The 72,089-nt window shown below is 40.1% G+C and overlaps 1 protein-coding gene across 2 annotated transcripts; it reads right to left on the bottom strand.

Annotated features, from left to right (window-relative positions):
* Positions 1-21,187: 21,187 nt before the first annotated feature.
* Positions 21,188-59,563, bottom strand: TMX3 (thioredoxin related transmembrane protein 3). Of its 2 annotated transcripts, XM_061399558.1 has the most exons (16): positions 59,334-59,563; positions 58,362-58,416; positions 55,038-55,077; positions 53,690-53,813; positions 47,097-47,142; positions 45,434-45,514; positions 43,298-43,397; positions 42,547-42,624; positions 39,934-40,000; positions 38,419-38,517; positions 35,989-36,046; positions 35,737-35,790; positions 32,330-32,386; positions 27,336-27,465; positions 26,083-26,151; positions 21,188-24,595 (listed from the first exon to the last, which is right to left on the bottom strand). In XM_061399558.1, the coding sequence occupies exons 1-16, from the start codon at positions 59,377-59,379 to the stop codon at positions 24,335-24,337; spliced, it is 1,365 nt and encodes a 454-aa protein (XP_061255542.1). In that variant the 5' UTR covers positions 59,380-59,563; the 3' UTR covers positions 21,188-24,334. The 2 variants fall into 2 exon arrangements, with proteins under 2 accessions (XP_061255542.1, XP_061255543.1); XM_061399559.1 differs by lacking the exons at positions 47,097-47,142; positions 55,038-55,077; positions 58,362-58,416; positions 59,334-59,563 and having other exon boundaries at positions 53,690-53,774.
* Positions 59,564-72,089: the final 12,526 nt, after the last annotated feature.

The raw sequence follows: 72,089 nt of genomic DNA, 5'->3' as shown, positions 1-72,089 counted from the left end.
GAGCTCACTAAATAGTTGTTGAATAAATAAATTGAATGCATGAATCTGCAAGTTATAACCATGTGTTATGTGTTACCTGCCATAAAAATAAATTTTAGAAGTAAGGTATTATTTTTTCCTGGAGTTATCAAATGTTAGCTACATTAAGCATGTGGCTTAAAAATTTAAGAATGCACCCTAAATTTTTTGTATACAAGTGCTTGCAAAAAAAACTGTATTTGTAGCCTTTAATTGATTCCAATATTGAAATAACTACAAAGAACTAGAATTTGTGCCAGGACATGTGATCTAGCAACCAAAATTTATACTATCATTGGAAATATACATTGGACAGATAGTGACTTGACAGTGTTTTTCTAGATGATCTTTGTAATTCTCATTACCCCATCTCAGAATATGTAGAAGTATTAGAAAGTTTATCTTGAATTCTTCAGTAGAAATCATGTTACAAATTCTTCTATTAATACCATAGTTGTTCCTGAACCATAATAAGTAGTCACATCTTAAGTACAGACAGGCTCGTGTTCAAGTCCCAGTAGCTCAGTTTGCTAAAGTGGTTAGCTTACCAGAACTGAAGGTCACACACTGGACATTTAGATTTTGGAGAATCACCTAGTCACTAAAATGCATTTATAAACTGTGAAATAGAGTGTGTAGAGATGTCTAGTGCTTAGCCACACCAATTCTTTTCTCATTTTGGTGTGTAGTCAGATTATTTTTTTCTAACCCTAAAACAGATCAGGACTGTAGAACTGTTCCTCACCAGTTGTCTATGAGCATAAATTGCTTTGGTGACCAAGGAGTCCTCTTGTTTAAGATGGCGTAGCACGAGACAGGGAAGTCTCCCACAGTCTGGGCTCCTGAGACATTATGGAGAGCAGAGCTTTCCATTTGCTGACCCAAGCTGCTTATGTACTACAAGCAAGAGATAAAACTCAGTGTATTAAGCCAGTGGGAGCTTGTATTTAACCTTTTAGTCTGTTACCGAGATATAATAAAAATCTTGAATATTATATGTATAATAATGATATTTACCTCAATATTATTGAGTGAATATCTAATACATTTAAAGCAATAGGCTCAGTGTCTGCATAGTCCTTTTAAAATTTTATGATTTTTAATTATCATTATTATTATTGCTAACTCTTTATTCACGTAATCCTTTAAAGTGGGCTCAAGAAGATAAGGGAAGAGAGGAGAAATGGCATTTAAATAAGGAAATCAATTCTAAAATGAATAAAAGAAAATTCAGCTGGTCATAACATTCATAGGGATGAAGATGGCATACAGAACTTAACCTCTACACCCACAGTATTAGCTTACGTTTCATCACATTAGACAAAACAACACAAGTGGCAGAAACAATGATTGAAACTGTTTCAGAGCAGCTACAAGGAAATGAAAGCACCAATATCCTCCCCTCTCTCACACATAGACTATAGGCTGGAAATAAAAATCAGTGACTCTGTTTTGCAGAAATACAGAAACTTATTCAGAAATCTATGTGGAAAATCACACATTCTAGAACAAGTAAAGCAACCTTGAAATGGAAGAATGAAGTGGGAGGAATCTCTGCTCCCAAGGTCATGGTTTACAGTTTAGCTACAGTACTCAAGGCAGTGTAGTGTTGACAGATTCAGAGATCAATGAAACAGAATAGAGAATCGAGAGACAAATCCACCAAATGCACCCAAATGATTTTTGACAAAGATGCAACAGCAATTCAACAAAGAATAGTCTTTTCAATAAATGGTGCTGCTGCAATTGGACATCCATAGGCAAAAAAAAATTACCTAAAACAACACCTCACATTTTATTTTAAAACTAATTTAAAATAAATCCAGGACAAATGTAAAATTATAAGACTTTCAAAAAAAAAATAGAGAAAACTTCACGATTTAGGACTAGGCAAAAAGATCTCCAACTTGACACCCAAAGCACAATAAGCAATAAAAACTGTAAAGCTGTATCTAATTAAGATTTGAAACTTTTGCTCAGTGAAATGCCCTGTTAAGAGGATAAGACCAGTTACATGCTTCCCAGATGGCACTATTGGTAAAGAATCTGCCTGCCAGTGCAGGAGATGCAAGAGACGCCGGTTAGATCCCTGGGTTGGGAAAATCCCTCGGAGAAGGAAATGGCAACCCGCCCCAGAGAAATAAAACCACAAAACGTGTGAAAATGATTCAGCTGGTTACATTAGGGGATAAGCCTTGATATTTGCTCTTTCTACAGAAAATTAGTGCAAGTAGTTTTCTTAGCATTTTAGTTAAGGCTTTTACAATGCTTTCTACCAACTGTCATAGACAAATAGCCTATCTATGTGCTATCAACCATATTACATTGGAACATAAAAATACCGTGATTTTTTAACTACGAATTTGTGTTTAATAGCTGAGACTGATTTTTAGGTGAAACAAACAGTGTTCTACTAATTTGATCACAGAATAACTATGCTGTTACAAGGAATGTCAGCAGGAACTGACTTCATTGGAAAAGGCCGTTCCATGCCTAATAAAAATGTTGTTTTGGTCACATCTGGAGAAATATGGTAATCTATAAATTTTAGTGTTCCAGAGAGCTGGTCTCATCGAAAGGCAGGAAAGGGATCAACTGGTCCCATTCCCTGAGCCTTATTACTATATTCCCATTCCTCAGATGGAGCCGACTGATGCTGTAGGCCAGAATTGCTTTCACCTTCCTTTGAATGCCCTACACTCTGTTTGTGCCCTTCCCTCACCCCCAATTCAAGTGTTGAAATCCTAAGTCTAGAGCTGATGGGCATTAGGAGGTGGGGCCTTTGGGAGGTGCCCAGGTCGCGAGGGTAGAGTCCTCATGAATGTCCTCCAGAGAGATCTCTTGCCTCTTAGCAGGAGTTGTCTTTCTTAATAGTCTGTTTCCTTTTGGTTCTCAGTAGAATACCCTGAGCTGGCTGGAGAGCTGGAGAGAAATTGGAAGGTAGCTGAACCCACCCGAGTTTGCTCACTCATAACCAAATTCATAATTTAAAATACAGCTGGTCACCATAGGTCAGCACACTGGCCTGATATCTTATCTACTCTTTCAAGAGGATCTGTGCAGAGCTACCCTTTTATTTAAGAAATATTGCTCAGCACGGCTCAGAGATAATACACTTTACTGGGGAGCCACAGGGGCTGATTTGTCCCCGGAAACCTGCTCTTTCAAAGTTTTGCTGTGTTTTATTGGAAAGTCACTGAGTTGGTACTTGTTCCTCCAGATATAATCTTTCTCTAAATAACCACCCAACAATGTGTGGTTATAGATGATTGACAGGATGTAATGAGAACATTTGTTTGCTCAACCACTGAGCTTTTTTTTTTTTTCCTAAGAAAGAAATATAAAACTAAATAATTCATATAACATTACCAACTCCCACAGTATTGATTATCATCATTGTCATCAATTTGCTGCCCCTCCAGCCATCCCAACAGGTTATTACTTACAGATTGTGGTATTATTTGCTGCCAGGATTCCAGTTTTAAAAATGAGTATAAACAACAGGAGGAAATTCTGAGCACCCCAGAGAGTTCCTTTCCTCTTGAAAATAACATAAGCTGTACCTCTGATTTTTAATTAATCAGATGCAGCTGATCCTAAAATTTCAAGTAGGATCAAAATGAGCGGCAAATGATAAGACCAAAATAATTGCAAGGAGTAAAGAACGGAAGTTATTAGAATGCATTTCTTTATGATTTAAGACCAATGACAGAGAAATCAAATTTTGATCATTTTTATTGACAAAAGGCTACAATTAAATGATATATTTATTAATTAGATTATAAAATAACAACAGTCTGTCTTATTATAGGTCCAGCTCCTGGATGTAGAGAGAAAAATATAAAATATGGCAAGCTATTAAAAATTACTTATCATTTATTACCAATGAGGAGATTTTTAGTTAAACATTAAAGAATTACCTTGAAGCATTTCCTTTCTTCTTCAGAAGGCTGAGAGTATTCTATTTATCTAATTTCAATAGCCAGGTTAATAACAAGCTATGTGACATGCAGAACGGGTAACTAGGGAAAAACACTACCATGTCATGTTGCAAGGCATATCCTCTGTGCTGCATACAAAAGAGGGCAGGGGGAGGCCCTTTCTACTCTAAAAATACTTAGTTGATAAACATTCTTAATAAGTTGTCTCCTCTAAGTCACACAAGCAACCAGAATAATAGCAATTTATAATAATTTATAGTTCTAGATTTTCTTGGTGCTGGGTCTATCTGTAAACGTAAGCTTTTCACAATTTGTTCTAATATTTGTGATAAGTATTTTCTTACCTTCAAAATTATCACCAAGGTACAATTTCAACAGTTTGAACAAAAACAGTTTAAAGAGGTCATGAAAAACAGTACCTCGAAAACAACAACAAACCCCAAAGCAATTTTCAACCCCCATTCATGCGCCTGAAAGTGGGCACAGGTGTAGGTCAGGGAAGCTGGATTGATTTCTGTGCTTCGATAGCTGAAGAATTGCCTTATAGTCTTAACCACCTTGATTATATAATTTTCCCACATATGTTTCCCCCTCAAAACTGAGAGGGGCCCCTAATGTCTGAATCTTTAAAAATTTTTAAACCAAATATAGCATTTAATATGTAGGGGATGATAAAGTCTACTTGAATTCAATCTACCCAACTTATTCATTATACAGACTTATAAAATAACTGAAATTGTTTATTTTTTCTATGCATTTTCATCAACGTGGCCCAAACACATACAAACACACAACCCACATCCTCTTTTTATAGCCCTCTGATATACTTTGAATTCACCTACTTATGCCCATTTAGCTTTCAAAGAATGAAATACATTCCAAATTGCTTCACAAATTACAGTCACTGCCCTCCTCCTCCCCACCAGCAAGCTTTGCCCAATCACTTGGTATTCTTACAGTGCTTTGGATTTGCCAAGGGTTTTAAAGTAATTTTTATTCTCTAGGCTATCATATTCTTGAAGAGTAACCATATTTCAAATGTACTTTATTACCTTATAGTTGCTTCTAGTCTTCCCTGGTGGCTCAGATGGTAAAGAATCTGCCTGCAATATGCAAGACCCAGGTTCGATCCCTGGGTCAGGAAGATCCCCTGGAAAAGGGAATGGGAACCCACTCCAGTATTCTTGCCTGGAGAATCCCATGGATAGAGGAGCCTGATGGGCTATAGTCCATGGGGTCACAAAGAGTCAGACACAACTGAGTGACTAATACACACATATATCACTAAGGAGGAGAAATAAGGAATCAGAGGTGATGTCCTTGAACGATATTAGTATCAACCAAGTGGACAACTTTGGAACAAATAGTATAATGTGAATTAAGTCATCATTCCTTTCCTATAATTTAGATTTATTATTATTCATATGAAACTGCTGGCTACCCAACCTCCTAAAGCCAACTTTCTGCCAAACAGACCTGTCAGTAAATCACTAATCCACTGATGATTTTTCAGAGTCTATGACTTTTTTTTTTCCTCTTCGTTTATATCACATCACTCTGGGTCCCTTGAGATGATCATATTTCATCTCCAACTAAAGAAAGAATAAAAATCTGAATAAATAGAATGTAGATTTCAATAATTACACTGTTTCAGAAATATATCAGCCATGAATCATGTTGCCTTTAGCAATTTTCAGCATCATTTGCTTATATATACTCAGATTATATATCAATACATCTCAAGAATTCAGAAGCAGTAAACGACATAGTGTTATAAGCTGAAACTGCAAATCAACAACCAGTGTTGATTGCTATTTGTACAATACAGTATTATTCACCATTACTCTCAGTCATAAACCCTTCAGGTTTGCCCAGTAATTCACGTATTACTAGCAGCACATTGATTCATGACCTGCTTTATTTTATTCTATGATCTTGGATTTCTTTCCTTGTTACCAATGCTCATTTAAATCCCAGCAATCATTTCTTATTCAATATTCACTTCAAAAACCTACCCCAACTGTTGTAATCCATGAAATTCTTCAGAAGTGTGCAATGAAAGCATAATGAAAAGCTTTGCAATTGAGTCCTGGCTTAAATGTTTACTCCTATACCATGGGGCCCATTGTTTATTTCACTTTAGCCTCAGATTCCTCATTTGTAAAGCTGAATGGTAATTATACCTATTTCTCAAGTATACAGTTATTCTATAATGAAATAATTTAAAACAAGTAATCATCAGAAGTTATATAACATGTAAATTGTTTTTAAATGTCTGTGCTTAGTCATTCAGTTGTGTCACTCTTTGTGACCTCATGGACGGTAGCCCTCCAGGCTCCTCTGTCCATGGGGATTCTCCAGGCAAGAATACATTAAATGTCTAGATGCTACTATTACACTTGGGGTCTAGGCACAGGACCTAGCGGTTGAATAACATGGTGTATTTTTCTGTCTTACCCTCCAGAATAGATTGCAAACTTAGTGATGCTAAAAAATTTGTACAGAAATTTTATTGTCTTCTGCAAAACATGTAGTGAGTACTGCTAAGTCACTTTAGTTGTGTCCGACTCTGTGTGACCACATAGACGGCAGCCCACTAGACTCCTCTGTCCCTGGAATTCTCCAGGCAAGAATACTGGAGTGGGTTGCTATTTCCTTCTCCAATGCATGAAAGTCAAAAGTGAAAGTCAGTCGTGTCCGACTCTTAGCGACCCCATGGGCTGCAGGCTACCAGGCTCCTCCATGCAAAGGATTTTCCAGGCAAGAGTACTGGAGTGGGGTGCCATTGCCTTCTCCAGTAGTGAGTACAGTGCTAAACAAATACCCATTTCAGTAAAATCTGCTTAGAGATGGATGGGTTCTTTTTCTTATTTTTTCAACCAGATGACTAAATAGATTAACAAATGAGTTTAACTTGATGGCTCTCACTTGACATTTCATTACCTCTTTTCTTCAAAAGTGATTAAAGCATTTGAGCAATTTCTTTAAGAGAGTTTCTCGCTGGAACAAAATATTGGAGGAGTAAACAAACAAAGCAGGGACTTTCTTGTGATGGAAATGAAACCTTGTTTTAGGACAAAGCAGTAACAAAAATCACTAATGAGAAGATCACATACACTGAGAAAACGACAACTGAGTAGTAATCAGCCAAGAAAGGAAATAGAGGAAAATGGACAGCTTCAAGTTCCTGCTACACTGAGAGCAACTGGGAAGCTGTAGGGAAAAGGAGTTTTGGTGACCATCATATTCTAGCTTTGAGCTCTTGCACAAATAGTTTAAAATCCGTTTACTCAAGTTTCCTCATCTATAAGATGGGGCATAATAACATCTTGTTCATAAGAGTTGGGAATATTGTTTAAGCAACTGTTAATTTTATCAAAAAGCAAGTTCTCTGACAGGTTCCCTAACTTTGGAAATTTCCTCTAAAACATTAGTCTTAAGAGGAGTGAACTAGAATGACCAAATCTGAGTAGATAATTAACTGCATAATTAAGCCAATACCAAGGTCTTGACTTTTCTTTATGATTAACTGAAAACTAAACCTTTGTGACATGTTTTCTAAGAAACAGTTTCCTAATACCAAATTATTCAGTAATCTGTAATGATTCCATGTAATAAAATACAAAAATATATATTAAAAATTCATTGGTTTATAGCATTCACAATTAAATCAAAATGTACCACAGATATAAATGCAAAAGTATAGAATTCCTAAAAGATAATATAAGAGAAAGTCTACATGACCTTGGGAATGACAATGACTTTTAAGATACAAAGGCATGATTAATGAAAAAATAATTGATGTTAGAATTATTAAAATTAAGACTTCTGCTTCATTAAAGATACTGCCAATAGAATGAAAAGACAAGCTACAGGTTGGGAGAAAATATTTGCAAAAGACATAGCTGATAAAAGGATGGATTCCAAAATATGCAAATACTCTTAAAACTCAACAGTAGGAAAGCAAACAACCCAGTCTGAAAATGGGCAATTGATCTGAATAGACACCTCACGAAAGAAGATATACAGATGGCAAATAAGCATTTAAAAGATACTCAACATGATATATCATCAGGGAAACACAAACCAAAACAATTAAAAATTAAAACTATACACCCATTAGACTGTGGAATCCAAAACACTGACACCACCAAATGCTCGTGAGGATGTGGATTAATGGTATTAACTGCTGTTGGGAATGTAAATGGGCAGCCACTTGGGAAGACAATTTGACAGTTTCTTATGAAGTATACTTCCTACCCTATGATCTGGCAGCTATGTTCCTTGGTGTTTACCTAAAGGAGGTGAAAGCTTACACCTGCGTACAAAAAACCTGTGCATGACTGTGTTTAGCAGCTTTGTTCGTAATTGCCAAAACCTGGAGGCAACCAAGATGTACTTCAGAAGGCGAATGGATAAATCGACTGTGGTTCACCCAGAGAACAGAATGTTATTCAGGGCTAAAAAGAACTGAGTCGTCAAGCCCTGAAAAGTCATGGAGGAACCTTGCATGCATATTAGCAAATGAAAGCACCCAATCTGAAAGCACTACAATACTGTATGATTCCAATCTGGAAAAGTAACCAGTGATTGCTAGGAGTTATGGGGAGAGAGGAGTAAATAGGTGCTGCACAGAGAATTTTGGCAGTGAAAATACTCCGTGTGATCCCACAGTGATGGAGAAATGCTTGGATATTTCTATTCGTCCAACCCCGTAGAATGTACAGATGAAGAATGAACTCGAAGGTGAACTGTGGACTTTGGATGATTGTCACTGTAGGTTCATACTTGGTAACAAATGTACCACTCTGGTTGGGAACATGGATAACAGCAGAGACTGTGCTCTGGTGATGTGGAGAGGGTGGACAGGAAATCTCCATACTCACCACTCAGTTTTGCTGTGAAACTAAAACTAAAATACAGGTCTAAAAATACAGTTTGTTTTCAAAAGAACTCTAGTAAGACATCTGGAGAGGCACATATAAGTATAAATCATTGATAACTTCAAGACAAATGCCAAGCTAGTTATGTTGAATGTTAACATCTGAGCTTGAGTTGGATGAAGGAGGTAAGACCAGGTCCCACAGGTCACAAAGGTTCCACATAGCCCGTCCAGTTTCACCTGTGAACATGAAACATTTACTTCCTTAACCCCACCATGTCCAGCCTTCTTTATATCTGACCTCATTCCTGTTTGCAGCCTTTTAAAAAAGCAGTTTTCAACTTCCTTATTTCCATGCCCATCCTAACCTGATTCCAATCCATGGAACTCTCTCTTATTGCTCTGGTTTTGATTCCTGGCTGTATCCTGTCTCTATTTAACTTGAAATAACACAGCGGTAAAAATTCTGGGCCCTTTTCTTGGCATTAATTAGTGTATGGCAAAAATGTATTTAGATGGTACTCACCTATTTTCTCAAAAAGGGTAAATTTAAGCCACTTCTGTTACACTTACATGTTACATGTTAAGTTTAACACTTACATGTTAAGTTTTATTCCCAAAAATGACACTTTTGTGGTGTATTAAAATAAAAATTGACTTTTTAATCTGATAAAACAGACTACAGAATTGTTTGGAAGTAGTTACTGTATAATTTATATCACATATCTGTACAAAGGACTTCCCTGGTGGCTCAGAGATAAAGAATCCACTTGTACTGCAGGAGACACAGGAAACACAGGTTTGATCCCTGGGTTGGGAAGATCCTCTGAAGAAAGAATGGCAACCCACTCCAGTATTCTTGCCTGGGAAATCCCATGGACAGAGGAGCCTGGAGGGCTACAGTCCGTAGGGTCGCAAAGAGTGGGACATGACTAAAGTGACTTAGCACACACGGCACTTGTATGTATCAAAATAATGATAATCAACCAACAGAAAATACACCAGCAGCAATGAGAAATACACACATTCACACACACAGAGGCATTAGGGATTTGGTTTTTGCCTTCCATCAAGACCAGGGCAAGATGATGGTTTCTTTAAAAGCTAACTTTGAAAAGATCTGTTGCAAAAAAAAAAAAAAAATGTTATACACTTAATAAGTTAGGCATTGTTTTTTTTACCCCCTGAAAAGTGACTTATTTTATTCATGTGCATATTAAGAAGATTGCTCAACTTTGACTCAGTTGTCAGAAATTCTAAACTTGCTAGTCAATCTTGGAGGATCATAAAGCAGAAACACATCTATGAATATGAAGTTGGTATCTCCCTTGATCAATATGACAGTGATTACTTATACCTTCATCCTGTAAAGAAATTCCCTTACTACTCATCCTTATCACACTAAATTAGGATAAGGGTATAAAATTTTTATTTTCTTAAATATGTCTGTTTCAATGATTTTTTTTCTCTTTATTTAAATACTAGAAAATAGAGATTAAATGAGAATAATTTGGAAAATTTATTCAAAAAATAAGTATTTCTGTTTTATTTGCATCTACCTGTTCTTCATAAACAAAATGTCCTTCATAAACATTTTGAAGATAGTGGAAGATTTAAGATGCATACAGCTAACAGTAACAGAAAATTTCATCCCAAGCCAATTTAAACAGTGATAAAAACGCTTTATCTCACATAAAAGAAGTTCTGAGGAGAGCAGGTGGAGGGCTCAGTGAGCTTAAGCTCAAAGTTCTCTTCAGCCTTTCACACTGTCTGCGTGGCTCTCAGCATAGCGTCTCATGGACACAAGATGGATGCCAGAGTTCCAGCAGTCTCATGCTGACTCCACAGCAATCAGCAGGAAGGTGAGAAATTTCTTCCTGTGTCTTTTGTTCTGAAAGTAAGCATTCTGAGGGGAGAAATGACAGAAAGTATGCCCCAAGCCCATTTCTAATGGGTGGGTGGTTTAATCACTGGCAAGGAAAATTGGATTACCAAGACTAACTTGGGGACAAGTGAAGAAACTGGATATAGGAATAAATCAACATCTTTTCCTAAGGATAAATCCTGCAGGCACCATCAGTGGCTGTTATGTAACTGAAAAGCAAAAATTTTTCCTGGCTTTATTGAGGTGTAATTGACAAATAAATGGCATGCCATCCAACCATCTCATCCTCTGTTGCCCCTTCTCCTCCTGCCTTCAGTCTTTCTCAGCATCCAGGTCTTTTCCAATGAGTCAGTGCTTCGCATCAGGTGGCCAAAGGATCAAAGGATTGGGGCTTTGGCTTCAGCATCAGCCCTTGCAGTGAATATTCAGGGTTGATTTCCTCTAGGATTGATTGGTTTGATTTCCTCGCTCTCCAAGGGACTCCCAAGAGTCTTCAATTATTTATATATATATATATATATATATATATATATATATATATTTGGAGTGTAATTACAACATCGTGTTGGTTTCTGCTGTACAATGAAGTGAATCAGTTACACGCATACATAACATCCCTTCCGTCTGGAACCACCTTCCCAGCCCCATCCCCCCATCCCACACTTATAAGCCATCACAGAGCACTGAGCTGAGCTTCCTGTACTTTTTTTTAATGCTTGCTTTTACAAACTAAATTCGAAAATCCTTTATGTATTTTCATTATACACAAAGTAGATATGCAGTGAACATTTTTCATAATCCATTATATTGTAATTCAATAAGTCATAAATAAAATGACTCTCTCTAGGGTTTGGCATAAGAAACTTGCCTCCAGTCATGAATTTCAAAATAATAAATAGTGTTTTATTTAGTTTAATGCAAGCTGCTATAATTGTAATTAGTCCCCAAATGTATAAAGTTAAAAAAAAAACAAAAACAGATAAGTCTGTTTCTAGCCTGCCCAACGGTACTTGTCAGCCAACAGCATAACGTGGTTCACTCTCATGCAGTCATTTTTGGATCCAGGATAAGAAAGTTTCCACTATCTTTACTTTCCAAGTTTTCCCTAGGGGTTTTCTCTCTTCCAGCCTGATGGAATGGCCACAGAGCATGGGACGAACCATACTCTTCTTCCGGACCAGGCTTGGAAATGTTACAAGTCATTTTTCACTCACATCCCGTTGGCTGGTGTCACAGTGTCCCAGCACAGAGTCTGGCTGGGAAGGGAGCCCAGATGTGTGCTGGCAGGAGGGCAACACAGACAGAGATGCACTCTGACACATACAGAGCATGTTGTACACTGATGACCATGCTTAATTCTCATAATTACCCCATGATGTAAGTGTGATTAATACCTCCATATTGCATATGAGAAAACAGACACATTCAAATAGATTAGTCTATTTTTTTTTCCAGTAAGTAGTGACATACTAATTTGCTTCAGTCGTATCCAGCTCTTTTCAACCCCTTGGACTGTAGCCCGCCAGGCTCCTCTGTCCATGGGATTCTCCAGTCCATGTCCACTCCAAGAATACTGGAGTGGGTTGCCATGTCCTCCTCCGGGGGATCTTCCTGACCTAGGGATTGAACCAGCGTCTCTTAACGTCCCCTGCATTGACAGGTGGATTCTTAGCACTAGCACCACCTGGGGAGCCCAAGTAGTGTCACCTGGAGTCAAAATTTCCAAGTGTTTTCCTTTAATGTTACATTTGGTTCTCTGAGGTGAAATAAACTTTAGTTACTTGTCCTCTCAAGGTTGTCTCAGTCATTCAGAGAGAGTTCAGCAAGGTTTCAGCTGCCAGAGCCTGCCTTCAGCAGAAAGTGTCTGCGCTCCTACATAATTAAGTCTCAGTCACCCACTGCGCTTGATGCTTTAATACACAGCCTTTATCGGCTGCCTCTGCCCACCTGTATCAGTTCATTTATCCACTGGTGTTCTCAGAAATTTCCACAAAAATTGCTTTCACTCAGATCCTGTTTCAGGGTCTGCTTCTGAGAGAATCAAAACTAGGATAATTAATCTCAAAAACAATTTTGATTGAAAAAAAAAGTTGCAGAAGAGTTCAAGAGTATTATACAGAGCTGAGAGACATGCAAAACTAAATAACATTGTGTAGGGATATATGTATGACAGATCTTTTTTAATTTTACTTTATTTTTAAACTTTACAATATTGTATTAGTTTTGCCAAATATCGAAATGAATCTGCCACAGGTATACATGTGTTCCCCATCCTGAACCCTCCTCCCTCCTCCCTCCCCATACCATCCCTCTGGGTCGTCCCAGTGCACCAGCCCCAAGCATCCAGTATCGTGCATCGAACCTGGACTGGCGACTCGTTGCATACATGATATTATACATGTTTCAATGCCATTCTCCCAAATCTCCCCACCCTCTCCCTCTCCCACAGAGTCCAAAAGACTGTTCTATACATCAGTGTCTCTTTTGCTGTCTCGTACACAGGGTTATTGTTACCATCTTTCTAAATTCCATATATATGCGTTAGTTTACTTATTGGTGTTTTTCTTTCTGGCTTACTTCACTCTGTATAATAGGCTCCAGTTTCATCCACCTCATTAGAACTGATTCAAATGTATTCTTTTTAATGGCTGAGTAATACTCCATTGTGTATATGTACCACAGCTTTCTTATCCATTCATCTGCTGATGGACATCTAGGTTGCTTCCATGTCCTGGCTATTATAAACAGTGCTGCGATGAATATTGGGGTACACGTGTCTCTTTCAATTCTGGTTTCATCAGTGTGTATGCCCAGCAGTGCGATTGCTGGATCATAAGGCAGTTCTATTTCCAGATTCTTAAGGAATCTCCACACTGTTCTCCATAGTGGCTGTACTAGTTTGCATTCCCACCAACAGTGTAAGAGGGTTCCCTTTTCTCCACACCTTCTCCAGCATTTATTGCTTGTAGACTTTTGGATAGCAGCCATTCTGACTGGCGTGAAATGGTACCTCATAGTGGTTTTGATTTGCATTTCTCTGATAATGAGTGATGTTGAGCATCTTTTCATGTGTTTGTTAGCCATCTGTATGTCTTCTTTGGAGAAATGTCTAGTTCTTTGGCCCATTTTTTTATTGGGTCATTTATTTTTCTGGAGTTGAGCTGTAGGAGTTGCTTGTATATTTTTGAGATTAGTTGTTTGTCAGTTGCTTCATTTGCTATTATTTTCTCCCATTCTGAAGGCTGCCTTTTCACCTTGCTAATAGTTCCCTTTGTTGTGCAGAAGCTTTTAAGTTTAATTAGGTCCCATTTGTTTATTTTTGCTTTGATTTCCAATATTCTGGGAGGTGGGTCATAGAGGATCCTGCTGTTATGTATGTCGGAGAGTGTTTTGCCTATGTTCTCCTCTAGGAGTTTTATAGTTTCTGGTCTTAAATTTAGATCTTTAATCCATTTTGAGTTTATTTTTGTGTATGGTGTTAGATCATTTTTTTAAAGTGTTAAGGAATGAAACATGCAATTCAGGACAGTGCTGCTTTGTGTGAATAACCACATGAGATGGTTTTGTTATGCATCTACTGGACTAGGCTGAAAAGTATTTTCCAGAATTCTTTTTTCTGTATGTTTCCCATTAGTTCCAGCTGCAGGCCTGGTTCAGTGGTAAAGAATCTGCCTGCCAATGCAGGTGACATGGGTTCGATCCCTGGGTCGGGAAGATCCCCTGGAGGAGGGCATGGCAACCCACTCCAGTATTCTTGCCTGGAGAATCCCATGGACAGAGGAGCCTGGAGGACTACAGTCCATGGGGTCACAAAGAGTTGGACATGACTGAGCGATACAGCATGCACCCAAGCATGACAAACTGAAGTCTGAATTGAATCCCCCAAAAGAGGGCCAATGGCCCTCGATCAATTCCCAGTTCACACATCCAGAGACCCTCAAATTTAGGGGAAACCAGGTCCCATTGATGAAAAGATGCTACCTCACAGCAAAGGGAAAAAAAAAAATTAGAGTGTAAATCATCTTCTTTGCTGGACTTTTAACTGTCCTGTTATCAGGATGAAAGCCTTGGGGAAGAAGAAATAATCAGATATTAAGGATTTATGGACATTGGGTCAAAATTTCTGTGGTCCACCAGAAACAGCAAGGAGCTAGCAGGTCAGATAAGCCACAGGGTTTGGTCTCAAGTCCGTCTCACAGCAGCTCTCCTATCTCTGTGATTATTTTCCTGGTTCTGGAATGGATAATTACAAATAATGTATAGCACATCTTAGGATTTCCACATGTCACCTGAACATGGTGTGAGGGCCATTTAACAGGGAGAGTTAAATGGAAGGCCCTGAAACTGGCTCTGCCTTGCCTTTTTTTTTTCATATTTTATTGAAGTATACTTGATCTACAATGTTGTATTAATTTCTGCTGTACAGCAAAGTGATTCATTTATACACTTAGATACATATTCTTCTTCACAGCCTTTTCCTTTATGGTTTATCACAGGATAGTGAATACAAAACTCTGGGCTTGTTGTTTATCCATCCTGTATATAATAGTGCATATGCTAACCCCAAATTCCCAATCCTTCCCTCCCCTGATTCAAAGGCTCTGCCTTTGAAAAATAGTAAACCAAAGGCAATACCACATTCCTGGAAGGACTGCAGGACTTATTGCCATCATCAAGGACATAAAAAATGCAGGGGTGTTGCTTCCATTCAAATTGCCTGCTGTGCCTATATAGAAAACAGATGGGTGTTGAAGAATGAAAGTGGATTATTGAAAATTTAATCAGGTGGCGACTCCACCTGCAGCTTCTGTTCCAGATGTGGCTTCTTCGCCAGAACACAGAACACACCCCCTCGTATCTGGAATGTAGCTGTTGATCTGGTAACTACTCTCTACCAGGGAAGCTGTGGCATGCTAGCCAGATCCAGCCTGCAGCTTATTTTTGAAGAGGCTTTGAGCTAAAAAAAAATATTTCTACATTTTTTTTGAGTTAAAAAACAAAGTAAAGAATATGTGACAGAGTCCACATGTGGTCCTCCAAGCCTAAATTATTTATCATCTGGCTCTTTACAGAAAACAAAGTTTGCTGACCCCTTGTGGGGCTTTAAAGAAAATGTTTCTATATTGCTGTGTTTTGAGGCCTGTCGGAGCCAGTTTTACTCAGAGTTGGGAAGTGAACTGAAAACAAGCGTTGGAAGGTAATTTATGAGTGTTTTGGAAAAAAAAAAAAAGCTCTATTTTCCATGCTGTATTTCCAAAAAAAAAAAAAAATGCAGTATTTCCAAGATTGTGACAAGGAAACAAGAGTTTATTATAATGCTTACTCTGTTTTGTCCCTTAACATTTATTTTTTAGAAGTTTAAACCTACATAAAAGTTGCCAGAATAGTACAATTGGTGATTCTAGGTGAAGGGTACATAACATCGATATAGCTTCCCTGGAAAATCCCATGGATGGAGGAGCCTGGTGGGCTGCAGTCCATGGGGTCGCTAGGAGTCGGACACGACTGAGCGACTTCACTTTCACTTTTCACTTTCATGCATTGGAGAAGGAAATGGCAACCCACTCCAGTGTTCTTGCCTGGAGAATCCCAGGGATGGGGGAGCCTGGTGGGCTGCCGTCTATGGGGTCGTACAGAGTCGGACACGACTGAAGTGACTTAGCAGCAGCAGCAGCAATTGTAAACACTGAACTATATTTGCTTTACTTACTTTCCTCAGTATACACGTAATAAGAAGTCTTTATAACATGGTTTTGTAAAAAAAAAAAAAAAAGCCAGAATACATAAACCTGATAAGAAGCAGAACGGGGACAAAGCCATGGCACCATCTCTTCCCTTCTGGCCGGTATCACTCCATGGGCACCTGGAAATTTAGTTCTTCTCATTTTCTTATTATTCTACAATCTAGAGTCAAATAACCCAATTTCCTAGTGAAGAAACTGATCACAAAAGTCCCACTGTCTAGAACTGAACTGCACTCTTGGATGTGCTGTGCTTAGTCACTTAGTCCTGTTGGACTCTTTGCAACCCCATGCACTGTAGCCCACCAGATTCCTCTGTCCATGGGGATTCTCCAGGCAAGAATACAGGAGTGGATTACCATACCCTCCTCCAGGGGATCTTCCCAACTCAGGGATCGAACCCAGGTCTCCCGCATGGCGGTCAGATTCTTTACGGACTGAGCCAACAGGGAAGGGCACCCTAGATGGCCCAGCAGAAACGCCTTCCTGCAGAACTGTGCGTTGGCTATTTCTGCATTTTGGTTTCACATTGCTAAGTGAACATCTGGGCACACAATTTGTATTTGGGACCAGTTAAAAGCAGAGATATTACTTTGCCAATAAAGGTCCATCTAGTCAAGGCTATGGTTTTTCCAGTGGTCATGTTTGGATGTGAGAGTTGGACTGTGAAGAAAGCTGAGCACCGAAGAATTGATGTTTTTGAACTGTGGTGTTGGAGAAGACTCTTGAGAGTCCCTTGGACTGCAAGGAGATCCAACCAGTCCATCCTTTTAAAGATCAGTCCTGGGTGTTCACTGGAAAGACTGATGCTAAAGCTGAAACTCCAATACTTTGGCCACCTCATACTTATTGCAAAAGACCCTGATGCTGGGAGGGATTGGGGGCAGGAGGAGAAGGGGACGACAGAGGATGAGATGGCTGGATGGCATCACCGACTCGATGGACATGAGTTTGGGTGGACTCCGGGAGTTGGTTATGGACAGGGATGCCTGGCGTGCTGTGATTCATGGGGTCACAAAGAGTCAGACATGACTGAACAACTGAACTGGTCACATAAAATCTTGTTCTACATTAGATAGCGTAGAAGCAAGAAGTGCCATTGTGCATACACATTTGCATTTTACATTCCATTTTCCACATAAACAACTCATGATGAAGCCAGGAAGTCTGAAACCTTGCCAGGCAGGTCACACCTCTCAGAGCTCCTCCGTCTTGCACGCCCTCGCCAGCAGAGGCAGATTTCAGTCCATTGTGCCATTGCTCATCTCAAGGGGAAATGAGAGTTAAATGAGCTCAGCGGACATAACCAACTTTCTTATCTTCAAGAATAAAAAACACTTTCCTGAAGCTGCTACTGTTATGCTGGCAAGCTGACTCCTGGTCAGCCAGGGCTGAGGGGTCAGGCTGGGGCTACTGAAGCATGTCACACTCTGGCATCGTCTTTGACTTCTGAAGGCTCACATGGAAATCACAAAAACTACAACTTTCTCTCAAAGGCACTGACACTTTGACCCCTCCTAGTAATTAGTTAAGCCATTGGTTCACCACGTGGAAAACATGTCAAAATCAACCAGGGAAGGTTTTTTCACTGTTCTGGCTTCAAGCAGACGTTCATCCAAGACCAGCCAAATAGATTTTCTAGGATTTATACATGTTTCTTTTTGGGGGCTCCAAAATCACTCCACATGGTGACTGCAGCCATGAAATTAAAAGATGCTTACTCCTTGGAAGGAAAGTTATGACCAACCTAGATAGCATATTCAAAAGCAGAGACATTACTTTGCCAACAAAGGTCCGTCTAGTCAAGGCTATGGTTTTTCCCGTGGTCATGTATGGATGTGAGAGTTGGACTGTGAAGAAGGCTGAGCACCGAAGAATTGATGCTTTTGAACTGTGGTGTTGGAGAAGACTCTTGAGAGTCCCTTGGACTGCAAGGAGATCCAACCAGTCCATTCTGAAGGAGATCAGCCCTGGGATTTCTTTGGAGGAAATGATGCTGAAGCTGAAACTCCAGTACTTTGGCCACCTCATGCGAAGAGTTGACTCATTGGAAAAGACTCTGATGCTGGGAGGGATTGGGGGCAAGAGGAGAAGGGGACGACAGAGGATGAGATGGCTGGATGGCATCACTGACTCAATGGATGTGAGTCTAAGTGAACTTCGGGAGTTGGTGATGGACAGGGAGCCTTGGCGTGCTGCGATTCATGGGATCACAAAGAGTAGGACACAACTGAGCGACTGAACTGAACTGATATGTGTTTCATCAGAGGCAATCGATGCTCTTGTAACCTGATAAGCTTTCTGGTTAAGAGTCCCTGATAAGCCCTACTGGTTAAGAATCTTTTAACTTAAAAGTATGACTCTGCAAGACAATGGAGTGTAGCCCCCCAGGCACCTGTCCATGGAATTCTCCAGGCAAGAATACTGGAGTGGGTTGCCATGCACTCCTCCAGGGGATCTTCCTGACCCAGGGATCGAACCCAGGTCTCCTGCATTGCACATAGATTCTTTACTGTCTTGAGTCACCAGGGAAGCCCATAGTAATTATTACAAACAATTTTAGATGGACATGTGCAAAATAGATAATTATTTTCCCACTGTTGAGGGACGGAGAATAAGATTACCTAAAATTTCCCACAGTTCTTGACCATCTATTCTTATTGTGACTATAGATTTTAAGATTTTATATCATAAGCTAAATAACAATTTTCCACATTAATATATATTTTATAAATACAAAAATATTTTCAAAGCTTATGATTGTATGTTAATTATCTTTTTTATTGCTTAATCATTAAGTATTTAGATACTTTGGGAATATGCATTTAAAATCAATTAAAATAACATGAATGTTTTACAAAAAAATCAGAAACCTTCAACTCTGAAACACGCTAGTGATAAATACATCATCATATAAATACATTATATTCAGTTGCTCATTCACTCATTCTACAAGCACCTACTGAACGCATACTTCTTGCCAAGCATGTTTTAGCAACTGGGAGTATAGCCTTGAAAAAAAAGTCTGGCCATTCGGAGCTTACTTTTATTGTGTATTTGAGAGGGGAAGCAGTCAACAAACAACATATATGATCAAGAAGAGCTTACACAAAATAAAGCTGCTGGATAAAGGGGTTAGGGAGAGTGGGAGGCCAGCAGGTGCAATTGATACAGAGTCATTAATACTGGCGTTAGAGTAAGTGACCTAAAATAGGTAGTGAGCCCTGAGGACATCCAGATTATTCCAAGTAAAGGGGAGTCTGGGGACAGGAAGGGGCAGAAGGCTGTTATGGCATGAACAAGCAGCTGGGAGACAGGGAGATGCAAGTGGGAATACGTGGGAGCCTTGGGAAAGCGCCCAGAGGCTCTGTCGGAGTACTACACCCAGGCTGACTTAAACAACAGGATTTTATTCTCAGTGTCCCTGGAGGTCAGCAGTCCAAGATAAGGGTGTCGCCAGGGTTAGTTCTTGAAGCCGAGACAGCTTCCGTCCCATGTCTCTCTCCCCGCTTCTGGAGGTTTGCGGGTGTGATCTTTGGCCTTCCTTGACTTGCAGAAGCCTCACCTCAACCCCTGCCTTCATCTTCATTTGGCATTCTCCATTTACGTGTCTGTCTTCAGATTTCCCCTTTTTGTGAACACTGGTCACACGGAATTAGGATGCACCCCATTTCAGTATGGCTTTATACTGACTGGGGCTTCCCTTTAGACAGTAAAGAATCCGCCTGAAATGCGGGAGACCTGGATTTGATCCTGGGACAGGAAGATCCCCTGGGGAAGGGCATGGCAACCCACTCCAGGATTCTTGCCTGGAGAATCCCATGGACAGAGGAGCCTGGAGGGCTACAGTTCATGGGGTCATAGAGTCAGACATGACTGACTGACACACTTATGCTAATTATGTCTGTAACAGTCCTACTTCCAAATAAGGTCACATTCCGAGGTACCAGGGGTTGCAACTCCATTGTATGAATTTCGGGGGGACATATTTCAATCAGTAACATGGCTATTAATGCCGAATGAGAGAAGCTATTGGAATCTTATGAGCAGATAAATGCCACGATCCCCCTTAAATTATAAGAGGACACATTTTGCTGCTCCTTTGATGCTGGGCTGCAGTCAGGAAGGCTGAAGCAGTGAAGCCTGGTGACGGCCTGGACGTAGCAGCCTGAACACAGATGGGTCATTCCTGCACCAGAGACATTCTCATTAAGAGATATGCTCATGGTGTATCCAGTGTGAAAAATGCATGATCAAAATAAAGTTCTGTTTTTTCAATAATACACTCTCCCCATTTGATGCTACTTTAAAGAAGAAACCTTGAGGTTCTAGATTTTCACTTTATTGACAGTGAGAGTGAGGGGCTGGGTCTAAGACTACAATTTAGCAGTTGGATCAAGGACTCAAATCCAATTATTCTAGCTTTAAATTCTGCAATTAATACTTAATATAATCAGGTTTTACAAATACAAAATATATCAAACTCATGAATCTCAGGTTTTTCATCTTCTATATGAAAGAATTAATTATAACCTGATCTCTATCAAATTTGTTTAAGTTTTTTTTTTTTTAAACTATGTTTCTATAATTACAAACTTACAATTAACAAGAGGGGAAAAAAATTACTTTGTGTAAGATGAGTCTCAACTGCCCTTTTTGCTTGCACAGAGAAAAATTTACATCCCAGACAATCAAAAGATAAATAGTAAAAATAAAATGGTTACATGTTTTCAATTAATTTATTTAGAAAAACGAAGGTTTACAATTGGTGCCTTAAGGCAGGAGATCATGAATTCAACAAGTTAGTATTAATAATACAGACTTTCAAAAACCTTTATAGATTAGTCCAAAGTAGAAAATTATTTTCTGCCCACTCTTGGACTCAGACACATTCAGAAAAAATATATATTTATAAAAATAAAATGGCAAACATAATCCCACCAATGAACTGATATCAGTTTGTCAGAATAACCTCTGTGTAATAAGAATAGCTGAGTGATTTTTCCCTGCCCTACATCCATATCATATGAAGTGATGATGAAAATATTTACTTTTTGAAAAATAAAAAACATCCCTGAAACAAAACACAAGAAACAGTAAGAACAAATATCCGCTAAATAAAAACAGTGTAACTAATTGCTTTACTATTCATACAGCCTGTCCAGACTCAGCCTCTAGACTTCTGGCTCTTCATGTTATCTCTACTTCAGACACCAGGGAGCACATGTATGAAGAAGAAAATGGAAATCCCCGGTCTAATCCACCTAGATTTCAGATGGCAGTTTCAGAACTATTAATGCATACAATGAAGCAAAAAGGACTGCCAGCTATAATGAAGTGTGCTGCTGATAAAAACTCTCGCTGAAACATCTTTAAAAACTGTGAGCACCGGATTAAGCAACAGCAAGCATCTAGGATCCTGGATTTCAGAAGTTAGAAAGAGAACTTTATTGCAACTGAAAGAGAAGGCAGAAGTCCAACTTACTAAAGGATATTCCCCCTACTGACATGATCACAGTAAGACTTGTCACTGAATTAGGATGTTCAGTGTATCTATGTTCTACAAGATTCATTAAGAAACCTACCTTTATTTTGAAGAAATTTTTCCTAAAATGAAAACAGCATTCCTAGTAAACTCTGCTATCACACTAAAGGGAAAACCATACTAGTGAGCAAAACTTTTCAATTTGTTTTGTGAGGATACTGTGACAGTTATCTTAAACAACTAAAAAGCAAAATTAAAAAAAAAAAATCACTTACAAACCATCTATACTTTTTGTTTCCCCAACATCACATTTTGAAAACACAAACAGAATATGAGGCAACAGTACAGAGTTGTGAAAAAGGTAACAAAGAACTAAGGCTTTAATAGATGAGAAAAATCTCAGAATACAAACATCACTGAACTGTGTTGATACATACTAAGCTTTGCTCTTTTTCTCTTACCTCTTTTGCTGTTTAATTTACAGGTGTGCTTGACAAAAGACAAAACCACGCCGATGATGGACCTGATAGTGATAAACATGAAGAAAAAAGCCGTGACATTCTCGCAACCTCCTCCTGTCGCTGGTAGTGGCTAAGCTCTAACTTCCCGGCCAGGCTGAGCCCGAGGATCTGTGTCTAACTAAGACTTTCACACACACAGAACAAAACAAGCCTATTCATACCTATTTTCCAAAAGACTCACTTGTTACTCGTTAGAGAGAAATTTCCTTATTAAATTAACAGTATCTATATTCAATTTCCATTTAAGAATACCATTTCATTCTAGTGTTTCCTGGAATTTCCTGTGACTGCCTATGTGCTTCCATTATAAAAATGGTAATGATGAAGTACCAAATTTAAGAATAAATAATTATTATATACTAAAAGGTACAAGAAAGCAATTACAGGTGACTCCTTAGGACTTCAGACTCAAGAGCTTCAGGTTAGTGGTGATCATGGCATCAGAGATAACCCTAGGCTGCCCTGGGGACTGCAGCCCCGAACAGCTTCAGTATCAGGACCATAAATTACATACTTTTAAAGTGATGAAACATTTTAAAATGTTTAATAATTCAATGAATAACCACTCAAATTACAGTCACTTAATAAAAATCCTAAACTTAGTTCAAAAATAAAGGTCTCAAAAATAAGCTAATCTATGATAAACATACCATACTATTATTTTAAAAAAAATACCAACTTTGCTCATTACTTAGGATAGAATTCCGATGTTATTCCATCATGGAGAGATGAAGGGTCACTGGCTGAAATGGGTAACACCTGGGAGGATGGAGAGAGCAACTGGCAGATCTCTACTCACTGGATGTGAATTTTCTTCATAGGCTGATTATGTCACTCATTATGAACAGGCACGCCCATAGCATAACATAACAGATGTCAGTAAATTCTGTATGTGTATATGTATGTGTATATATATACACACACCCACATACACACACATTAGACCGTAAGTTACCATAAAGTTACTAAACATAAACATAAAAATATGATATATATTACTAAGCAGCAAGAGCTTTTTATCAGAGAAAATTTTTAGATGAAATGCCAATATATAAAACAGAGAAACAAGAGTAGGCTGTTCTGGCTAAAGCAGGGGAGGCAGGAGTAACAAAGAGCCCTGCCCTTCCCGCAGCGTTGGCTGAGACATTGACTCAGTGTCCGAGCCATCATCTGAAATCACTGATCCAAGTAAATCCTGTTTACGCGGTGAAGATTAAACGTAAGACAATATAGGCCCACATTATAGGCGCCTATGAAAGTTCTATAATGCAACCGAGTATAAAGGTAAAAAGTAACAGTTCCTCTCCTTTAAAAATAATAACAAAATAAAATCACTATGCTATATAAAACCAAATTATCTCATAATCTTAATTTGATCCTTGGAAAAAGTTACTAGTTTTCTTTAAAGTGCCTAAATTTCAAAGACTTAATTTTGTCCATATAAATCTTATCCAAAACAGAGGAGAATGCATGGTGGGAGGTGGAGGTGTTATTTTTCTCTATCACACATGTTATCTTCTACCTGACTGGCTGATTTAAATATTCTGCCCAAGAATCTTAATTTTGTCACAGAATATTCAGATAGAGAAACATGCAAATAGAACTGGTCTGGTAGAACAACATCTACAAGGTAAACTCTGACGGAGTGTTTTGACTGACTGACTTGGACAAACTTCCCATCTCTTTGCTCCAAACATCTCCCCGTTTGTGGAAGGACTATTTTATAACCCATGCAGTTGATGTTAGCAAAATACAAATACGACGTTCTCTTCTGGAAAGGTCATGATTAAATGTCTAAATTCAATAAATAGACTCTTTTAATAATGTGAAATCCTATGGAACAGTCTATCCGAGCCGGGTCTCAATCCTTCTTCTTCTCTAGCACGTCTTTGGGCTCCTGCGGGGCGGGCAGCAGAGACGCCGCGCCCCTGGGCTGCGGGGGCTCGGGGCGCTCCGCCGGCTCCGGGCTGTCGTCGGGCTCGTTCTTGGACACTTCATACCGCTCCTCTATGTAGCCGCCGTCCGCGTCGGCCGTGCAGATGCCGTAGCACATGATGCTGATGACGCCCAGGGGCAGGCCGAAGAGGAAGCAGCCCATCAGCGGGGAGCTCCTGAATATGGACTGTGGAGAAACAAGGAGGCCCCTGTGAGGCCGCCTGACACGGACACCGGCAAGGAACTTGAAAGCCGCTCGAGTTCCTCCTCCTGCGGCCCTCCAACCTGCTTTTCGTTCCAATGAATCAATGTCAGTTTTTCTGCAGTAACTAGCCCGTGAAAGACACTTTAGACATTTTATATCCGCGTATGTGAGTATGTGGAGCCAAGCTATCCGCAGCAAAAAAGGGCACCAAACCCTCCATTTTGTTTTTTTTTTTTTTAATTGAAACTTTTTATTTTGTATTGGAGGATAGCCGATTAACAACGCTGAGGATAGTCTCAAGTGGACACCAATCCATTTCCTTTTCAAACGACATTTGTTTTCCTCACATTAATCACAAAGCTCTTTGAGGTGGTTGTTATGTGCCAACAGCTTTACAGCCATATCCTGGCTTGAGAAGGCTGGTTATTTACCATAAGGAAGGTAATACTCTCTTCACATAACATTTTTTACTTGTCTGATTAGAAATTACTAAAATTAACTTAGTAATTTCCCTCAGATCCCAGAAAAGTAAAAGCAACATGAATGAGTTTTTCAACTATACTATAGTCTATGGATTGTGACTGTAACTCTTGAGAACTAAAGAGACAAATTCAAAGCAGAGCAGGGTCACTTGGGAGTGAGATAATGGAAAACAGCATCACAGAGTCAAGGTGCTGCAAGCAAGAACAAGGCAGGCCGGGGTCCAGTGTGGGCTCAGACCGAGAAAATGTGAGAGGGACAGAGAACAGTGACGTGAGTCACTGGAAAAGGGGAGGAGAGTGATCAGTGCCGATCACTGCAGTTAACACTAATCATGCAGAGGTTCAGAGAGGACTTGGAGACAGGGCAGGAGGAAGTGAGCAGCAAACCACGTGGAGGCCACTCACACGCATGTGACCAGGGCCCAACCCATGGAAAGGTCACGAAAAATGGAAGGCGCAGGAGTAGGTCAGGATTAATAGCGGCAACTTCTCACCAGTGGAAGATCAGTTCAGTTTTAGTTGCTTTAGGCCACAATGAGTGAAAACACCCAAGGAGTAGTTAAAATAGACAGTGAGAACTACGTTTAAGGCTTCAACAAATTTAGGGCTACTCTGCAGCCAAGCTGACAGCTGAAGCTGGGATAGTAAGAGAGATTTCCTGGACTTCTCAGCAAGAGGGTTTCAGATCCAAGGACTGAGAAGGGCAGGAGGAGGAAAGAAACTCTGAAAAACACCAAGTCATGCTGTTAAGTTGAGCGATACTGAATTCCAGTTGCCTCAACAATCATACAGAAAAAAACAACTGGAGAAACTTAATTTTCATCTGATCAGTATCTTTTCTTAACATAAATATGTACTAGATCTCATCTTGTAAGATGTATTTTTATCAAATCCTTTGCAACTCCAGATTTTATTAATATCTTAGACAAAACCTATATCCCTATGTTCTCAATTATCAATGACACTAAACACACTGTCACAACTTACCACAACAGTAGATTTGGCATCAAATACTATTCGTTTCAATCTCTGCAAAATGCTGTCACCTCCTTGGGCCTTAAAGTTAACAAGAAGAAACAAACTGTTATTTCAGTGCTATCATTTCATTCATCTGTTAGGTAATCATTCTTAGGATGGTAGGTCAAGAGTTGATGACAAAAGATTACACGGAGCACCTGAGAGTTGTGGAGTAAACCTTCCTGTTCTTTCCATCCCTCCCTGCTTCTGTCCTCCTGTATGAACACAGTCTGACTCTCCTCTGAAAACACGTCCTCCCTAGCACTCTGGCTGAGGCTGGCCCGCCCCGGGTGCAGGCCCGCCCTGTTTCTGAGTTTAGCTGAGCGTGGTAAGAGCTGCTGCAGGGTCTTTCCTGTCCTACAGGGAGAGCCTCCTCGGTGATGAAACCCAAAGGGAAACACGGCTGGAAGGCAGAGGGGGCAAGATTCCTGACGGAAACCCATCCAGTTCCTTATTCAGCACCCCCTGAAGTCTGTTCCCTCCCCCAATCTCACTAACGGACACAGAAGGGCTCTTACTCACACAGGTAAGCCTCACTTGAACAAGTGTTACCTTTACAAACATAAAACCCTACTACGTGGTTAAGAGCATTCCCAAAGAATAAATACTTGTTACTCTGTGAGCCAACTTTCAAATAGTTTGTGTAAAGCTGAAACCAGTCTCACAAAATAATTAAGTTTCATGAAAGCACAGAAGTTTCATATTTTCTCTTAAAAAAAGTTTAGATTATCTATTCATCATTCTGAGAAATGTTTTACAGAATTCTATTTGGAATAGTCCATTCAGGCTGGTTCTAAATACATTTCCTGATCTTTTAAAGAAACTGTGGCTTTATTCACAGGTTTTTTTAAGAAAACTAATCCAAGTGACTATTCAACTGTATTTGTGAATCCAGATACTAAGAATTATTTAGTTCACCATCAGATGGCTCTGTCCCCCGCAGACCTCTCAGCCTCCACAGCCCTGACTCTGACTCTACATGTCAAGCACCTCCCCGTCACTATGACAACCGGACATGCCCTCCCAACAGAGTCCCGCCCATCAGTGCCCTGGCCACTGACAGCCTGCGGAACTGATTCCACCTACAGTGAGAGAACTGGGGAGGACAGAGGTCTGCCCTACCCGGGGGGAGGCCGAATCATCTTCTCAGAATCACAGGAAAAGAACTCATTTCTCCTCTACGTCCTCCCATCACCCCTTTGAAATTACAGTGAACAACTCACATCTACTGTGCCATCCAAGATGTTATTAATGAACTGGACCATGTCTTCTGCATTCTTAATCTGTCTATCTAGTAAAAAGTACTGTTGGTTTGAAGTATTCAGTACAACCACAGTTGGGACTTTCAATTCACTGAAAATAAAAAAAAAAAAAACAGAGAAGTCAAAATACATGTTAAACACAGAGACAACAAATATCCTGATGTTTGAATTAAATCCAAATAACTAAAAATACAAAAGGGAGCTATAATGGTTTTGCCTTCCTCTGTTTATATAATTTCAAATTGTGCATCAATTTAAAAAATAGCTAAATTAACATTTATGAGAATTGCTAGCATACAATATCAGATAGCTAAATATTTATGATTAAACCTAAAGATAAAAGTTAGTATGTATGAAGTGCCCGTTTCTGGGCAGTATAATCCCTTGCACAAGTCTATGTTAAACACCATCACTGTTAATCACACACAGCCCACTTCAGTTGAAGCGCTGTCTCCAGAGTCACTGCCTGTGGTCCACTCTGATGCTTTCCCACAATGCAGCTTAAAGCTAATATTCTTCATTTAAAGGTAAATAAAGGTGGGGGAGTTTGAGTAAACTCCAGGAGTTGTTGATGGACAGGGAGGCCTGGCGTGCTGCAGTCCATGGGGTAGCCAAGAGTCAGACACGACTGAGTGACTGAACTGAAGTGAAGTGAAGTCGCTCAGTCGTGTCCAACTCTTTGCGACCCCATGGACTGTAGCCCACCAGGCTCCTCCATCCATGGAATTTTCTAGGCAAGAGTACTGGAGTGGGTTGCCATTTCCTTCTCCAGGAACTGAACTGAAAAGGGGGAGGACTTATCTTGTAAAAGCAATTAAATGAGAAAATTCAAGTTAAATATCCAGCACATCCCTTGTACAGAACAGCAGTTCAATAAACATGATTCCAAAGCCTCTCAACTTGCCACCACCCCACAGTACAATCACCCATCCTCCTGGGTGCTCCAGGGACATACTAGATGTCAATTCAGTTTGCAGACAAAAACCGTAACATAATATTACTAATGTGTCATTTACTTCAAATACTTTTTATCTTTTTCCCTTCAAGGATAGGACTTTGCATAATTATAGAAAGGGACTTCATTCAGGTTAGGGTGAGTTGTGTGTCTATTTGTATCAGTTCATGGTTATTCGTGTGTCTATTATGGAAAAGCACAGAACTCTACAGTAGAAACAGTTCACAGCCCTGTATGATCACCACATGAATAACTGAGTCCAGGAGGCTGCTTTCTTGCTTAATAATCCTCGACCCCTCCCCACACCACATGCTTCTCCCAGGGAGACAATGTGCGCATCTTCGCGTGTCTCCATGATTGCCTCAAGCAGAGGATCTACCTGCCAAGTATGGGGACGACGGGGAGGCGAGGCCTGGACCTAACTGGCAGCTTGCAGCCACATGGGACTGTGCCCAGACAAGGTCAGCCAAGCCCAGACAAGCGAGAGAGAGAATAAATGATTACTGTTTTACACCAGTGGGTACTAGGGTACTTTATTATCCAGTATTATTAGGCAATAATTAACTGTGTAATTAAAAAATAATCTTAGCTTCATTCTTGTTCACAAAACCAGGAAACAACTTTTTGACTTATAGCAATTATCATTATATTGTATCAGTAGCAAAATTCTATTTTTATGGAATGAATTAAGAACCTGGTCTTCCTACAAAAATATACTTTATGAAGAAATTAAAATACACAGCTGAACTGGAAACAATATTTTCTGAGATAATTCAATTTGAATAATGATGAAAAATAACCCCTCATCCTATCTCACAGATACCTAATACAAAATAATTTAACACACCAAAGGTCTGAGAGGACCCTATTTCCTTGGAGAAAAAGTAAAAAACATAGTCAAAGCTACCGTGTTAAACTATCATGTAATATCATGTATTTTGCCCTAAGTTAAAAACTTCTAGGCATAAATACTGATTAAATTCCACTAACGTATGTGTCAGTACTGATGGTACAGTGGTGAGGAGCTTTTGGAGTTAGAGAAGTCTGGATTCGGGGCCTGGGTCTCTGACTTACTTGCTGGGCATCATTTGGCTTATTAGTTAACTTGAGTTTCTTCTAAGAAATTTTCATTTCCTCATCTATATAAAATGGAAAGAATAGTAGTACTTACACCTTACTGAGTTGGCGTAAAAGTCAGAAAACACAGGCTGACCACCCAGTCCAGTGTTGGTCACAGAAGTGTTCATTGAGGACTTTCAATTACTATATAACCATCATTATATGCTTTCTCTCTTCTCTCAAAAAAAAAAAAAAAAAAAATACAAACTTCTAACCATAGCAGTAGCAAAACTTCTACTATCACATAACTCACATTAGAAATAATACTCCTGAAGGAATGTCCATCCATCTCTAGAAATTCTGAGTATTACCCAGAATCAAGATGTTTATCAGGTACAAACTGCTTTGGCCTCTTGCTCACAATGTTTTACTTCATCACTTTACTGGCTTGCCTCCAAGAACATTATAAAAAGTGGTTGTATTGAAATCCTCACTATACACAGTATTACAAAATCCTACAAAACACATTTCTACTGTAATATGGGGCTTCCCAGGTGGCGCATAGTAAAGAATCCGCTTGCCAGTACAGGAGACACGGGTTTGACCTCTGGGTTGGGAAGATCCCCAGGAGGCAGAAATGGCAATCCACTCCAGTGTTCTTGTCTGGAGAATCCCATGGACAGAGGAGCTTGGTGAGCGACGATCCATGAGATCTCCAAGAGTTGGACATGACTGAGCACATTATAATGTGCCCCCTTTATAAGATTACGCAGCATAGCAATTTCTCTTATGTCTCTACAGGGTCAACCGAACTCCTGTAAGCAAAAGTCATTTTATAGGTGATGGGAATGCGTAAACCATGTTTTTATACTTTGTATTGAGTATTAAAAATTCAAATAAGTACCTTTAATAATTGTATAGATACTTTATTTTCCTTTGTCTTAATTTCTTCATTATGTATTAAATCTGGTACTTTATATCTTTGGTAAACCCTCTCAAATTCTTACTGGAATAAGGATAATGCTGCTAAGTCACTTCAGTCATGTCCAACTCTGTGCGACCCCAGAGACGGCAGCCCACCAGACTTCCCCGTCCCTGGGATTCTCCAGGCAAGAACACTGGAGTGGGTTGCCATTTCCTTTTCCAATGCATGAAAGTGAAAAGTGAAAGTGAAGTCACTCAGGCGTGTCCGATTCCTAGCGACCCCATGGACTGCAGCCTACCAAGCTCCTCTGTCCATGGAATTTTCCAGGCAAGAGTACTGGAGTGGGGTGCCTTTGCCTTCTCCAAGGATAATGAATTGATTATAAATGAATAAAGCTACTTTACTTTGTAATTTTAAGATTATTAAGACGTTTGCTCCCTGGAAGAAAAGCTGTGACAAACCTAGACAGCCTATTACAAAGCAGAGACACATCACTTTACCGACAAAGATCCATATAGTCAAAGCTATGGTTTTTCCAGTAGTCATGTATAGATGTGAGAGTTGGACCATAAGGAAAGCTGAGCACCAAAGAATTGATGCTCTTGAACTGTGGTATTGGAGAAGACCCTTGGACTGCAAGATCAAACCAGTCAATCCCAAAGGAAATCAATCCTGAATATTCCTTGGAAGGACTGATGCTGAAACTCCAATACTTTGGCCGCCTGATGCAAAGAACTGACTCATCTGAAAAGACCCTGATGCTGGGAAAGATTGAGGGCTGGAGGAGAAGTGGACGACAGAGCATGAGATGGTTGGATGGCATCACCGACTCAATGGACATGAGTTTGAGCAAGCTCCGGGAGTTGGTGATGGACAGGGAGGCCTGGTGTGCTGCAGTCCATGGAGGCCAAAAAGTCAAGCACCTGAACTGAACTGAACGTTGTAATTTTAGGCTCTGGAGGGATTTCCCCATTTTCACGCCTGTGCTCTTTTTAAGACCCATTTTCCAAACGCTCGTGTGTCTGCCTATTGCTCCCTGCCTGAAATGACCTCTCTGCATTCTTCATTCAGCTACCTTCTCATTCTTTAGAACTTCTCTTAATTACTGCCTCCTCTGGCAAGCATTTTCTGAGCCCCTGCGCCTTCTGTGTGTCAGGATGAGGGCGGCAGTGGGGGGTTTCTCACATTCTCAGACAGTCTGCAACCATCATCCTGTCTAACCGAGCAAACTGGAAACATCTGAAGACGGGGACTCCATAATCTACTCACTTTTTTGCATCAACAGTGCAGTGCCAAACACAGCGTGTGACATACAGCAAATACCCACTAAATGTCCACTGGATCTACTAGGCTTTCATTTGAAATTTATTACTTTGGTATAGGTTTGGTAAATGTTTTCTAATATCAACTTTCTGAAGTGACAAATCATATCTTAATACCATAAGCATAATCAGTATTATTTTAAAACTGCATAGTTTTCCTATAAAGTTAAGTCTGTTAAAATAAATTCTTTTAGAATAGTAATTAATCCCTGAATGCTAAAAATTTTCTAATTAAGTTTTATTCATTAAAACTGAATTAAGGTGCATTTTAGACAGAAACTACAAAGTTTACAAATTTTTGAATGATGATATTCTTTCCAAAATACTACGTTATCAACATTAAAATGGGAGTATATTTTTAGAATAGAGAATTTTAAAGTTTAGTAAGTTTCAAATACAGATTTTAAAACCTAAAGTAAAATATTTAATGGGAGTGTATCTTTACTAACATATACAAAGGTTTGCTTTCTTTCAGCTATTAGTCCTTCTGCCTGTCTTTGAAAAACAGAAATTTAAAAACGAATAGTCAGGACTGCCCTGGTGGTCTGATGGTCAGGACCCCACACTCCTACTGCAGGGGGCATGCGTTCAAACCTTGATCAAAGAACTAAAATCCTGTAAGCCACACAGTGTGGCCAAAACAACAAAGAAGAGTTGGTAGCAAAATCATTGAGTCATTTAGCATTTTACTTACTCCATCAGCAAGGTATTTATATAGTCATTTCCATCCATATGGCCAAACTGAAAATCCCTAATCAACAACCAAAAAGAAGAGAGATAAAGAGAGCAATGTTAAATATTAATATACAAAAAAAGAATAAATACAAACCACTGAATTGTTTGCTAAGCATGTAAATACTGTAAACATATAACATATAAATTATATACAATAAATATTAAAAAGTGTCAATTCTACTAGCTTTGGAGATACAAACACGATATAACAAGAAAATTTTAAAGACATTTCTATTTTGTTTCATACTATGTAATAGAATAAATATATATATATATATATATATAATTGACACATCATTGAGAGACTCAGAATAAAAAAGGTATAATAAGTAATGTGACAGATTTACACTGACTGTCTTATGACAAACTGACTCAGCACACAGGAAAAATACTACCTATTTTTTAGGTTCCATTTACTTTGAGTTCTTGTTAAAATCATCATCTTTCTGCATCTGATTTGTGGCTGCTCACTGAACTGTACCTCAAATGCATGACTAAACAGGCAATCTCATTTTACTGGGCTTTGCTTTACTGTAGTTCCCAGATCGGAGAAGGCAATGGCGACCCACTCCAGGACTATTGCCTGGAAAATCCCATGGATGGAGGAGCCTGGTGAGCTGCAGTCCATGGGGTCCCTAAGAGTCAGACACGACTGAGCGACTTCACTTTCACTTTTCACTTTCACGCACTGGAGAAGTCAATGGCAACCCACTCCAGTGTTCTTGCCTGGAGAATCCCAGGGACGGGGGAGCCTGGTGGGCTGCCGTCTCGGGGGTCGCACAGAGTCAGACACGACTGAAGCGACTTAGCAGCAGCAGTAGCAGTTCCCAGATAGTATGCTTTTTTCTTTTTTTCACCTTAACAAATTGAAGTTTCTTACAACTCCGTTGAGTGAGTCTATCAGTGGTATTTTACCAACAGTATTTGCTCATTTTGTGTCACATTTTTCGTAATTCTCACAATATTACAAATTTTTTCATTATTTTTATATCTGCTCTGATGATCCGTAAGCAGTGATCTGTAATGTTACTGCTGTGATTTTGGGGCGCCATGAACTGTGTCCATGTAAGACTTCCAATTTAAGTAATAAATGTTATGTGTGTTCTGACTTCTCCACAAACCAGCCATTCTCCCATCTCTTTCCCTCTCCTCTGGCCTCCCTGTTCCCTGAGACACAACAATGTTGAAATCAGACAGGGTAATCACCCTACAATGGCCTCTAAATGTTCAAGTGAAAGAGTCCCGTGTCTCTCACTTTAAATCAAAAGCTATAAAAGATCCAGTTCAGAAAGGGAGGGAAGTTGAAGGTTGAGATAGGCTGAAAGCTAGGCCTCTTGCAGCAAAATAGTCAGCCAAGTTGTGAATGCCAAGGGAAAGTTCTTGAAGGAAATTAAAGGTGCTATTCCAGTGACTACACAAATGGCAAGCAAGTAAAACAGCCTTATTACTGACATGCAGAGTTTGGGGGTTTCTGGATAGAAGATCAAAGCAGCTACAACATTTCCTTAAGCCAAAGCCTAACCCAGAGCAAGGCCCTAACTCCCTTCAGTTCTGTGGAGGCTGAGAAAGCTGAGGAAACTGGGAAGAAAATTTGAAGCCAGCAGAGGGTGGTTTATTAGACTTAAGGACAGAAGCCTACTGCATGACAGCAAAGTGCAAGGTGAGGCAGCAAGAGCTGATGCAGAAGCCACAGCAAGCTACCCAGATCCAGCTCAGATCATTAATGAAGGTGGCTGCATCAAACTAGAGATTCTCAGTGTAGATGCAACAGCCTTCTGTCAGAAGAAGATGCCATCTAGGACTTTTGGAGCCAGAGAGGAGATGTCCGTGCCTGGCTTTTAAACCTTCAAAGGACAGGCTGACTCTCTCGTTAGGGGCAAACATAGTTTGTAACTCTAAGTTGAAACCAATGCTCATTTATCATTTTAAAAATATTAAAAGTTTTTAAGAATTATGCTAAATCTACCCTGCCTTTTTATGACAACATAGCCTGGGTGCAGCATATCTGTTTACAACATGGTTTGATAATATTTTAAGCCCTACTGTTGAGACCTACTGCTCAGGAAAACAAAAAAAAAAGATTCAAACTATCTGCTGGTTGACAATGCACTTGGGTCCCCAAGAGCTCTGATGGAGAGATACAATGAGATGAATGTTGTGTTCCCTCCTGCTAACGTTAACACAACACCCATTCTTCACCCCTCTGACTCTTCTTAGGGAAGAAGCACATTTCCTAAGGCCACAGCTGCCACACACAGTGACAGATCTGGTGGATCTCGGCAGAGTCAACTGCAAACCTCCAGCAGGGAGTTACAATCCTAGATACCACTGAGAGCATTCATGATTCATGGGGAGAGGTCAAATATCAACACCAAGAGGAGTTTGGAAGAAGCAGATTCCAACCCTTGTGGACGATTCTGAGTCGTTCAAGATTTCAGAGAAGGAAATGACTACAGATGTACTGAACAGTCAGAAAACTAGAGTTAGGAATGGAGCCTGAACTGCTACAATCCTGTGATAACATATGAGTGGATGAGGAGTTGCTTCTTATGGATGAGCAGAGAAAGCGGTTCCAGGAATCTACTCCTGGGGAAGAGGTTACCAAGACTGTTGAAATCACAACACTTAGAGGACTCAGAATATTACATAAACTTAGCTGACAAAGGAGCAGGGTTTGAGAGGATCACTTCAGATTCTGAAAGATGTTCTAATGTGGGCAAAATGCTGTCAATGCTATGGAGAAATTGTTCAGGAAAGGAAGAGTTGATCCATGAAGCAGATGTTATTGTTCTATTTTAAGAAAAAGCCACAGCCACCCCAATCTCGACCACCCTGGTCAATCAGCAACCTTCAACACGGGGGCAACCTTCCACCAGCAAAAAGATTACAGCCCACTGAAGGATAGGGTAATGATTGTCATTTTTAAAGTATGGACATTTTTTTAGACATAGTGCTGCTGCACACTTAACAGACCACAGAATACATCAAAACATAATTTTTATATGTACTAGGGAAACAGAGATTCCGTGTGACTTGCTGTACTGCAGTGGTTTGGAGCCAAGTCCACAACACCTCTGAAATATATGCTTGTACATGGGCATGTTTTCTTACCACATACTTACCCTAAACCCTAACAAGATGCAGGTATGATTCAAATTAGAAGGTTTTTTTTTTTTTCTAACTTGTAAGACATATATCAACAAACTTCAAGTCCAAACAATTCATAATGGAATGCAACATGCTGTAATTCATTTCAGCTCCTTGATTCATCTTTTAAAGTATGGAATACACCTTACTTTTGCTTTACTGTATTACAAAACATAATGAAATAAAGATAATGGAGCTTTCCAGAATGCAAACACCTACCTGTGGAACTGGTCTCTGTAATCTCTAGCAACTTCCTGAATAATTGATTTTAATCTGTAAGAAAATAAAAAACACATGAACATTCCATCTTGTCAACTTGAAAAAATAAAATTATTCAATTATAGTATCTGCTGCTTTATCTAATGTTTAATGCTGCAGGAAAAGTAACATACCATATCAATTTATCTGAAGGCCATGTAAAGTCTGAACTGAATGACAGCTGAAGCTTAAAACTATTTCAAGGCACTATACCTGGTATGTTCAACTGATGTATTTTTCTCATCAATTACTGCGATAGCCACAAGCTTTCCTGAAATGAAGAATGACATATCTAAATTCTATAATCCTAATTATACAAACTTTCCAATTATTACTGTACTTACGAACAGGAAACTAGTATATAGCTTATAAATCCAATTCCAATTATTTTAAACATATTATGTTTAACAGAGTGAAACCCTGAATTATTTAACATCAAGTGATAAATTCTAACCTACCTCCCACCCCCAAAATGTAAATATCAATTAGTGAGTGAAAGTCGCTCAGCTGTGTCCGACTCTTTGTGACAAGGAGTATGTCAAGGCTGTATATTATTACCCTGCTTATTTAACTTATACGCAGAGTACATCATGAGAAATGCTGGGCTACAGGAAGCACAAGCTGGAATCAAGACTGCCAGTAGAAATATCAATAACCTCAGATATGCAGATGACACCACCCTTATGGCAGAAAGTGAAGAAGAACTAAACAGCCTCTTGATGAAAGTGAAAGAGGAGAGTGAAAAAGTTGGCTTAAAGCTCAACATTCAGAAAACTACGATCATGGCATCTGGTCCCATCACTTCATGGGAAATAGATGGAGAAACAGTTTAAACAGTGGCTGACTTTATTTTTCTGGGCTCCAAAATCACTGCAGATGGTGGTTGCAGCCATGAAATTTAAACACATTTACTCCTTGGAAGCAAAGTTATGACCAACCTAGGCAAGCATGTTAAAAAGCAAGAAACATTACTTTGCCAACAAAGGTTCATCTAGTTAAGGCTATGGTTTTTCCAGCGGTCATATATGGATGTGAGAGTTGGACTGTGAAGACGGCTGAGTGCCGAAGAATTGATGCTTTTGAACTGAGGTATTGGAGAAGACTCTTGAGAGTCCCTTGGACTGCAAGGAGATCCAACCAGTCCATCCTAAAGGAGATCAGTCCTGGGTATTCATTAGAAGGACTGATGTTGAAGGTGAAACTCCAATACTTTGGCCACTTGATGCAGAGAGCTGACTCATGTGAAAAGACCCTGATGCTAGGAAAGATTGGGGCAGGAGGAGAAGGGGACGACAGAGGATGAGATGGTTGGATGGCATCACTGACTCGATGGACATGGGTCTGGGTGGACTACAGGAGTTGGTGATGGACAGAGAGGCCTGGCATGCTGCGTGCAGTTCATGGGGTCACAAGGAGTTGGACACGACTCAGCGAGTGAACTGAAGTGGACTATATAGTCCATGGAATTCTCCAGGCCAGAATACTGGAGTTGGTAGCCTTTCCCTTCTCCAGGGGATCTTCTCAACCCAGAGATCAAACCTATGTCTCCTGCACTGCAGGCAGATTCTTTACCAGCTGAGTCACAAGGGAAGCCCAAGAATACTAGAGAGGGTAGCCTATCCCTTCTCCAGTGGATCTTCCTGACCCAGGAATTGAACCGGGGTCTCCTGCATTGCAGGCAGATTCTTTACCAACTGAGCTATCAGGAAAGCCCCAATAATGGTAAATATTTAACAATTCATATACTCAAACTGCATTCTTTCACACAACTCACAAACTGATGAAAATAAGTATTTTGTTGAAAATTAATACAAACTAACAAAGCACTTCTTCCTAACATGTGGTTGGCTTCTTATAATTTTTGTAGTTTATATCTATTTGAGACCATTCAGCTAGTTTCTTACAGCTTTCTTTTTGTATCTATATTTATATTTGCTTTGCTTATCATTTTCGAGCATGTAACTTCAAGAAACCATGCCAACCTGACACCCTTATTTTCCACACAAGTACAAGTGTGCTTTCAAAGGTTGTCATTGCTTGTATTCCAAATTCTATTACAAAATCAGTCTTCTGAGGACAGGTTTCTGGTGGTTATTTTTTTCTTATTTCCTTATCATCCAGGCTCTGTTTTCCCTGTCACTACTGATTCTTTAACGAACACTTTCTTGTTGTTGCTAAGTTGCTTCAGTCATGTCTGACTCTGTGCGATCCAATAGACTGCAGCCCACCAGGCTCCCCCATCCCTGGGATTCTCTAGGCAAGAAGACTGGAGTGGTTGCCATTTCCTTCTCCAGTACATGAAAGTGAAAAGTGAAAGTGAAGACGCTCAGTCATGTCTGACTCTTTGCGACCCCATGGACTGCAGCCTACCAGGCTCCTCCATCCATGGGATTTTCCAGGCAAGAGTACTAGAGTGGGGTGCCATCGCCTTCTCCGAACGTACCCTTTCTAGCTAATCTTTATTCCACATGTATGTTCTTTGGTAATATTCATCTATATTCTCATAAAGCTGAACTGGCATTCAGGTCTGAAAGAAGGAATGATATTATGAAATAGAAATTAAAAACTCATTTCCTACAGATTTATGTAATCAGTTAAGGAAAAGCTTTGTAGAGTGATGGAGAGTTGTACATATGCTGTTACCAGTGTCTCCAAGTTCATACAAGAGGAAGCCGTCCATCGTAAGGTAATTCTGAAACCTCTCCCTGTTGATCCAAGATGACAGATCACCATCTTCATACTCTTTAAAACAAAGTTAATAAATTAGAGTACAAATATGACATTAAAATGTTTACAATGTTTAATCTAGCAATATTTATAAAATGCCTGACACAGGACCATAATCTTAAAATCACAAACTTCATTTTTAGAAAGCTATTCGAAGCAAACAATCAAATGTAAAAAGAGGATTAATACACAAAACAATTCATCATTATAGCATCATTAACACAGCAAAAGATAAATAAATAAAAATATAGGAAATAACTGAAATACCCTAAACAGGAAGTAATTTAAATCATTATGGTACACATTGAGGAAGGCCATTTATACATTTTTAAAAATTACAATAATTAAGGGGTGAAGCAGGTGACAAAATAATACAACATGACTGTAATACTGCCAAAAATGCAGTATGTAAGAAAACTGACAGAATGATAAAATGAAGGCACATATATACTCCTACTACATAGTTTTCCTGGGCTCATGATTATTCTTGGATGATGTCCTTATAGACAATTATTTTACTCTAATTTCTTTGCTCTTCTGTATTTTATGACATCCTTTTTCTTATGTAAAACAAAATCACATATAACATCAAACACAGTATTTTAGCCCTTTTCTAACATCATATACTTCCTCTGACAGGAAATATAATATCCAAGATAATTCTGTCCTAATTAGAAATGTAAGTCTGAAAAATGATCACAACTGCATGAAAAAGCAGCTGATGGAAACGCCTACCAACGTGTTTGAAGGAAGACTGGATTTTATTGACTTCTTGAAAGATGTGCTTTTTCGGTCACTTGCTAAACAGAACGTTTTCAAGTTATCACACCTATAAAATGAGTAATATGACACAAATCTGAAAGCATTTATGGATTCAGATTGATGACTTAGGAGAGTAAACATAAAACCAGAAGTTGATCACTGGGTCACAATCTCCACTCCAGGTCAAATTTTCTGAAGATTATACATGAAAGTGATAAAACTAAAACTCATTAGGAAATATACCACGCCCTCTGAGCTTCATCCCCATGCTCCTGACATTATCAACAACAATGAAAAGGCAGGAGAAGCAGGCTTCACTGTGGAAGATGGCTTATTTCTTCCACTTCTTTGTGAGTCTCAAATGTCAGACCCTTTTAAAATGAATTCTGAATATTTTAATGTAGAGAAACTGCATAGGGCTCATTTCTAAAGAAGGCAAATGATCTGATTAAAAAAATAGAAAAAGAAACTTATTGTAAGGAAACTCAGAATGAAAGACCACTGAGTGGAAAACATGAAGCTGAAGGGTAAGAAAACCCAGCAGTCACTGAGCTAATGGGTTTTGTGAACAGTAGGTGCATCTGACAGCAACATCTAAGGCATGTAATAGACACAGCATTTTAATCATAAGCTGTTTTGTTTTACATCAGTTAAAATGCTGGAACTTACCATCATAAACAAAATAGGTTTCATCTTTGAAAACAAGCACGGCGGGCATCTCTTTCAGGGTCACATACTGCATAAACCAGAAGAGTAAATGAGTTTGACAGTTAAAATTTTTCAGTTGGTCACCATGAGTTTTAAAAGTTTTGAAAGATACTTGGGGGAAAACTCACAATGCTAACAAAAAAATTACAAATGGTTAAAAAGAACACAATCAATCTCAAGCTCATTCAGTGACTGGACTTGTTACCTCTTGATACATCCCCTGGTACGTGCCCTGTCTGCTATGGAGGAACCATGGAATATTCTTAGAGTTGCTAACAGACAAAGATATCACAAGAAGTGGGGTCCAGGCGGCACGCTGAAATGGCAGAGGAGCTGGGGCAGAAGTAGCAGGCAGCACAGGCCCATCCTCCCCCCAACTGTGAACCCAGGAGGCATCACTACCTCACTGGAGAATAAGAGATGCTAACATATGGGCGAGGCGAGAACAGGCTTAGACTGGTTCATGAATGAGAACTCATAATGGCAATAAATAAGAAGAAATTCATTCAGTGGGTGCCTGCTTCTTAGCCCTGTGCTGTGCTTAGTCATGTCTGACTCTCTGCGACCCCATGGGCTGCAGCCCGCCAGGCTTCTCTGTCCATGGGGATTCTCCAGGCAAGAATACTGGAGTGGGTTGCCATGCCCTCCTCCAGGGGATCTTTCCAACCCAGGGATAGAAGCCAAGGTCTCCTGCATGGCAGGTGGATTCTCTACCCGCTGAGCTACCAGGGGAGCTGTGTTGTACTAATTTCAAAAGAGAAAAATTACAGAAGAGAAATCAGCATCAGAGCAGGAAAGATGTAACTTGGGTAAGCCACAGAGAATTACTACATGACGTAAAAATGAACAAATTAGATGACTAATAAAAATAATAAAAGGAAGGACAGCTGTCCTGGAAAGATTAAAAGGGAGCGAGGTATGTCTCAGGTGATACAGAATGATCTGGTTACAATGCATTAAAAAATTCCACAGCACCATGAAGATAGCCACTGAAGGGCAGCGGTAAAGCCCTCAGGAGAGGCTCTACCATCAAGCACGCCACTAGTCACCCATCCATACTGATGCTCTCGGAGCAGTTCAGAACATCCCGTGTCTCTCCCTTCCAAGGGCATCCCTGAGTCAGCCATTCCTGAAATCACACACCTGTGAGGCACCTATCCCCATTACTCCTCTGAAACCATTTCTCTTAAAACCATCAACTACCTCCACGGGGACAAACACCACTGTTCCTTCCTCAAGTTGGTGTTTCACAAGCATCTTGCACAACTGGCCACTCTTCTCTTACACACCTTGTATCCTGGCTTCCCTTTCACCTTGTTTTCCTACTTTACTGGTGAGTTTTTCTCATTATTCTCTGCTGTCTTTAGGACCCGGGACCTTTTACCCACCACCCTCCCCAAATTTGCACTCCATGTTTGAGAAGTTTATTTTATTATTTATGCGGCTGTGACTTAACTCCCAACCCTTATATCCAACAACTTATTTGATGTTTGTACTTGGATGCTTAGTATGTCAAATTAAAATAAACCTTCAAAACTCGATCTTTCCTCCCATACTCTTAACTTGTTCCTTCCCCAGTATTCCCAAGCTCCTAAGTAACACTACCAGCTACCTACCCAGTTGTTCAAACCAAAAACCTAGAGTCATCCTTTTATTAAATTACTAAAGCACCTCTTTTGCAACTGAACAATTCAAAGTCACAGCTAGAGTCTTTTCATGTTTGAACCTGAACAACTATTTCTCAATCAAAATGAATTACAACCAAGAGAACACGTATAATGACTTATTATTCATCTCTTTTCCTCTAGGGCAAGCTCAAACAATTCCATCTCCAAACATAATTCTCTCCTTCTCCCTAATTCTTTTACTACCTTTCAAGCCTAAATCCTAGATTGTTTCAAGAGCTCAACTGATCTTCCTGATTGAGTCTCATCCTGATCCAGTCCCTTTTGCACTTAGCAGAGGAATGTCCTTAAAACAGACTTGAGACCAAGTCCTTCCCTAGCCCTTCGCACGCGTGGCCATGATCTGCAAGGCTTCCACTGGCCTCTACCTCCCTCTCCTCTTTCTCACTGCAGTACAGCCGCAGTGGCGACCGCTGTCACTCCACTACGCCGGGCAGGCTCTCATCCAGGGCATTTGCATCCCCTGGTCCTTGTTTCTGGTTTACTTTGGCCACAGACCTGTGTGTGGCTCCTTCATGTCCCGTAAGTCCCAGTTCAAATATATTTTCTCCTCAGACAGATACTTCTTGATCAACCAGTCAAGAGCAGCCATCCCACCTCTAAATGACTACACTGCTGCTTTTTTTTTTTTTTAAGCAGTTATGATATCTTGTTCACAGCTTTGTTTCCCGAGGACCCAAGCACAGAAAGACTCATCTACAATACTAAAATTTAATCCACTTACCCATCCACAAGAACATAACCTCTACCGTATGAGGGTCCTGATGACTTTGGTTGTCATCAATAATCCAGGACTTAAAACTGCGCATGCCACAATGATTAAAGAACAATCAACAGTTGTTGAATATACATATTAACACATTACTTAAAATTCAACTTAAAATATTACCGCAGGGACGACTTCTTCTGAGGCAGAAAAGAAGTATGTATATACAATTAATTCTGAAGCAGCATCAATGTATTTCTCCTGTGAAGATACAAACAGAAAAAAGGTAACTTTTAAACAGTAACCAAGATCAAAATTCATTCCTTGTTAAACATTCAGAGCAAGTAGTATCATTGCTAAGTATTAATAGATCACGACAATTTGCTACCTTAAATCCTTTCATTTGGAAAGATTAAACATAAAGAAACTGTTTCTTAGGCAAAAGACCATTATAACTAAGTGCTTTTATATGCCTTCAAATAATGTTCATTAAATAAAACAAGCTCAAATTACATTTATTAATTTAATTTGCTAATGAAGAGATAAGTGCATGTCCACACATGCAAACATACACATACATGTATACAATAATCTTAAAACAGTGAGCTTTTGCCTATTACACTCAACTGCATGTTGCAGTCTCAAAGTCTCAAAATGCTGCAAAGCAATACAGAATTTAAATAAATAGGTCAAGAACAGAAGAAAGACTAAGGTAGGCCACATCCACCCACTTTACTCAATTGTTTCATGAAGGCAAATACTATAGAGGGTACATGACAAAGTGCTTTTATTATAAAAACACTTAGATTGAACTAAAGTATTCCTAATAACGATGAAATAAGTCCTGAGTTTTTCAAGAAAGTCTTCATTATACAGAAAACTGAATTACAATACATTCTGTTCTTATGGATTAAAAAATAAAATCATCTGATACCTTCAGAGGTGACTCTCCACCTATATAAACAAAAAACACGCGATGTCTCTTCTGCATATGTGCAAACATTTGCTGACTCGGAAGTGGCCGAATTAGAGCCCTGTTTGCAAATAGAACAAGTGAAAAAAACCTTGTACTTGAACTAAGAGTAGTACATGCTTTATTTCTATTTATGTCAGCCCATCACGTCTAATGTCACAAACTTTTATTACTGTATGAATTGCCTTTTAAGTATATCATTCAATCCACATAAATCTTATAAACTATAGCCCGTGACCACTATTAAAATACAGTACCTACAATTTGATCTACCAGTTTAAAAAATAAGCTTTAAATATGTCCCTCTGGAGAATATCACCTTAACCAATGTTTGGATAGGCAAAGATGGGACTATAATCCATTTAGAATCCTCAGCTAAAAACAAAACCATCCACGTGAGAGGTGATTTTTTTTCTCCCTTTCAAAAGATCATTCACACAAACACACTGTGAAATATACTATTCTAGGAGTTAATAACATTATATTCAGAATGTTTATGTCTTACTCTGTCCATTTAAATGCTATGTAGTTTTAAAACACTCTATAAAGATTAAAATCTAAAATGTTCCTAAGTATGTTATTCTTCTAGGGAAAAATAAAATGGAAAATGGTAGCATATAAGAATTTTATGAAAACAAAACTGTAAGAAGTTTTATTATATATTTCAAAGCCAAATAAACTGAGAAATGAACTACATCAAAGGTGACTATAAAACATATGACTTATGAAATATTATTAAAAGCTAAGAGGCAGTCTGCTTCTAAATGTGGTCTATAAGATTTTTATTCCATCACATTTGCAAAAAGAACAAAATGTATTCTGCAAAGGCAAACATATTTTCAAAATGCACAGTTCTTTAAATGCATTGCATCACTCTATTCTAGTCTCTATTTTCACGCGTGAGTAATTAACTGGTAAGTGACGCAACTCCAGAAGTGATTCTTGAAATTTCCTTTGCAGTAGATTCAGTCCTGGTTACATCAGGAGAAGGCCATCTTAAAATTGCCAAAACATAAAGACTAATCTAAACCACAGGGGAATAAAGTAACCCTACTAGAGACCCCCTCATGCAATATAAAGTGACCTCAAAATTATTCACAAAGCAAATAAAATGAAACATGCAATCAGTAAGAAAATACAGTAAAAATTATACTTTATCAAAGCTTTGCAAACTTTAATATTCAAAGATCATTCCTAATTCTGTGTCTTTTCTCAAATAATTTAAGCTATATAGTATCATGCCACCCAACAAATCTACCCCAGTATTTCAATTTAACTTAAAAATATTTAGAGCTATCAATATATTACATTCTGTCAAACTCATAAGCTACTATATTTTCAAAGTAACCTACTTAGATAAATGTTCTCTTCAAGAAGTTATACATAATCCCACTAAACAATTATATGCACCAACTTTCTATATATGCCAGCAAGATGTAAATTAAAAAAAAAAAATCACCAGATTCAAACCAAAAGGAAAGACAAAATTCGTTTTCTTAGCAGTAAAACTTCAGAGATCTGAAACTCAAAAAGATCTCTGGGTTCTAATTACATTATATTTAAGCAAAATGTGCAACAATACCTCACAGCTGGCATACAGGAGCATGTGAAAGATGAGGGAAATAATCTTAGCTACATCTCAAAAGCATCTTCACCTATCACAGGCTAGGGATTAAAGTCTAAGACTATTCAGAACATCACGTTGTGGGGTTTCTCTTAACACTGAAACTAGACAATGAGCAAAATAATGTAAACCAGGTCGTACAAAGGCGAAACCATCATGAAATAGAAATTAAGGTTCACAAAGCCGTTAGAAGTAATCAAGTCTTGAAAATGTATTAAAAAAATCCATTGGGGAAAAGCTCTTCTATACACAAAATAAATTTAAATGTGAGTGAGGTCAGCAAGTATGTAACATAAATCATGGACCCCTTTATTTTTCTAGAGAAGCTCTTTGCATATGCTGTGCAACTCTATCTCTCCTCATAGACAATTTTATTTAAAAACCTAAAAATATGTATATTCAGTGCAGTTTATTAAAATACATTTAATTTTCAAATACTGATATGATAAAGGCCTGTCAGAATACAAACTTACCCTGACACCCTGTGAGCAAACTCAATTATATCATCTTTTGTTCGTGGTCCTCTATAATTATACGCTAGGTCTCCTTTTAATCTTAAAAGAAGAAAAGAAGATAAAAGTTTACATTAACTGTTTTCATATTTAATGATAATCACTCTCTATTGTTACACAAATTACAGCATACAAAACAGTAAATGGAGTTTTAGAAGCAGCATAATCATGGGGAAAAAACAGCTGAACACTGCCTTCAGGGGATCAACAACTCAAAATGCAAAGAAGAAGACTATATTTTTCTAAAATTATGTGAAAATATTTTACTCTATGTTTGATAGCTGCATATATTTATCCTTCTAATAAATGAAAAACATACACATTCATCGTCAGGAACTCAAAGCATAAGTCTTACTATCTTAGTCTTATGGACTCTGTAGGAGAGGGAGAGGGTGGGGAGATTTGGGAGAATGGCATTGAAACATGTATAATATCATGTATGAAACGAGTCGCCAGTCCGCCAGTCCAGGTTCGATGCACGATACTGGATGCTTGGGGCTGGTGCACTGGGACAACCCAGAGGGATGGTATGGGGAGGGAGGAGGGAGGAGGGTTCAGGATGGGGAACACAGGTATACCTGTGGTGGATTCATTTCGATATTTGGCAAAACTAATACAATATTGTAAAGTTTAAAAATAAATTAAAAAAAATAAAAACAAACAAAAAAAAGGTCAGTGAAAGGACAGGGAATTAATATTTTGGTAAAGATAAAAACAATTTTAAGCAATACAACAGAGTAACGTGATAAATCCACCAAGATTACAGGGTAAAACAATGCATTAAAAACACCTCTTCTAGAAAATTAGATAATCTTCTAAAATCTTGCCAATGAATTGTGTCCAACTAACTGAAATTTTAAAAGTTGTGAAAGTGCAACAGAACACCTATAATTAAACCAAAAGAATAAAAAAGATAATTAACTGAACACAGGAAACTAAGAGGCTTAGCAAACATTTTTAAACAGTGGGAGAAGGAGGGAGGCCAACACAGAACCCAAGGAATTAAAAAATAACTTACTTTATTACAAAAATAAGTTTCCAAGTAATTCCTCAAGTCTTCATATTACCAAAATAAGGATGAGATCAGGATTAAACTCATGAGAAAATTCAATAAAACCATGATTACAAAACAAGGCCTTTAGAATTATCACAAGATATTTTTTACTGTATATGCTCTGTGACAGATGTGGTCAAATCTATAGGTGATAACTAACATCCATCAATTTTATTCTCTTTTTCTCTCACCTCTAATGAAGCAAGTCTATTTTAATTATAGAAAAGTAAAATCTGTTACGAGATAGGATTCACAAGTTAAACAGAATACACTCTTGAGCACCTGAGGGGTAAAAGACCTGTTGTAATTTACAACTGTACACCTTTGTCCTGCTAAGCGCCTCTCACAGTCCAACTCAAAACACATTTGGTGAATTAGCCTTAAACCACACATTAACTTAAGTGCAAAGAAAAAGCACAGATGGATCCCTTTCCCTAGACCACACTGCACCTAGAAAGAACTGCTGAACCCAAGTCTTCAATTCTCCAAGGAAGCTACTAGAAATATAATAAAATGTAAGTAGAGTGAACTAATAAAAATACACATATAAACATACAACACTCAACTTACAGCTTAATTGTTGGATAACCTCGAACTCCAAACTCTGAAGCAATGCCTTGATAAGAAAAAGAATAAATAATTCTAAATTTTTTTAAAATGAGAAACTAGGTAATAAATGAGCCTTTTACTTAAAAAAAATATACTTATACAAACCCATATAGATATGTTGTTCTTAACTCTTAAAAAATAATGTAAACACACAAAAAGGAAAAAACATGACATTCTCATACAAAATAATTACTTGATAATCCAACTTATGACTTACACAAAAATACTATAACAAAATAAAAAATAAATTCCAAGAGAGTAAGTTTTATCTATAAAGTACTTATTTTAAAAGATGTTATTTTTTAAAAAATTATATATAAATATATATATACCCACACATATATAAAGTCTCACTCTTCATTTGACTTCATTTACAGGACACATTTCTCCAAAAAAAGGCCCATCTCTTCCGTTAGTGTTTTCTGAGTCTTAAAAGAACTGCTTTGTACTTTAATTTTAAAAACATGAACTGTAATTGCAAAAATATTATCTCAAAGCAACATTACTTGTTTTAAAAGTTTCTGCTTTTGTAACAACCTAGAGTATTAATAATTTCAGTTACTTCAAAGTTACTGTGAAATCTCCACATTAATTAAAATAAGATACAGTCACTACAATGGCATCTTTTTAAGGAGAACAAAAAATAGAAACGAAAATAAGGAAACAATAGAGAATTAGATGACTTTAAGAGGCATAGTAATCACTATAGAAAATCAAAACTATACTACTTTACAGATTTAAGGCAACTGGGACAGAAAAAAAAAGAAATAAAATATTCTCAGTAGGCAAAATACAATATGTTTACACAACTATCCTAACTTATGCAAAGTATACTGTATTTACTCACATAATTGCTCCCTCTGTTCATTTTCTTTTATTTCCAGAATATTTTTTATGACAGTTGGGTATAAAAAAACTGGGTGCTGATTTACCAATCACTTTAGTAATCATTAATTTTGGTTTCTCTCCCCCGCACCAAAACACAGGAAAAAGACAAAGTGAATTTGTGACAGATAGTACCGAAAATCTCTCCTCCTTTCTTTTTCAACTCTAGACCTTTTCCCTTAAACATGAAGAGAGGTGACTAGGAGGCTCTGGCCAGTGATCAACAATGGCTTTTATTAGAGATGGCACAAACAATAGGGGTGACAAAAATAAAAACCTGGTGTATATATATGAAGATACAGGTCCTGTCTTTGAATAGCCCTGTGAGCTTAGACCAACACATAATTTATCCGTGCCTACCTCTAACTTAGGACTTAATTCTATCAAGTGTTACACACATACATATATATAATTGAAGTACAGTTGGCTTTCAATATTATATTAGTTACAGCACAGTGACTCAATATTTTTATAGACTATGCTCTACCTAAGGTTACTATAAAACATGGCTGTACTTCTCTGTGCTGTGCAATACAGCCTTGTTGCTTATTTACACATGGTTTGTAGCTCTTAACCCCACGCTCCTATCCCACCCCTCTTGCTTCCCTCGCCCTACTGGCATCCATACTTGGTTTTCTATTATCTGTGAGTCCCTTTCAGTTTTGATATTAATATATACATTGGTTTTGTCAGATTCCACAAACAAGTGATAACATACAATATTTATCGTTTTTTGTCTGCCTATTTCACTAAGCATACTACTTTTTAGGTCCATTCATGTTGCTGCAAACGGCAGAATTTCACTCTTTTTTTATGACTAAATAGTCCACTGTGTATATATGTGTGTGGGGGTGTCTCTCTTTCTCTGCCTCTCTCTCTCTCTCTCTCTCTCTCTCTATATATATATATACACATTTCTCGCATCTTCTTAAACCAATCATCTGTTGATGGGCACTTGGATTGTTTCCATGTCTCAGTTCAGTTCAGTTCAGTTGCTCAGTCGTGTCCGACTCTTTGCGGCCCCATGAATCGCAGCACGCCAGGCCTCCCTGTCCATCACCAACTCCCGGAGTTCACTAAGACTCACGTCCATCGAGTCAGTGATGCCATCCAGCCATCTCATCCTCTGGTGTCCCCTTCTCCTCCTGCCCCCAATCCCTCCCAGCATCAGAGTCTTTTCCAATGAGTCAGCTCTTCACATGAGGTGGACAATGTACTGGAGTTTCAGCTTTAGCATCAGTCCTTCCAAAGAAATCCCAGGGCTGATCTCCTTCACAATGGACTGGTTGGATCTCCTTGCAGTCCAAGGGACTCTCAAGGTATTATAAATACTGCTGCCACTGGGGTGCATATATCCTTTCAAATTAGAGTTTTCGTTGTTTCCAGATATATACCCAGGAGTGGGATTGCTGGATCATAGGGTAGTTCTAGTTTTAGTTTTTTAAGGAAGCTCCATACTGTTTTCCAAAGTGGCTATATCAATTTAATTCCCACCTACAGTACACAACTGTTTTCTCCACATCCTCGCCAACATTAGTTATTTGTAGACTTTTTGATATCAGCCATTCTGAGAGGTGAGAGGCAACATGCCTTTGTGGCTCTGATTTGCATGTCTCTAATAATTAGTAATGTTAAGCATCTTTTCACATGCTTGTTAGCCATTTGTATGTCTTTTTTGGAGAAAAGTCCATTTAGGTCTTCAGCCCATTTTTTATCAGGTAGTTTTTTTTGATATTGAGTTTTTTTGATATAAGCTGTTTCTATATTTTGGTATTAAACCCTTATTGATCATATCATTTACAAATACTTCTGGGTCAAGGATATTCTAATTGAATACTGTTATTGAGATTGCCCTCTTTCAAGTAAAAATAGATTATGTGAGTAAATATGTTCTTAATGCTCCTCACCTCAAATTAAGAAGGCAGGCAAACATAAGCCCTGATTACCTTCAAATGCATCTAGTTAAGTGCCAAAATACAGAGACAAACGTCACTGATCTGGAGAGGGAGGGTATAGCTAGTAGCAACGGTGTACATAACTCAAAATCTACACAAATCAAATAAAATGAAATATGCAATCAATGAGAAAAATGGTGGTGGAATTGTATAGCTGATGTTACAGTTCTCATAACAGGCTGCAGTGAGAGAATCCCAGCTCCACACTTCGTGCCATCACTTAATCTCCTCAACCTCAGTTTTCTTGCCTATAAGATGGAGTTGATACCATCCACCCTTTAGCCACTCGGTTCTTTGAAGGTTAACTTCCATCCCTGATAGAATTTCAGCTGACAGTGCTGGGGGAGGGAGGAAAAGGGAGCTACCGGCATCCAGTGAGCAGAGGCCAAGGTCGGGGCTGAACACTGGACCATGCACAGGCAACTCTTCCCCCGAAACATCATCAGGCCCCAAATGTCCACCGGACCAAGTCGGAACAACCCTGAAATACAGTCACTAACTAGAAGGGCTTATACTCTAGAAACGTACGACTGATCTGCAAATTTATCTGCAATCACAGAATAAAAATAAGAATCTTATTGGCCAAATGCCCCTGAAAGTTTATACATCACAGAGAGGTAAAATATGATCTTTATATAAAATGATGTCACACTCAGGCATCAGTGTGGAATTTTCAGTGGAATTTTCAGTGGTTTCATAATAGAAATCAGTACATGATTACAGGTAACATCGTAACATTTTAACTTTTGGATGAGAACCTTTTTGTCCTCATTTTTTAAGGAATATGTAGAAAATGAAAGGCCAAAGTAACATCTGAATTTACACTGGACATAATACATCAAAAGCACTAAGAAGTCATATAAACAGTTAAAACAAACCATCAAGAAATATCTGATACAATTCCAAATACATATTGCAGGATAAATCAGCAAAGTTCAAATCTCTCCCATTCAACAATTCTATACACAGAGACTTGCTGGATTGAATATGATGGTGTTTATTTCAATCACTGCAATTACATGATTGAGAACTAAGCTACCCTCAAGTAGTCTTAAGAGATTTTCTCTACTTGATCACTGAATAATCCTATCCCACGCCAAACTGAAATCCCTTAACGATCCATCAAAATTATACTTTACTTCATGATTCTCTAACTCAAGAATCACCCGAAGTCCATGTTAAAAATACAGATTCTCATGACTCAATCTCATTTTCATTTGGTAGGGGAGGTGTGGGCCTTTGTAATCTGAATTCATACTGAGCACCAAGGTATCCTAATACAGGTAGCCTGCAGACTAAATGCTGGGAAACACTGATGCTGTGACCATCTGCAAAGCCACCTATGCAGACGGAAGAGACACACAGGAAACTGCCAGTCGTCCAAGGCTACACCATTAGAGGCAGAACACTGCCCACAGCTAGCCTGAAATGGAAATTCAATTTCTTCACCTGTTTGAGTCCAAGTTCTACTAAAATGCCTGTATTTGAGCTGCCCTGAAATATTCAAGAAAGCTGTAAGAATTATATGCCAAAAATCTATTTGTAATCTCTAAATAGTTTTTGAATACTTAACAACTTTCTTTTTTTTTTAAGGAAGATGGTATTTTTCTCCATAGCACAAAAAACATCTTCTTGATCTATAAGGTGAAAAATGCATCCATCACTGACATCAAACACTACCAGACAATTTACTTGTTTATTGACTTTGACTCAGTGAAACGAATGAATTACTATATAGACAAGTGTACGTGTATGCACGTCTAATCAACATACATGCCTAGACATAAGCATTAACTTTCACAAAAGTTAAAAGGAGTGATTTTTTAAACACTGTAAAAGATTATATCAAGAAATATCCACTCAACCATACTATCTTCTCTCTAACTTCTTACCATCCATCTCACCCCCTCCTAAAGTCACAGCAGTTCACTTGTGTGACTCAACAATTCTAGTTTTAATATCTCACCTGCACTCTAGCTCCCCATATTCCCAAGCATCAATAAAGCAAAACACCGCAAAGTTGGAACAGCTACTAACACAAAAACACAGAATTAAATGTAATTGTTTTTTTCCTGGTAATGGTAATGTAGTCCAGTGTGAGTTCTGCTAAGACTCTTACACTATTATTTTCAATTGTTTTTCTTTATATCAGAGTCAATCTATCACATCTGTGATTTAACCCTTGCAAATGTCTATTAAGAATTACTGGCTCTTTACTCCCCTGCCACTCACTCAAGTCTGGCCTCCCAGTATCCTATATCAAGATGCATACAAAAGTCAGCTTAGATAATCTTTTTGCCTATAACTGCTCTTTTCATCCTACATGTTTCTGCCAAAAATATTTTTATCAAATCATCTGCCTTCTCAAAAATGTGTGTTAGCGCTCTATTGACAACTGACAAAACCCAAAACACCTTGTTCCACCTGAGAGGCTCTTTAAGTCTGGTATTATCCCTCAGCGCTTGACAAGCGCAAGCCATTGTGCCAGGGCTTTTGAATAAGAAATATTAATACAATCCTCACAACCTTGAGAATTATCACTCTCTCATTTACAGACAACGGAACTAACATTCAGCGAGATTAATACTTCCCCAAAGCCACAAAAGTAAGAGATGACTGACCTGGATTTAAAACATAGGTCTGTCTTCTTCTAAATTTATACCCAGAGTACAAAGCTTACTTCCTAAAACGAAATACGCTTTCGTATGTCATACTTCCACTTTCTTCATTAATTAATGCAAAAAGGAACCTATTTTTTTATTGCACACTACAAGAGATTGTACATGTGCTATATCATTTTAATCTCACAACAACCAATACAAAATGCATCATAATTAAACACTTACTGGTGTAGAAATTAAAGTTTAGCGATTTGGTAAAAGTTAAGAAATGTTCCCCGGGCTACGGGAAACAGCAGCAAGCAGAGTGGGATCTGATCTACTTTCTGAGCCATGCTCTCCCCGAGTCTGTGTGACACCTCATATTCTCTGAACTTAATTTTGCCTTTTCCCAAATCCTTTAAGACAGGTATTGGTAAACTTTACCTGTATGGGGTCTGATAATAAAGCTTTTAGGCTTTGTGGGGCGATAGGCTCTGTTGTAAGTACTTGATTCTGCCTCTGGGTCACAAAAACAGCCACACAGACAACAGTAAACTCAGAAGTGACTCTGGTCCAGCGGAGCTCCATGCACAAAGCGGGCGGGGGCCAGACTGTCCGGGGCTGCGGTCTGCCAGCCTCTGCCTGAAGACATTGTAGTCTCTGGTACAGACTCGCTGAACCCATCTTCAGCTCTACGGTTTCCCTGTAATACCCTCTCTAACGTGAGAACTCTCCTGGTCCCCACTTGCGTGTATGTTAGCTCGCCTCATCCTTCGAGCTCCCGTGGACTCCTCTACCATGCCACTCAGGCTGCTCAGACAACAAACGCTCCTTCTTCACCCTCAGTGACATCCAGAGTTCACCACTCCATCTCCTGTAGTTGTCTCAGGCAACTGATTCTCTCAAGTGTGCTCCCAGTAGGAACAGGGACTTCCACATCTGTATTAAGTACAAGATTAACAGAGACTGCGTATCACACGTTCAACAGTTAACCCATCTAACTTGTAAAACATAGTCTGAAATCTCGTCTTCCTGTTACCTTAAATACTGCTTCCTGTAATTAAAACACTTGCGTTACGAGAAGAGAAAAACAATAAACCGAGTAGCTGCTTACTGGAATAAGAAGTAGCATCCATCTTTCCCACTTTCACTGGAGAACCGAGGCTTTTCATCTCAAGACCAACTTCATTCCAAATCGGTTCCAGCTTTTTACAATGGCCACACCATGGTGCATAAAACTTGTTTGGAAAAAAAGAGAGGGAAAACCACTAAGATGTTGTACTACTGTGGATGTCAATCTTAACTGTAAAAGAATCTTTTTCCCTAAACAACTGGATAATAATCTATTTTGGACCAAAAGTCTAAATATAATTTTTAAAGTGGTTACAAAATGAACATACACACATACAAATCCAGACATGTCAACTTCCAGGATACAACTCAACACTGATATTACTTTAAAGTCATTTTAAATGGCTACTGATATCTATTTCAGATACCTATTTAAAATAGATAATTTACAATTAAAAACATCTTTGCTTCCAAATGAGTTATGTCCATGTTAGATATAAAATTAAACCACCAAATACACTTCATATATCATATGCACACCCCTTAAGTGTTAATGATAAACACCAACTTATTTTTATTGCAAAAACTGCAGTACAGTAGGTGACTCTGCTCCTGTAAGTATAACCACTGGTAAGACAGTTTGGCACAGCAACAAGTCAGGCTGATGAAACTAAAATCCTGGTCCTTCCTTCTTCAGGATCACCAGATGGTCAGGGTGGTACTTAGGCGCCTCCTATTAGGCAGCATAACAAAAACTGTTTGTTTTGTACTTTTATGAAATAAGATTTAACTCTCTTGGAATATCAGCCTATGGAAACGTTCAAACATATATCACAGGAGACAGACAAACCAGGAGCTTCACACCTCGCTGCCTGGCTTCAGTGACTGTCAGCTCTGTGCATCTCATTCCATCTCTCTCCTGCCACTCACCCCGCTTTCTCACTGAGGCATGTCAGAATGCACCCAGGCATCCCAGGGTTTAAACACATTCAAAACATCACAGTGAGGAAAAGAAGATGCAAAGCTGATTCCCTCACTACCAAGATGAAAATATGACTTTGATTGCCAAATGATACTAATATTCTCAATCTCTTGGATGAAATGAAATACTGAGTGGATTCTGTGATAAAACCATACCATAATCTCCCTCAGACATCATGCACACGTGGACTTGCTAAGAATTTCATCAAAAACAGGTTCCCCTGCCAGAGATCCTAAGGCTCTGAGGTTCCCTTTAATATAAAAACCCCGACAGTACCACCTGAGAAGAAAAGTGGGCTACGACACTGGTACTGGTTCTGTCTGTTACCGTATTTGGGTGAGGACAATGGAAAGTCACATTTAAAATAGGAGAGGGATGGATGACCTGTACAAAAAATGTAAATACTCACATCTACAAGCCAAATGTCATCTTTTCGATTTTCTTTAAACCTAAAAAACAAGAACACAGATCTTGACTGTAGGTTTCCACTTTACAACAGAATAGCACAGGTAAAGATAACAAATTGATAAATACGGGGGCACAGGACAAATTTTTTAGTAAGTTTTACTTTAAAAGTTTTACTCAGTGACCTCTAGATCTTATCCATTTAACACCTTAATAAAACAAAAGCAATGATAAAATAATTAGGAGTAAAAATTCAAGTGGGACTCTGTAGAAACATAAATGCTTCAGCTTGGAGCCCCTCTCCTCTACTTACACCTGTGCCTAACAGCGAACAGAGCAGGGCAGGGTCTGGGGTGAGCCTTAGGAAGTCTGCTGGCAGGCCTGACCCCTGGGTGGGATCTGGGAACCTGACTCTCAAGCGGGTTCCCCCATTTCCCGTTAAGGGGTTTACAGTAAAAAATTCTATTTTATATTCATCTTGTGGGGCTACCCAAGAAAGTGTCATGGCCACCTTAAGCAAACTGTTCAACCAGAACGCTCTAACCGATGGCCATTATTCTTGATGTCTTTGCAGGCAGCTCTGCACCCAGAGGTAAAGGGCGGGGGCCACTGTCTCCCATCATTTGATGCTTAATAGTCTCTCTCTTAGGCAATGGCACCCCACTCAGGTACTCTTGCCTGGAAAATCCCATGGACAGAGGAGCTTGATGCTGCAGTCCCTGCAGTCCAACAGCAGTCGCTTCGAGTTGGACACGACTGAGCAACTTCACTTTCACTTTTCACTTTCATGCATTGGAGAAGGAAATGGCAACCCACTCCAGTGTTCTTGCCTGGAGAGTCCCAGGGACAGCGGGGCCTGGTGAGCTGCCGTCTATGGGGTCGCACAGAGTCAGACATGACTGAAGTGACTTAGCAGCAGCAGCAGCAGCAGCCTCTCCCTTATCCCATCAATGGGAAGGAGCTGACTGGTACAGAATCCCAGACAGGGCCCCACGTGGAAAGGAAGGTGTCAGGTACACCCATGACTGTGCTCACTGATGTGGGGCTAGGGCTGCAAACCCTAGGCATCACCAGATCTAGTGCCCTCGGGCAATCTGCACAGCAAACAAACATGGTCTCACAGGACCTGATGGTGCGGCCCAAGTCAGTGTAATGGGGACGGCTGGACCCAACCTAGAGACAGTGTCATCTGCAGTCAGGATCCAGAGAGTCCCTATGTGGCGATGAGGAGCCAAGGCGCTCCATCTGCCGAGAACACTCTGGCCCGCATGGTCATCAGTCCCTGGGGAGTTAGTTTAGCCCCGGCCAGGGTTAGACAAGCAAGGCAGCCTTCTCACTTTGGTTCAGTCTTCTTCAGCCATGGCAATCCCTGCTCACCAGCCCAAGCTAGGATGGTGCCTGAATTTCCAAGTGCCATCCTCTTGCGGGCCCAGAAGGCAATTCGCTGCATGTCTGCTCACTCTGGGATGAAGAATAATTCAGTCCCCATGTTCAGCTGACAAGCATAGAATCCTCCTTGGCTACTTCCTTTAGTCCCTTAGTCAGCACAAGGCCATTCTGTTGAGCGTCATGGACAGAACAGAGCGCCTATCAGGGGCAGGACCGACCCTAAGCCCAGTGCCTCATCTTCACAGGCATCCAGCAACAGGCAGGAGCAGAAAGCACAAACCCAGAAGCCGGGCCCGGTTAACGGCCTCCTTGCCGACTATCCTTGATTCCTCACCGCAGACCCAGGAGCTCACAGGAGGCTCGGGCGGCCGCGGATGCCAGGAAGGTGGGCCAGACAAGCTTTTCACTTACAGGAGACTCTGTTCTTGCTGTTGTTGTTTAGTTGCTCAGTCATGTCCGACTCTTTGTGACCCCACAGACTGTAGCCCACCAGGCTCCTCTGTCCATGGGATTCTCCAGGCAAGAACACTGGAGTGGGTTGCCATTTCCTTCTCCAGGGGATCCTCCTGACCCAGGGATCGAACCTGCATCTCCTGTCCTGGCAAGCGGCTTCTTTACCACCTGGGAAGCTCATTACAGGAGGGCCAACCCTGTCAGTTCAGCAGCACCCAGCTGAGGAGAGTCAGGGCCCCAGACTCGTGCACCGGCTCACCCCCGCTTTCTCCTCCTTGGAAAGGAGCAGGTCTGGGGTGCCACACCCTTCAGGGCACCACGAACTTTAACAAAATCACCTCAGTGTTAACAGTGGCTTCTCTGAGAATCGAAGCACCTGTAACAATCCACGAGGGTGCCCAATACCCACCAGGAAGGCTGCTGAGCGCCCCGCGGGACCCTGGGGCTCTCTGCTCGTCAGAGCACCCTGCTGCGGGCAGGGGTGGTGAACAAGGACAACCAGCCAAACGGAGAGTCAAGACTTGACTCACTCACTGCACCAGTGCAGGCCAGCAGACAGAAACGAGCTGCCAGCTCCTCAGCACTGAGAGATGCATCTCACCCGGGAGGAGGCCCGAACCAAAGGCGTCTGCCTTGCCGAGGACCCACACGCAGAGGGGAGGGATGAGGGAAGGGACAGGAGAGGAGAGGTACCGAGTCCATGTGCAGAAAGGGTCTCAGCCAAGCCCCTCAATAAGGAGGTTTCCCTAAGCAACGCCTGAGGCAAGGCCCCCACCAACACGACTCCACAAGGGGCCCCAGGCTGAGAATGCAGACGCACACACAGGAGTCCGGCTGGCCTGGGGGCCTGAGTCTGTGACTAGGGCTCACGGCACCCCAGAGACCGCGGTGCACTGTCTGTGCCCCACGTCTGGTGCGGGGAGAGCAGCTTCCCCCCAGAGCCCTGCCAGGAAAAGCCATGTCACTGCCTATGCTCAGGCCTGAAAACCACACACAGGATTCTGGTCTAAAGCCGGACTCCTCACCTACGACAAGTAAAGCCTGGGGATTCATGCTGTGTTACTGGATGGTTACCAAACTCCAGCACCCACTCAGTAGTGACTAACAATGACAGGTAAAACAGAAGACTCCAGCAGTTTTTCCTCTTATGACTGTTCATAAAACTGCCCAGTGCAATCCCATTTTGTGCACATACAGCACTTAGTGCAACTCCTGGAGCAAAACTGGTGCTAGGTAAGCACTGGCCATTGTTTGCTTTTAAAAGATTATATTCACACAATGCAGTGCCCTTGAAACTAACATATAAGTCAACTACACTCCAAAACAAAAAAAATCTACCTCCAAACAAAATTAGCAAATTACGTACCACAGATTTACGTGCTCAGTAAAACAAGTGTTATTTTAAAAATACTGGACTCATACCAGTATTCATACAACATCACAGCTGGAAGAAATGAAGATACTATTTAAAAACAGATATACTCACGAGTCATCAAGATCTTCCACGTGTCCTTTACAGAAAGCCAGATCCAGCAGAAAAACTGAAAACAAAAGACAAGATGTATACAGTAAAATACATGCTAATTTATCTTATGGCTTCCATTGTATACTTATTCACCTATAAAATGTTTCCAGTTTTTTACAACCTCCCAAAAAACACACCATTCATCCGAGGACACAAATTAGGCAAAAGCATAAGTCGTTCACCTGTTTAATAAATATTCATGACCATGTGGTGACAGCAAGCTCTACCTAGGCCAGTAATTCTAAAGGACGGAAGTTCCTTTTAAATATATTTTTTATTTCATCCTGTTTTTCACCATCTCATCTTTTGGGGGTAGATCTTTTGGGGGTACATTGTCTAAATTTCTTTTCCTCTAGAAGCAATTATCTTCTCAGCGATAAACTTCAAACACCATTCAAAAATATTGTCCCCCCCACGTCCAAATTGACAGAAACAAAATTGGGTTGGACTCCTAACACTGATCACGGAGCAGCGCCGGGCACGCGTGGGAGCTAAACGGTGCGAGTGGACCCATTGTGGGGAGGACGGCGAGGCGGGCCCGAGACTGAGCAGGACCAGCCGGTCCCCAGGCCACACCGCACAGCCCCGGGGCCCGGCCAGGATGCGCCCGCGCGGGCGAGGATGCCTCCGAGCTGGCCAGGCTCAGAGCCCAGGGACGAGCAGGTGTGCGCGCCCGCCGGGGAGGAGCGCCCTCGACGCCCGCCGACGGAGCCCGCGCTCCGCGAACCCCCTGCCGCCCCGAAGGCCGGTCGGAAGGCGCGCGTCTCCGGCGGAGCCGCGCCCGGTTAAGGGCCCCACAGCGCCCACTCTGTGTCGGGACCCGGGACACGGGACCCGGGACCCGGGACGGGAAAGCATCTCGGCGGCCGCGCAGGCCTCTCCCCACACGGAGACGGTCCCCGCGCCCGCCTGCACCGCCCCCGCTGCCTCTACCTGCGGCCCAGAACCGCAGGGCGGGTCCGCGCCTCCGAGCTGCCATGCTCGCCGCACAGGCGCTGCCAGAACCGACTCAGCGCCAGCGACAGAAACGAGCACCGGCTGCTGCCGCCTGCGCGCCCGGAAGGGGAAGCCGGCCGGCCGAGCCGCGGAAGGGAGGCGCGGGGCTGCGGGAGCGGGCGGGGCGCGCCGGCCTCCGCGACCCGCCCAGGCCCCGCCGACCTCCACCTCTGAGCATGCGCGGAGTCGCAGTGCCTGCGCGGGGCCGGCACGCATGCGCGGAACTGGCACGCATGCCCGATCGCGGCCCCGAAGCCCCTGCGCCCGAAACCTCCTCTGGGAGCGTGGGAACCTAGGGTGCGGGCGTGGGCGCCAGGGCGTCTTTCCCGGAAGTTAAATGCGCGCCAGACTTTGAACGGAAGACGAGGTAGACTAGCAACGCTAGAGATTTAATCCTGCCATCTCTTTCACCTGCTGCTCTTATTCAGTTGATAGAGTCCTGAAAAAAGATGGGTCTTAACAGTGGACAGAAAGATTGAAGACTCTGGATGCCTAGTGACCCTACATGTATTTGCAGAATGAATTTGGAATTTTCTTTGACCCCCGTTTGCAACCTGCGAGATCTGTTTCACAGGAGTAAACTCCATTAATGCGTTTTTGCCAGCTAAGCCTTCCTTTTAAAAAGTGTTTCCCTTGAAACTTGAAAACATGAAGTTAATCATGGGATGTAATTTATGATTGTTCCAGTTTCCTGATTTTTGAAATAAGTAAACTACCTGCTATAAAACATTTATATTGCTGTGTGGTTTTCTACATAAAAGTTTTTCGTAAAAGCTACTGAGTTTTATATGATAGTGATCGCTGCAGTAACTACTACCAATTACTGAATGTGTGTTATGAGGGAAAAAAATGGATTATGATGTCAGCCCATTCACCATAGGTTCAAAATTCTATGAGGCAGAAGGCTCATTAGTCAGTTCAGTTCACTCATTCGTGCCGGACTCTGCGACCCCACGGTCTGCAGTACACCAGGCTTCCCTGTCCATCCTTAACTCCCGGAGCTTGCTCAAACTCATGTCCATCAAGTTGGTGATGCCATCCAACCATCTCATCCTTTTCTCCCCTTCTCCTTCTCTTTGATCTTTCCCAGCATCAAGGCCTTTTCCAGTGAGGCAGCTCTTCACATGAGGTGACCAAAGTACTGGAGCTTCAGCTTCAGCATCAGTCCTTTCAATGAATATTCAGGACTGATTTCCTTTAGGTTGGATTGCTTTGATCTTGCTGCCCAAGGGACTCTCAGGAGTCTTCTCCAATGCCACAATTCAAAAGCATCAATTCTTCTGGTGTTCAGCTTTCTTTGTGTTCCAACTCTCACATCCTTACATGACCACTGGAAAAACCATGGCTTTCACTAGACAGAGCTTTGGAGGTAAAGTAATGTCTCTGCTTTTTAATATGCTGTCTAGGTTTGTCATAGCTTCTCTTCCAAGGAATAAGTGTCTTTTAATTTCATGGCTGCAGTCACCATCTGCAGTGATTTTTTTGAGCCCAAGAAAATAAAACACTATTATTCCTAAAGACCAGAAGATTAAGTTCTAATCTGATTGAGAGAAAACTCTAGGTTTCATCTTGTTTATGCAGTCAGCATAGTATCCAGTGCAGGCGTTCAGCAGATCCAAATACATATACTTTTAAACTGAGCATCTAATTTATTCTGTAAGTTTAACATACATAAATAATCATTCCTCGTGAAAGTCCTCAAAGTAAGAAATAGTATAAATGAGGGTCTAGAAGGTCAGGGGTAATTTGCTTAATAGTTGAAAATGATGGAATTGCTGTTGGAAACCAAGTCTCAGATTCCAGAGCTGGAATTCTTTGTGTAAAAGGACACTACCTCTTAGGATTCCTTTCCACTCTAGAATTTTCTCCCTCTCTCCCTTGTCTCCTATTTCACTCACCTTATTTTGGCTAATGGTACAAATGTTTGGCCAATTTCCCTGGAAGTTAGGCTAGGTACTTGCCTACTTGATATTTTCCATATCCAGCTGCTCACAACACCTTGTTGCTTTTATTACTTCAATGTCTCTTCAGTCCGCCCCCATTTTCTCCGTCTCTATTATCCCCAGGTCAGGGCCTCACCTTCTCTTGCTTGAATAATTGGGCTCCTAGCCTCGAGTTTCCCTTCTAAGACACTCTGTGCATCACTTGCTAGATGAATGTTTCAGAAATACCATTTAGAATTTTATTATAAAGATAGATTCCTTTAGCTTTACCCCTGCTCACTGGGATACAGGATAAAATTACAGCTCTACACTCTGTGCTAGTACATTCATTATCTGTTGTTTCCTCTAACCGCTCCCATTAGTCCCATCCTCCCCTCACGAGGTACCACTAGCAACCGTTTGCTGGTGAACTAGCCATGCCGTCTTCATCTCTTGTACCTTGTGTAAAACAAACTTCGTCATTGGATTGACTGTTATTACCATCAACGTGTGTGCCACCAACAAAAATCTATGTTGCATTTTTTTTTAAAGGCTTTATTTTTAAGAGCAGTTTTAAGTGCACAGCATAATTGAGTGGAAAGTACAAAGGAATCTTCCCAAAAGAAGTAGACTAAAAAATTCTCAGTCTATTTCAAAATTTTGCCTTCCACAGAAGGTAAAAGAAAAACTTCTTTAATTTTTATCACAGTTTAAGTTAGCATGGGGAGGACAACAAAACCACTCTTGACCTAGGCCTGTTCTTTCCAGTAACATAACCACTAGTCACATGTGGCTAGTGTGATGGAGTTAACTAGTTCTTTTTAATTTTAATAAATGTTAAATCCGATACTTGATTCAGTTACTGGAAAATGTTTATGTGGCTGGAAAAATGTAAATATGCATTGTACTATGAAGACAGTAAAGTTTCTCATCTTAATTATGTTGAAATGATAATATTTTAGGTATGAATTCATTAAACACATTAAAATTAATTTCATGTTTCTTTTTACTTTTCAGTGACTACTAGAAAATTTAAAGCTATATATGTGGTTTGCATTATATTTCCATTGCACACCACTGACCTAGACAATCTGAAAATGATCAGCATAGAGCATTGACTGAAAATGGTCAAAACAAACCTATAAAGAGTTTTTTTATATGGAAAACAGGCTGCCATATTTAAAATGGATCACCAAGAAGGACCTGCTGTAGAGCACAGGGAACTCTGCTCAGTGTTATGTGGCAGCCTGGATGGGAGGGGGTTTGGGGGAGAATGGATACATGTGTATGTATGGCTGAGGCCCCTTGCTGCTCCCCTGAAACTATCACAAGCTTGTTAATTGGCTATACCCCAATACAAAATTAAAAAAAAAAAAATTAAAAGGAAACAGGCTAAATTTACCAATGCTAAAACTTGTATTTAGTAAACTCGCAGTATAATATGAAGTACATTTTAAATCTTAATAAAAAAGTGTGTTTTTCCTGCTTATGTGTCTCCAGTGGTGATGAATTTCCTTGACATGTAGAGGGTTCTATATTAAATATGACACGTTCTTAGAAAGTTTTTCAAATGAACTACATATTATATATAGATATGCCTTATGTATTATGCATACACTTTCTCACCAAGAGGCAAGTACAAGAATGTCTATAACAAGTCTGCCTGTGAAAAACTGAACAACTCAAATGTCTAATATCAGGATGGATACTGTGTGTGTGTGTGTGTGTGTGTGTTCAGGTGCTCAGTTGTGTCTGACTCTCTGCAACCCCACAGACTGTAGCCCACCAGGCTCCTGTGTCCATGGGATTTTTCCAGGCAAGAATACTAGAGTGGGCTGCCATTTCCTCCTCCAGATGGATGCTATAGCAATGTGCTATATTGCTATGGCAATGAGAACGAATACATTTTTGTGAAGGGCACTGCATGGATGGATGCTCATGGACAAAATGTTGAGCAAAAATGAAAAACCAAAGAAAGGTACTCACTGTATGGTGTGGTTTGAACGTAAAGCTCAAACAACAGGCAAATTAATCTCGAGTGTTGAAAGTCAACGGTACAGGTGGTGTTTTCTTTCTTGATCTGAGTGCTATTACACAGATGTGTTCACTTTGTAAACAAGCACTGAGTTCTGCCTTTATGGTTAATGTACTTTTCTGTATGTAGACTCTATCAATAAAAGTTTTAAGATGAGAACAAAACTATATTTTTAATGTAAAGATCATTGAAGTAGGGCTTCTCAAATGAGCTAAGCATCAGTTAGCTGGACAGCCTGATAAAACTCCATTTCCAACCATTTCTTACAGAATCTGAGTCAGTAGTTCTGAATTTGCATGTCTCACAAGTTTCTGGCTGATGCTCTTTCTTCTGGTCTGCAAATCTCATTTAGTGGTGTTGAGGGAAAATAAATTCAGAATATGCTGTTCATTTTTAGATTCCTTTGCATAACGTACATGAGAAAAACTAGAAAAAATTACTTTTTTAGAGTTGTTATTTCTTGATGCTGTATCTAATGGTTTTCTTGTTAATTTTAAATGATAATTAAAACTTTTATTGATATTTTTAAATGCCTTGGTTTTAATGTCCAATATGGGAAATATTGTCAGATAGAACCCACAGAATAAAAGAAAGTTGTCTGGTGTCCTCAGCGTATTTTTAAGAATATACAGAGGTCCTGAGACCAAAAGTTTAAAAACAAAGTGGACATTTATAGAGCTCTTCAACAAGCAGGGAGTATATACACACGGAAAAGGTAAGAGAAAATCATGTGCTTAGTGTATCATAAAGTAAGTTTCAACAGATTGAAAAAAATATGCTATTATCAATATATTCTCTGACCACAACACAATGCGCTTATGACACACACACATACAGGTGTGTGGCAGGCGGGGGCTGTTCTTTGTCGCTCTCCACAGGCTTTCTCTAGTTGGGGGCTGCTCTCTAGCCACAGTGCTTGGGCTTCCCCTTGCACAGCACAGACTCTAGCACACGCTAGTTTCAGGCGTTGTGGCTCCCAGGGCTCTGGAGAACACGCTCAGTAGTTGCGGTGCACAGGCTCAGTGGGATCTTCCTGGACCAAGGATGGAACTTGTGTCTCCTGCATTGGCAGGCGGATTCCTTACCACTGAGCCACCGGGACAGCCCCTCCTGAGAATTTTGGATCAAGTTTCAGTGTCTCTGGCTGTGGACACTGTTTGCACTCACCCCAGATCCTCTGTGGCTACTGCCTTTGTGGGGACAGCTCTAGGAAAAATCCTTGCTGACTAGAATGGATTAGGACAGAGGCCATTCATTCCCAGAGGAGGGTAATTGCTCTGTCCTTCCCTTGTCATTGAAATGTCAGTAGCTACTGAAGCTGCAGAAATGCTGCTGATGCAGCGCTGCTGAGCTGGCTCTGTGACATCGGAACGAGCTTCCTATTCGATGCCCCTCACCCAGGCCATGAGAGAAGGAGAACCACCACCCTGGACCCAACATGTGATTTTGTTCTTGAGACCTCAGAGGACAGAAAAGAGGCAGTTTTGGATCTTTAATCTCAGCTTCCTCCTATGAGTCATCAGGGAAGGTCGGTAGGACATCTTTAGAATTCTGCCAACCACAGACAGTAATACAGGAAGGGCATGACATGAAGGATACGGTCTCCTGACCAATTCCTTTGTGAGGACCAAGGCCTTTTATAAATGTGTGGGTGAAATGGCCTGCAGATGGAGAAGAAGCTCTTTGGGGTCAGGGGGACACAGGAACACAGCCTGGGCCTGCTCATAAGCCCTTTACACAGGTGGTAGAATTAATTTAGGTGGACATGGAGATGCTCCTCTAAGAATAAAAATTAAACTCTCGTTAAAAGTTGAAATAAGTGATTTTTAATAAAAGTCTACTGTGGGAGCGTCTTCCTTACCTGAATGTCTAATTGCTATCAGTATAATGATTGACTGAAACTCCTTCCTGGTGCTGAGGAAACTAACAAAAAGAAATAACTTGTAAATCTGTCCTAAATCCAGTACTAATTGGATTTCAACAATGGGAGCCCTTGTGTATGTGTATGTGTTAGTTGCTCAGTCATGTCCAACTCTTTGTGACCCCATAGACTGTAGCTGGCCAGCTGGCCACGGACTTCTCCAGGCAAGAATACTTGGGTGGCCAAGTGGGTTGCCATTTCCTACTCCAGGGGATCTTCCTGACCCAGAGATTGAACCTGGGTCTCCTGCATTGCAGGCAGATTCTTTACCACCTGAGCCACTAGGGAAGCCTGATGGGAGCCCTTCAGTTCAGTTCAGTTCAGTCGCTTGTCCTGTCCAGCTCTTTGCGACCCCATGAATCACAGCACACCAGGCCTCCCTGTCAATCACCAACTCCCAGAGTTCACTCAGACTCACATCCATCGAGTCAGTGATGCTATCCAGCCATCTCATCCTCTGTCGTCCCCTCTCCTCCTGCCCCCAATCCCTCCCAGCATCAGAGTCCTTTCCAATGAGTCAACTCTTCGCATGAGGTGGCCAAAGTACTGGAGTTTCAGCTCCAGCATCATTCCCTTCAAAGAAATCCCAGGGCTGATCTCCTTCAGAATGGACTGGTTGGATCTCCTTGTAGTCCAAGGGACTCTCAAGAGTCTTCTCCAACACCACAGTTCAAAAGCATCAATTCTTCGGCACTCAGCCTTCTTCACAGTCCAACTCCACATCCATACATGACCACAGGAAAAACCATAGCCTTGACTAGACGGACCTTTGTTGGCAAAGTAATGTCTCTGCTTTTGAATATACTATCTAGGTTGGTCATAACTTTCCTTCCAAAGAGTAAGCGTCTTTTAATTTCATGGCTGCAGTCACCATCTGCAGTGATTTTGGAGCCCCCAAAAAAGTCTGACACTGTTTCCACTGTTTCCCCATCTATTTCCCATGAAGTGATGGGACCAGATGCCATGATCTTCATTTTCTGAATGTTGAGCTTTAAGCCAACTTTTTCACTTTCCACTTTCACTTTCATCAAGAGGCTTTTGAGTTTCTCTTCACTTTCTGCCATAAGGGTGGTGTCATCTGCATATCTGAGGTGATTGATATTTCTCCTGGCAATCTTGATTCCAGCTTGTGTTTCTTCCAGTCCAGCGTTTCTCATGATGTACTCTGCGTATAAGTTAAATAAGCAGAGTGATAATATACAGCCTTGACGTACTCCTTTTCCTATTTGGAACCAGTCTGTTGTTCCATGTCCAGTTCTAACTGTTTCTCCCTGACCTGCATACAGATTTCTCAAGCGGCAGGTCAGGTGGTCTGGCATTCCCATCTCTTTCAGAATTTCCCACAGTTTATTGTGATCCACACAGTCAAAGGCTTTGGCATAGTCAATAAAGCAAAAATAGATGTTTTTCTGGAACTCTCTTGCTTTTTCCATGATCCAGCAGATGTTGGCAATTTGATCTCTGGTTCCTCTGCCTTTTCTAAAACCAGCTTGAACATCTGGAAGTTCATGGTTCATGTATTGCTGAAGCCTGGCTTGGAGAATTTTGAGCATTGCTTTACTAGCATGTGAGATGAGTGCAATTGTGCGGTAGTTTGAGCATTCTTTGGCATTGCCTTTTTTGGGGATTGAAATGAAAACTGACCTTTTCCAGTCCTGTGGCCACTGCTGAGTTTTCCAAATTTGCTGACATATTGAGTGCAGCACTTTCACAGCATCATCTTTCAGGATTTGAAATAGCTCAAGTGGAATTCCATAACCTCCACTAGCTTTGTTTGTAGTGATACTTTCTAAGGTCCACTTGACTTCACATTCCAGGATGTCTGGCTCTAGGTCAGTGATCACACCATCGTGATTATCTGAGTCATGAAGATCTTTTTTGTACAGTTCTTCTGTGTATTCTTGCCACCTCTTCTTAATATCTTCTGCTTCTGTTAGGTCCATGGTTAATTATAATCATTATCCTATACCTACAGCCACAAAAAATTACCGCCTTAATGAAGGACATGTTGGATGCAGCTGAGTGGGCCCTGCACCCTCATCCTACAGTAACAAGATGATGCTGATGAGGAAGAAGGATGGATTGTAGCTGTTGACCCTGGACTACAGGGGATGCTAGTAAACAGCACCCCAACAGCTGCTGCAGTCCCCATATGGGCCAGAATATTCAGCTGCTATGCAGATTATTCCACAAGCTAAAGATGATCGGTTTTCCATAGTTGACTTGGCTAAGGCCTTTTTTCTATATTGGTTGCTAGGGAGAGTCATCAACAGTGTGCATTCATGTGGAATGGTTCCCAATGTACTTTTGCCTCAAGGATATTTGAACTTTCCTGTGTACCGTCACAGTCCAGTGAGGCAGACCTGGTGTGATAGTACTAGATTATAGTGTTGTAGTACATGATACAGATGACATTATGATTATTTCTGAAACTGAGAATCAACCTAAAAGCAAATTTACAATGATGATATGACCGATAGAAAATGGTTTATGAGCCCCCCCAAAAATCCAGAACTTGGCATAGACTGTAAACTTTGGGAGGATTCCATGGGCTGGCATGCCCTGTGATATACTGCAGACCAATAGGAATGAAACCTTCTTTCTCTCCACCTCCCTTTTTAGACTAAATAAGAAGCCTAAACTCTTACAGCCCTTCTTGCTTTTGGAGAAATCATATCCCCCACTTAAGGACACTACTGCGCCCAATTAATTTTTATTACCTGGAAAAGATCATTCTCAGTTAGAAGCTTCATTAACACACAAGCCTTCCTGAAACTGCAGAGGCTATAAGTGTAAATAAAAACAAAAAACAATAATTTTATTTAATATCAGGAACCAGATTAAAAGTTTATTATTACCACACCTGTTAAATATTGTGGGCTTCTCAGGTGGCACAGTGGTAAGGAATCTGCCTGCCAATGTAGGAGATGCAAGAGATGCAGCTTCGATCCCTGGGTCAGGAAGATCCCCCAGAGGAGGAAATGGCAACCCACTCCAGTATTCTTATCTGAAACACTTCATGGACAGAGGAGACTGGCGGCTACAGTCTCTGGGGTCGCAGAGTGGGACATGACCGAGCACATACCACTCATTGAACATTGCACTGAAAGTCCTGGCTCGTGTAGTAAATAAAGAAGAAAAGGGGAGAGCATGATGATGGGAAGAAAAGGAAATATTAATGAATCCTGGATTATCTATATTAAAAATTTTAAAAAGAGCTCATGCAAATTATTAGCTCTAGTCGAGGTTCAGCAAAGTGTCTAGGTTAAGATATTTATGCAAAAATCAATAGTGTTTCTTTAAACTAGCAAAAAGAGAAAGCATACATTTAAAAAACATATTATTTCTAATAGTAACAAAAATGTTGCCTTGTAATAAAACTAAGAGATATGACAGCCATGTGGAGAAAATTACAAACCTTATTTAAATAATCTAAACAAGACACAAATAAATGGAAAGATAAAACAATTTAGTGGATAGAAAACTCAGCATCACACAGGTATCTGTGATCCACAGATTACCTATCCATTCGTTGACATTTCATTGAAAATCTCAAGTGTTTTATAAGGACCTTGACAAGCTGATTTAAAATTTTGTACAGAAGAGCAGACCTCCAAGTATATCCAAGTTGTTCATACAAAAAAAGATGAAGGTGAGAAAACGTATTGTGCTAGATATCAAGAGGGAAAGCCATTGGAGAATGACGTGGTATCAGGACAGGGACTATTGATGAACGGAATAGAAGAGACAACCCCAAAAGAGACTGTGTATGAATGGCAATGATGTGTGACAGAGAGAACAACTGAAAACACGTTGCTCTGCCAATTTCATATCCATAAAGACAAAACATTTTGGATCCAAATCTTACACTGTTAGCAAAAATGAACTCCAGTCTGAAAGGAGACAAGTGGACAAGCAATACTTTAAACCCTTTAGAAGAACATACAAGAACTTCGATTCAAAGGATTTCTTCAAAATTGCTAGTCCAAAGGAAAACATTGCTACAATAATTGAAAGACACTCTAGAGAAAGTGAAGTGGAAAGACAAGCAATAGATGTAAAGGTTATGAGCAACATGGATAACTAAGGATGAGTTAGTTAAAAAATCAGCAGGAGAAAATACAAAGCACATAATGATGACTAAAATACACGACCAGGCATTTTACAGAAAAGGAAAGACAAGTATCAAATAATTTGCAAAATGCTCTACTTCATATTAAGGAATTCACTTCATCGGTGTACCATTTGACTTTCTTTTTGAATGTGGTTGTGGAACATAGGGAATTCTCACACCCTACAAGTAAAATTTATATTTATGGAGACCTAAAGTTCTCTTCAGTTCAGTTCAGTTGCTCAGTTGTGTCTGACTCTCTGAGACCCCATGAACCGCAGCACGCCAGGCCTCCCTGTCCATCACCAACTCCCAGAGTTCACTCAAACCCATATCCATCGAGTCAGTGATGCCATCCAACCGTCTCATCCTCTGCCGTCCCCTTCTCCTCCTGCCTTCAATCTTTCCCAGCATCAGGGTCTTTTCAAATGAGTCAGCTCTTCGCATCAGGTGGCAAAAGTATTGGAGTTTCAGCTTCACATGTTTTAATACTGAATTATAAAATGTAACGTTTCGGGGGATGGGGAGGGTGGAAAAATTGACATAAATACACTATGCAAAATACATTACAGTAAAGAATCTGCCTGCAATGCGGGATACCAATCCCTGGGTTGGGAAGGTCCCCTGGAGAAGGAAATGGCAGCCCACTCCAGTATTCTTGCCTGGAGAATTTCATGGACAGAGGAGCCTGGCGGGTCAGACAGGACTAAATGACTAACACATTAATCAATAGCTAGGGGAAGCTTAGCATAGTGCAGCGAGCCTAGCTCGGTGCCCCTGATGACCTGGATGGTTGGGACTGTGGAGGGGCATGGGAGAGAGGCTCAAGAAGGAGGGGAGATATGTATACATACAGCTGATTCATGTTGTTGTACAGCAGAAAGTAGCACAACATTGTAAAGCAATTATACTCTAACAAAAACTTTTAAAAATTAAATGTAAGGTTGCATCTAAGTAAACTCCTTGATTGCATATCTCAGATTAGATTCCAGGCTATGAGTGTAATAGGTCAGATTCTTTTATCCATTAGAAATGCAAAAAAAATATCAATGCTCTATTATAATTTTCACAAAAATACCTATATTTACTTCCAAATGTCCCTAGGGTTAAAAGGTGCTAACCCAATTACAAAAGTCAGTTAATAGTCCAGTTAATTAGGTTATTTGCTTCTAGAGAGTTTGCCCAAGGGAATAAATTTAGATTCTCATCTCTTGGAAGAAACACTTGAAAGCTTTTTAGTTATTATGACAGTTCCTTCCTAATTTCAACAGAGGATGGATGTAACTCTGTCTGCTCACAGAAGTCTGCAGAACTTTGGTTTCCCTGGTGGCTCAGATGACAGAGTTCTCTTTTGATCTGATTTCACTAACCCTTGAATAAAACCCTGGTTTCTGATAAAGAAGTTCTGCGTTCTTTTATATCTTCCTTTCCTAGACATAGAATCAGTTATCTTTCCAAAAAATCTTGCCTCCTTTCCATGGAAAGTTAATTTTAGAAACTATAATCTGGGCTTTAATTTACATATTAAGCTGGTCCCATCTGAGATGATGTTGCCTCTAGGACATTTCACTGGACGGAAGGAGAAACCATTAATTTTATTAATAATTATATATGTAAATATATATCTGTTATATACTATACTACATAATAATATTTCTTCAGTCATATATCAATTGTCAAATTCATTTAAAGGAGTTCAAACAGACAATTGTTAGGACTTTGAATCTGTGAACACTGTTTGCACTTCAATTAAAATTCAGAAAATTATTTTATTTGTATTACAGGCTCTTTTGGAGGAAATATATATATATATATATATATATATATATCCTGTTATTTTTCTTTCAATTAAAAATAATTTCTCAAGCCTCTGACTTTGGTATTCTAGGATCACTTAGAGGAACTATCTCCATTTTGGTACATGTTCAGTCACTCAAACATTAAAGAAGAGTTAATTTCAATAAAATATATTGCTTCAGGGAAGAGATTCTGAATCTCTTTTATGTGGGTCAGACAGAGTTTATTGGAGTTCAGGGCTTTTATGTGGAGTACCCTGTGTATTTAAAGCCCTAGTGGCTCTTCGGGTAAAGAATCTGCCTGCAATGCAGGAGCCACCAGAGACGTGAGTTCGATCCCTGGGTTGGGAAGATCCCCTAGAGGAAATGGCAACCAACTCCAGTGTCCTTCTGGGAAATTCCATGGACAGAGGAACCTGGTAGGTTACAGTCCAAAGAGTTGCAAAAGGTAGGACATGACTGAGTGACTAAGCACAAGCACCCTGTGTATTTTTAGGGTGTCTGGTATTTCTAGGATGGACCCCACAAAGAGCTCAGGTTATAGTAATCGTACCTTGAGGTCTTATTTCCTATAAATGGGTGCTTGGCATTTCTTGAGGGCTTTTTATAGGAATGTCTCCTATGAAACATTCCTATGTTATCTTTCTTTCAAAACTCTCAAAGATAATATGATTCCATCTATTCAGGGTTGAAATTTTCCAGTTTTCTATATGTTTCAGAATCTCGTGGCTCCCAGAATCATGCATAGACTCCATCATTTTGAGTCCTCCTGCCATGCCAGTTGCATGTTTACAAACCTGGCTCTAAAAAGGTTCAACATCGATGGAGCAGGGTCAGGGCCTGATCTCTGGAGTGATCTAGACTAGAGACGTGAAGAAGACATCCATTTTATAAAGGAGAACGGTACA

This window comes from Bos javanicus, chromosome 24, assembly GCF_032452875.1.
Source record: "Bos javanicus breed banteng chromosome 24, ARS-OSU_banteng_1.0, whole genome shotgun sequence".
NCBI classification, from domain to species: Eukaryota; Metazoa; Chordata; class Mammalia; order Artiodactyla; family Bovidae; genus Bos; species Bos javanicus.
Note: the sequence above shows the minus strand (reverse complement) of the source record. Positions and strands in the feature narration are given on the sequence as shown.

Bases quoted from the DNA above. Each gene is read 5' to 3' on its own strand.
- TMX3 (XM_061399558.1), bottom strand. From the start codon at position 59,379: ATGGCAGCTCGGAGGCGCGGACCCGCCCTGCGGTTCTGGGCCGCAG. The intron at 38,518-39,933 runs GTAAGTTCCAGC...TTTGTTTTAAAG, and splicing joins AACCTATTTTGTTTATGATG to AGTATGAAGATGGTGATCTG. The intron at 36,047-38,418 runs GTAACAGCATAT...TCTTCATTTCAG, and splicing joins GTATGAACTTGGAGACACTG to GAAAGCTTGTGGCTATCGCA.